This window comes from Oryza brachyantha, chromosome 5, assembly GCF_000231095.2.
Source record: "Oryza brachyantha chromosome 5, ObraRS2, whole genome shotgun sequence".
NCBI lineage: Eukaryota > Viridiplantae > Streptophyta > Magnoliopsida > Poales > Poaceae > Oryza > Oryza brachyantha.
Genome location: NC_023167.2, coordinates 13,417,789 through 13,487,510, shown reverse-complemented (window position 1 = coordinate 13,487,510; position 69,722 = coordinate 13,417,789). Strand labels below are relative to the sequence as shown.

The 69,722-nt window shown below is 42.3% G+C and overlaps 7 protein-coding genes and 1 non-coding gene across 12 annotated transcripts; 5 read left to right on the top strand and 3 right to left on the bottom strand.

Annotated features, from left to right (window-relative positions):
• Window positions 1-10,028: 10,028 nt before the first annotated feature.
• LOC102710697 (probable receptor-like protein kinase At1g11050) lies at window positions 10,029-12,238 on the top strand. The gene has a single exon (XM_006654360.3). The coding sequence runs from the start codon at window positions 10,147-10,149 to the stop codon at window positions 12,100-12,102; it is 1,956 nt and encodes a 651-aa protein (XP_006654423.1). The 5' UTR covers window positions 10,029-10,146; the 3' UTR covers window positions 12,103-12,238.
• On the bottom strand, window positions 12,207-14,444 carry LOC102710981 (MADS-box transcription factor 4). The gene is made up of 8 exons (XM_006654361.3): window positions 14,070-14,444; window positions 13,852-13,918; window positions 13,692-13,753; window positions 13,438-13,537; window positions 13,277-13,306; window positions 13,126-13,170; window positions 12,520-12,656; window positions 12,207-12,348 (listed from the first exon to the last, which is right to left on the bottom strand). Exons 1-8 carry the CDS (start codon window positions 14,255-14,257, stop codon window positions 12,342-12,344), a joined length of 636 nt encoding a protein of 211 aa, XP_006654424.2. The 5' UTR covers window positions 14,258-14,444; the 3' UTR covers window positions 12,207-12,341.
• A 3,098-nt stretch (window positions 14,445-17,542) lies between these two features.
• Window positions 17,543-17,615, top strand: TRNAR-ACG. The gene has a single exon. It is a non-coding gene; the product is annotated as a tRNA-Arg (tRNA).
• Window positions 17,616-19,029: 1,414 nt separating this feature from the next.
• Window positions 19,030-27,133, top strand: LOC102722582 (ubinuclein-1). The gene is made up of 15 exons (XM_006655276.3): window positions 19,030-19,329; window positions 20,128-20,205; window positions 20,308-20,400; window positions 20,963-21,039; window positions 21,286-21,536; window positions 21,663-21,829; window positions 22,064-22,163; window positions 22,265-22,377; window positions 22,902-22,988; window positions 23,654-23,776; window positions 23,897-24,037; window positions 24,353-24,400; window positions 25,057-25,158; window positions 25,330-26,422; window positions 26,814-27,133. Exons 1-14 carry the CDS (start codon window positions 19,030-19,032, stop codon window positions 25,633-25,635), a joined length of 1,986 nt encoding a protein of 661 aa, XP_006655339.3. The 3' UTR covers window positions 25,636-26,422; window positions 26,814-27,133.
• A 2,036-nt stretch (window positions 27,134-29,169) lies between these two features.
• LOC102710405 (glutathione S-transferase T3-like) lies at window positions 29,170-33,184 on the bottom strand. 4 transcript variants are annotated; one of them, XM_040523869.1, is made up of 5 exons: window positions 32,980-33,184; window positions 30,974-31,921; window positions 29,810-30,583; window positions 29,528-29,719; window positions 29,170-29,436 (listed from the first exon to the last, which is right to left on the bottom strand). In XM_040523869.1, exons 2-3 carry the CDS (start codon window positions 31,004-31,006, stop codon window positions 29,822-29,824), a joined length of 795 nt encoding a protein of 264 aa, XP_040379803.1. In that variant the 5' UTR covers window positions 31,007-31,921; window positions 32,980-33,184; the 3' UTR covers window positions 29,170-29,436; window positions 29,528-29,719; window positions 29,810-29,821. The 4 variants fall into 4 exon arrangements, with proteins under 4 accessions (XP_040379803.1, XP_006654422.1, XP_015693206.1 ...); XM_006654359.3 differs by lacking the exon at window positions 32,980-33,184 and having other exon boundaries at window positions 30,974-31,287; window positions 31,370-32,061; XM_015837720.2 differs by lacking the exon at window positions 32,980-33,184 and having other exon boundaries at window positions 30,974-31,287; window positions 31,378-32,061.
• An 844-nt stretch (window positions 33,185-34,028) lies between these two features.
• LOC102722018 lies at window positions 34,029-38,293 on the top strand. Of its 2 annotated transcripts, XM_006655275.3 has the most exons (7): window positions 34,029-35,727; window positions 36,305-36,360; window positions 36,559-36,834; window positions 37,085-37,321; window positions 37,455-37,574; window positions 37,682-37,810; window positions 38,053-38,293. In XM_006655275.3, exons 1-7 carry the CDS (start codon window positions 34,074-34,076, stop codon window positions 38,071-38,073), a joined length of 2,493 nt encoding a protein of 830 aa, XP_006655338.1. In that variant the 5' UTR covers window positions 34,029-34,073; the 3' UTR covers window positions 38,074-38,293. The 2 variants fall into 2 exon arrangements, 1 of the variants encoding a protein (XP_006655338.1); XR_005811890.1 differs by lacking the exons at window positions 37,682-37,810; window positions 38,053-38,293 and having other exon boundaries at window positions 37,113-37,321; window positions 37,455-37,546.
• Window positions 38,294-58,177: 19,884 nt separating this feature from the next.
• Window positions 58,178-63,183, top strand: LOC102721738 (gibberellin 20 oxidase 2-like). The gene is made up of 3 exons (XM_040524371.1): window positions 58,178-58,812; window positions 58,968-59,292; window positions 62,878-63,183. The coding sequence occupies exons 1-3, from the start codon at window positions 58,223-58,225 to the stop codon at window positions 63,181-63,183; spliced, it is 1,221 nt and encodes a 406-aa protein (XP_040380305.1). The 5' UTR covers window positions 58,178-58,222.
• Window positions 63,184-66,621: 3,438 nt separating this feature from the next.
• On the bottom strand, window positions 66,622-68,710 carry LOC102721451 (NAC domain-containing protein 48-like). Its single transcript, XM_015837121.2, has 3 exons — window positions 68,486-68,710; window positions 68,117-68,391; window positions 66,622-67,613 (listed from the first exon to the last, which is right to left on the bottom strand). Exons 1-3 carry the CDS (start codon window positions 68,676-68,678, stop codon window positions 67,131-67,133), a joined length of 951 nt encoding a protein of 316 aa, XP_015692607.2. The 5' UTR covers window positions 68,679-68,710; the 3' UTR covers window positions 66,622-67,130.
• Between the last annotated feature and the right edge of the window lie 1,012 nt (window positions 68,711-69,722).

Sequence of the window (69,722 nt, the reverse complement as noted above, 5' to 3'; positions counted from 1 at the left end):
AACCTTAGAGTTAGCTTGCTTATATTAAGTAGAACTGTTCATATCTGGTTTTTTATAGTCCTGGCTAGGATCCCTTAGAGTTGGCTTGCTTATGTTAAGTAGAAGCATTTTAGGACTATTTCTGAAATCAAACGCTAATTAAGGTTTTCTCAAGAGATCGAGTGGACTGTGGACCACACACGCACACAAAACACAAACTACGTGGCACAAAACAAATTAAACGTGGTCGAATATAATAGTTGGGCCCAAACTAAATCGTCTCCAGGGCCCAGGCACATGCATGCCTGCAACTTTGCTCTTGCTTAATCTTTTTTTATATATCTAACCTTATACTCCCTCCATCCCTAAATCCCTAAATGTTTTGACTTTTTAATATATGTTTGACCATTCGTCTTATTTAAAAAAATTACTTAATTACTAATTATTTTTTTAATATCATTTTGTGTATTGTTAAATATATTTTTATGCATATATATAACTTTACATATTTGACAAATTTTTTTGAATAAGACGAATGGTCAAACGCATAGAAAAAAATTAACGGTGTTAAATATTTAGGGACGAAGGTAGCATTTCTATATCGCGCGCCACTAAGCTACTAGCTACTCTAACTAGCATGCAGTACACACTGGAGTAATATTGGACTCGTGATGGTCAATGACTCAATAATGTTATCAGCGAGCTTACCCACTTATATTTCACCGGCATGCCCCCACACAAGATCATCAAAAGATCACACAGCTGTATAGCACCCACTACATCAATCCAGGTAACTTATAGGAATATATATGCACTTATCATAACAAAAAGAAATTAAGGACAGGATTGCAGCAGTGTAATACACATATGCTGCTATAGCATTTTCATACATCATGCACATTTACCTTTGCAAAAAGTCTCCTCTTCTTGATCCTCCTACCCCTCTCTTTCAACTGAGGAATTAGAGAGAGAAGCTTTGATTAAGGCAGGATAGATAGAGATAGGGTTGAACTTTAGTGTGGTGTGATTAATTGAGCACACAACGGCTGAGCTTTTATAGGGTGAGGGTGGCCTGTACTGCATGCATTAGCTAGCTGTATAATATATTGACGTGTAAATCTTTTTTACGTTCGAGAAAAAGCTAGCTGTACAACACAATAATGATAGTACTTAGTTTATGGATGACACTGAATTAAGAGAGATCATGAGCTAGGCTAGGGAGGTCCTAATTAGGTGGTGTTTGTGCCCCCATGGGTTCTCGACCATCCTTTAGTTTCAGAGGGAATATGTTCGGTGTCCCCCCTCTCTGGCATGAGATTTAATAAGCTCCAGTACGTACGTGCCCACTAGGGATCGTATCAACGATCTTGTTCTCTTGGCTGGATCATTCTCCTTGCATCGATCTCGCAGGAAAAAGGTAAGAATTGAAATGCTTTGTGGTTATGGTTTTGCACATTCTGGTTGTGTCAAAATGGCCCTTAACGGCAAGTAAAGAGGTTGTTTTTGTGAGAGTTTAGATGTTGATGGGCTGAGACCCAATGCAAGCAGAGAGTTCGTGATTGTGCTGCAATTATTATTTTTTTCCTTTTGAGAAAAAAACATGACTTTGTAGAATTTTAATATTAAACAGATAAGTTAAAAATATAATGATATCATAAGATGGACTTATTGTACTGCAATTAATTTATATAGCTTTTTTTCATTAATTTGGAAGTTATGCTGTGCCATGGACTTATTGTACTGCAATTAATTTATATAGCTTTGCTTCATTAATTTGGAAGCTGTATTGTGTCATGGACAAATTGAAATGCTACTCATCCCTCAACAAATATAAAAAATTTCATGATCGCAAAGACAACTCTGATGGTTGAGTTGCAGCATATAATTAAGCCGTAGAAAATGAACAAAACATCCAAAAGAAATATGGGTGAAACATAGTTACATAGAGTGGTTTTTAAAACAAAGAAGAGAAAATAGACTAGCGATGAAGAAAATAAAATGAACTCTAAAACAAGTTTCAAAATTTAAAAATTTTGGTTGTAGCTGATCGATAAGAGAATGAGCAGACCATGATATCTAGTATAGACTGCTATAATGTCTGAATTCATTCAGTTCCGGAATCTCGATATCAAGTAGAGTAATGCATGCATCCTCAATATCCTTGTTTTGTAAGGCACATGCATAGGCATGCTATAAGAATCTGAATTAATAACTATTTCCAGTGAATTATTTATTTCATGAGATGAATTAATTAGCCAATAGAAGCACACAGCAAAATCGTAACTAAAAAAACAATTAATTTGATACTCTCGAAAAAGAGATGGCACAAAAGCTTTCCCGTGTTTCCTCCTTTTTCATAAACTAGAATGCCGACATCACCATAGCTAACACACAGCTCAAATCATATGCTACTGCACTACACTATTATATATATGTCACAAAAATATATCAAATAATCAAGTTCTCCAACATTCCCCTTTTCAAATTCGAATATCAGCCACTTTTGCTTGACTTAGATTCCACTCGATTCATATGATGAAAAAACCCTGTTAATTTGACTAGCCTAAACATGATCGACGAGGAGAGAGAAGGAAAGCAGTGGCAACAAGGCAACATTCCTTCGTGATATGAGAATCTTTTGTAGGGCTTAAGTTGAACACATTTTTTTCTTGTTTGATTAATCACCTAGATATGATTAACAACCGAGCTAGTTGTACATATGTTGCACACACTGATGATGTACTAGCATACCACTTTATCAAATGCACTTAACGGAAAGGAGAATTAAAAAATAAGAGTGGCTGCATGCACACGTGGATCAACGAGTAACGCTCGATGTGGTCGGCTCAACATAATTCGATCCTACTAATTCCTACGAGCTATATGCACCTGCCGTTTAATTAGCATGATCAAAACTAATTAGCTATCTGGTACGTACACTGAAGATTCTGAATTTTTTTTTTGACCATTTGGAATATATAGAATATATATGGAAGTCAGCAGCTGTGGCTACTGGCTAGTGTAGCCGACATGTTATATGCTACGAGCAGTAATAAAATAAACTTGCAATAATCTGACGAGGATTTGTGGAATTTTTTTGGAAAAAGGTCACCGCAGCGGCAGGAGCAGGGGCCCCGATGCACGACAGCAAGAGGCAGCAAAACGTACGGTTATCTGGGAAGGCTTTTCCGGCCAAAGCTGCAGCAGCCAGCCACCAGATGACCAGAGTATCATATCAACAACCACGCTGTTCGTGATCCGCTCCGTTCACCTAAATTCTCCATTACGGTGGACGATGCAGCGCAGGGCCCCGGTTCAGAAATTCAGAATTATTAGATGTTAAGTACCTTTTGAGATATAAAGGCTGCGTTTTTTATTAGACTAGAACGATGGATAAAAATTATTTGATACGTGTGATATCTATGAATCGTAGTATAAATCGTAAAATTGATTAATACGAGATTAACAGTCTAGTTTTAAAATATGAGATGATTAATTCGGTATATAAATTTTTTTATAAAAATATAATATTTAATAATTTGAAAAACATACGCACGAAAGTCATGAAAAAATGTTTAAAAGAACGTAGGTGTTTGTGTGTTTGCGGAGGGAGGGAGGCCGCGGGGATGCACGCGTGAATTCCGTGGATCTGAAAGGATTTTGCTGTTATCAGTGGATGGATGGAACGATGGATATCGAGTGCGTGCGATCGATCTGCCGCTGCAGCGTAGCGTACCTTGACGCCGGCTTTCCAGCCACGTGCATGTGCCCACATAACCCCTGCCGATCGATCTGCTCTGTCTCGGACTGAGATCCTCTCCGGTTGATACTGCAGAGAGCAGGTATATCTCGTGACCGTCTGATCGAAACAGAGGGATGAGATCTAGCGCTATAGTATTTGCTACAGTAATAAATAGTGTTTTAAAATTGTTGCTATAGTATTCCGACATTGTTCGTGTCATTGAATCACTGTGCTCCTTACATGAACAGTGCTCCTCTGCATTACTGTAGAGGAATCGGACCCGTCTGTCTCTCGCATGTAGGTAGGGGTGAAAATGGGCCAAGACCCGTGGGTTTTTTTCACAATTCTATTTAATTCTTAAAAAATTTAGCTCAAAACTATACAATTTTTATTTCAATCTATTTTAAGTCCGACCTTTAAATTTTATAGATAAAATAGTTAGATACATTAACACCCCTATATATAGGGTCAAAAACTATCATAATCATGTTTATCGAAACAATATACTCCTAAGAATTAACGTAACGAATTAGTATCTATATATGACTGATAGAAGTTCTAAACACGGGCGATACTTCTACCGGAACAACGCTCAGCGGGATCGGTCCGTGTATACGTATGAGCAAATCAGGTATGTCTGACAGTGGCGAAGCCACCTTCTAAGCTTTATCACTGTACTTCTATCATGATACATATACAAAAATTATACATCGCTTGAACACGAGCAGTTATTCCGGCCACGGAATGTCACCGGCTCTGTCACTGTCGGTGGCCCTGAAGCACGTACAGGTCCTTTGTACTATACCAACAGAAAAAAGGACTCCATCATCGGGGCCGTAGCTGGGTGGGATGGTGGATGGGTCGATCAATCCTGTCGTTGCGTGGTCCACGACACCACGACGACGGGAGGAAAGTCAAAACGTCGTAGCCAAACGCTCGCTGGAGTGGCCTGAGAAAACTCTCCATGTATCACTTGTTTGTCCGACGGCTGATTTTACGTGTTGTCCCAACGTGGAACCAAGGCAAGCCGCACTGGGAGACCTAGCACCCAACACGGGCCAGAAACCGCGGTCCACGGGCCGCCGATCCGACGGGAGAACCATCAGATCGATACTAGTAGCTTGGTTAGCCGGCCCAGCGAAGCCGCCGCCGCTGAATCGGACTCCAAGACCATTTGCGCGGCTGGCGCTTTTTCTGCTCGGCTCGCGCAACGAGCGAAGAAGGTTCAAAGCGATTTCGTAACCACCGGATTGATAGCTCGGTTAGCCGGCCCTGCAAAGCCGCCGCCCGGCAACATTTCGTCACGAATCCTAAGGCCCGTCCCTGTTTAGAGGAGCTTCCGGCGGCTGCGATTTAGCAGCTGAGAAGCTACTCCGTATGATACCCCTGTTCAGATTCGTGGTACTCAAATATGTTATCGTGTTTCTATGATTTTGATATATACTGCCTTCGTTTCATACGGTAAGAATTTATAGTCTTATCTAAATTTATTCATCGGTGGATATATATAATTTATATATGTGTTTATATTTATTAGCATTCATATGAATAAAGTCTTACCTTGCGAAACAGAGGAAATATGAATTTTGGAAAGAGAAGTCACAAGTTGATTTTTTTTTTAATTTCATCAACTACTTCTCGAAATCTTAAGATAGATATCTGTCGAGGACGATAATCTCGAATGGCTCATCACTGGTAGAGATGTCAATAGGGACCCAATCACTGATTCCCCATAGTGAATTCGCCTATTAGGGGAATGGATGGTTAATATCTACCCTTGTGTGTGAATTAACCCCCACGGGGAATCAAATGGTATACAACTCATTCACATCGGGGATGGCAGGGACGGGGACGATGCACCACTACTCGTCCCCGTTACCGCGGTGACCTGTTTACATTGTAGAAGGACCAAATATAGACTTTTATATATGTTTTGCCCTAAAAAATAAAGTCCAATAACCATAGTATATAAAACAAAACCCTAGCCAACAACCATATCCACTATAGTACTCCACATCTCCACCGGCCTCCACCGGCCGCCCCTCTCCCATGGCCATCGTGTGTCGCCCCCGCCGACGCGCGCCACCTCCCCTCCGACACTGAGACACGTCGTCCCTCTCCCCGGGCCTTCGCGCGTCACCCTCTCCATTGGCCTTTGCACGCCACGCGCGCCGACGTGCGCTAGATGCGCCACCCCTCTCCGCCGCCGCCGACGCACGTCGACCCTCTCTTACGGCCTCCAACCACCAACCCTTTCCGCCGCATGCCCAACAGCCGCCTACGCCTACCGGTCGACCACCCACTGTCTTAGCCAGTGTGGCACGGGGCCAGTGAAACCACAACGAATTTTTTCCCGCGGTGATCGGGTATCGGTTAAATATAGTCACCATCGTGGTTGATGGGGACAGGAGGGGAAAATTTTATCATTACAGGAACTGGGACGCAGTGGTGATCCCCGACGATAAATTCGCATTGCCATCTCCGGTCGCTGGCTTTCGTCCTTCCAATTTGTGTGGGTCGAATTCACCCCGAGATGCGGCGAAACTTTCGTACTATTTATTTGAATGTCATTGTTATCCGGTAGTGACCGATAGATACAGGTAGGAGTAATTAATTACTGGTTCATGCGAAATTGTTTCGTCTTGACAACAAAATGGCAGATGGAAAATCGCAGTATCGTAGGATTGATGCATATGGCGATGCAGGGTTACTTCAGTTGTCCCTTTTCTGAACTGAAGTGGTCGAGTTGATCTTTGTGCTCTACCTTTGTAGTCTAGTGGTTACAGTGACCTAAGTAACATCTAAATTTCTGGGTTCAAATCTTTATAGGAGCATGAATTTTATATTAGTCATTTAAGAGGCTAGATCCTCTACTTGGGATAAGTTCTCAGAATTTCTGAAATAAAAATATAAAAATACCCTTCTCTAAAAAAAAATCTTTTGGACTTTCCTTGGACCGGAGCTTAATATCCAGACCCAAATTATTGCAGTCATCTCCGCATGTGCGCTTTGCAGAGAACTAGACGACTTTGGCAACTTTTTGCGTTGCAGCTGCATGCCGTTGGGTTGGATCTTAGCACACTGCACTGTTCATGATTTGGCCATCTTCTTGGATTAGCGACTCTAGCTGATGTGTTCAAAGAAAGGATGAGGCCAGAAGAGCACAAGCTGGGCGCTTTTATCAGCTTATACTTATATTTATAAATATATTTTAAATTTTAAGTTGAGTTAGATTATTTTTTCACCGAGAATACGTATATAAAGATGTTAACTATAAATTATTTTTATCATTAATATGTCATTTTGTTTATGCTTATGAACAGAAAAAAATGACCACCCTTGTGTGTGGCGATAACAAACCTAGATCTTGTCCTCTTGATGCCAGATTTGTCTAAGGGAATAAAGGCAGAAATTCGTTCCATTATTATTTCTGGTGAATGGACCCAAAGTTGCCACTGACCTCGCTGTTCAGTTCAGAAGCAGATTCGATTGGGACCCCTTTCTTCTTGCAGTCCAGGGACAAATGCGATGCATCAATGCTGGATAATGCATGTGTGCCGACGAGCTCGTGAGCAAAAGTGCAGTTTATGAGTAAACTAATTGCCACTTGAAATGCTTGATGAGTAGTATGAGCTCGCGATATAATAATGCATTGCCTTTGTTTGTCGACACACGCCATGGCAGAGAACGATTGGCTAATATACAAATCACATGTTGTGTTTCCCCTCCGAAGTACTCCGTATGAAGGGAAAACTGCCACACAATCAATCCCTGTTTTCCAGGTTATATAATATTATATTTTATATTATAAGATTTTTTAAGATTTATCTATTAATTAATGTATATTGTTTGTATATGTATAGATCTATTATTATTTATATAAATCTAATAGATTCTAAAAACTCTTGTATTATAAAATAGACGTAGTAACTAATAAAAAATCTTATATTATGACATAGATTAGTTATAGAGAAAATCTAACAAATGCCATTGATAAATATCACCGACAAATACGAGTTCTAAAAAATGTCATCGTACAAATAAATTTGTCTGAGAAATATCATCACCGTTAGAGTTCTGTCCAAATTTTTCGTTAAGTGATATAGTATGAACAGTGTATTTAACGGTAGAAACGGACGGAACCCTAATGGTAATGGTATTTTTTAGACAAATTTGTTTGTAAGATGGTATTTATTAAAACTCGTATTCGTTAATGGCATTTTTTAGATTTAGACGTTTGTCAATGATATTTTTTAGATTTTGTCAAAGTTATATACCATAGCTATCACAAACATCGTGCTGAAGAGTCATTTTGTATGCCGGATTCTAAATACAGATTACAGGATTAAAGTGTCAGGTGTCATCCAATCCCACAGGAATTTAAAACAAAAAATATATAAAATATGCCTTGGATCAAAAGAAAAAAAAAAGGAGGAATAACATACGATTTGGTGGATTCTAGAACAACAGTAGAGAGACAAAGAGGGGAATTGTATTTGACTTGTCAAAGGAGAAAAAAAAATGTTTGACCTTATTGTTTAGTTTCCAATGAAATTGGTGCATAGGAACTTAATCTATAGGAATTTGGTGCTCTCATATCATTTGTTCCAATTGATATGTACAAAAAAAATATTCCTGAGGATTATAACCCTCCATTTTTCATACGAGAATCCTACAATTCACAGGAGCCCTAATCATTTGTCATCTCGCTAATAGTCATTTGTGTGTTTTTGTTTTCGTAATCGATCCTAAGTTCGTACTTCAATAGAACCTAATCCATTGCGACTTTCGCATTCAAGTAGCGACCGGGCGATGGTGCTGTAGAATTTGCACAAGAGCGGTAGGGAGGTAATTAAAAAGAAAATGAATTGTGCGGACATAAATATCCGATATTCAAGACAGTATTTAGTCAAATTTTAAAACTATGACCATTAATAATTTCCCAATCCTACTTCGTTCCTAAAATATAATAATTTCTGCATATTTTTCAAAACACGTATGGATAAGTATGTATCTTTTAAAATACGTAAAAAATACTCATATTTTGGAACAAAAATGATACTTACTATCGCCATTCCAAAATATAGTTACATTTAGAATAATATTGTGTCAAATATTTTGATATTTAACTATTAATAAAAGTCAAAAAAATATCACTCATGTAAGAATAACATTACTAGATTTATCAATAACATATAATTTGTTATTTAAAATAACATTTTTATAAATATTATTGGTTAACGCAGCATCTCAAAAACCATTTCTAAATGTAGTCATATTTTAAAACAAAAGGAGTAGTCTACGCCAAAATAAATTGTATGTGAAGATCTGTCTTGAACACTAATAGTAATCCTAGATTTTGGAAATCCATTCTCTAATATAAGATTGATTGGTGATTGGAATTTTAATGTTAGAATAAATCTAATCCTAAACATCAAGTATCTACGTCAAACATCGGCGAGAGACGAGCAGAACAAGCTGTACCACAAGAAGTGGCAACAGACGATAAATAGCGACTAAGTGTAATGACATGAACCATGGAGGAAAATATGATTCATGTTACGACGGAGAGGGAATATCCTAGACTGGTAATTAAAAAATTCCCGTTTGAAATTTCTTCATATTGAGGAGTGTTACATAGAGAAATCAAATATTTTATCTAAAAATAAAAAAGATAGGATTTCATCTTTTGATTTTTTTCATGAAAAAGGAAATGATATAGTTATAACAAATAATTTATAAATAAAACTGTTATATGCATATCCTTAGCTATCTAAAAGTAAGACTAAAAAATAAATTATATTTTTTTAAAAAAGTCAAATATAAGATTTAAAAAATAAATTTTATCTTATAAACTTAGCATAAGTAAAAAGATGATGTTGAAAAACTGATAGATAGATTACTGTAGCCTATTAGGACAGGAACACTAGATTTTTGGAAATGAAAAATTCAAAGAGCCAATCAAGCACTAAAATCCACTCTTACACGTCATCACGTATCTTCTAATCCACGCCACGTCATTTTAAAAAAAGAAGCCAGCGATGAGCCCCTTTACCATATCAGAAACTTTCTTCCCGGGCACCACACAAAGCGCGGGCCCACCACCCCTCGTCCTCCTCATTTCCAGCGACCTTCCCGTGGACCCCACCGCCTGCCGTCGCCGTCGAGCCGACGCACCTCCGGCGAGACGGGCCCCACCTGTCATTCTCGCACAAGCGCACCAAAATCTTCGCGGCAACGGCGCAACCTATAAATTAATCCGTACACGCGACGATGAGCTTAGCCGCCGGATTTTACTAACCACCACGAACACCACCACCCACCCCGCTGGAATAGAGAGCCTTGTCTTGTCCTCACTCTCGTCCGAGCTACTACTGCGCTGCGTCCACCACTCGTCTTCTCGCGCGCACCAACTGTTCGCGGAAATGCCGAGCACGGGGCGGCGACGCAGTGCTGCTGCTCTGGCTGTGGTGGTGCTGGCGGTGGTGGTGGTGGTGCTCGCCCGGTCGCTGGAAGGGGTGGATGGGGCCGGCGCGGGTGGAGGGAACGCGACGTGCCCGCTCGACCTGAGCTACGTGCCGACGTTCCCGTGGGACGCCGCGCTGTGCGCCGGCGGCGCGCGGAACATGACGGGGTGCTGCATGACGCTGCTGTCCGTGTTCGCCATCGGCCTCGCGGGGCAGGTCCGCGCCACGGGCCGCTTCCGCATCCCGTCGGTGGGGGCGTCCGCGGCCTGCCTCAGGGACTTCGGGGCGAAGCTCTCGGCGCCGCCGCTCTCCCTCCCGGGCGCGTCCCTCGTGCCGGCCTGCTTCCCCTCGCCGGACCAGTTCGTCGCCTCGCCGTCCTTCTGCGCAGGGGTGACCACCGCCGCGGAGTACAGGGCGGTGGTCGGGAACGACTCCGTCGCCGCGCTGGATTTCGCATGCGGCGCCGACCTCTCATCGCTGCCGCTCTGCTTGCGCTGCCTCGACGCGGGCATCGCCGCCACCTCCCGCCTCAAGGCCGCCGCCAACGTGTCCGGCAACTCTTCCGCCTCCGACACCGCGATGAACTGCTTCTACCTCACCGTCACGTACGCGGCCGGCATCTCCAACGCTGCCGGCCCCACCTTTCCGTCTACCGCCGGTTGCACCCTCGGCCTCGCCCTCTCCACCCCTCCCGCCGCACCATCCAAACCCCACGACACGGTGATCTTCGCCGCCGCTATCCCCATCGCACTCCTCCTCGCCTCGCTTCTCGCGTTCTTTATCTGGAGGAGACGTGACAAGAAGAAAAAGATTCACGAGATCTCCAAAGAGGGATCGGCGGAGCGGCGGTCGCATCCGCGGCCGAACACCGGGTCGATCCTGTTCGACATTGCCGAGCTGTCCAGGGCAACGGACAGCTTCGCCGACGGCAACCTCGTCGGGCGCGGTGGGTTCGGGGCCGTCTACCGCGGCGTTCTCGCCGACGGGTCAGTGGTCGCCGTGAAGAAGATGCTCGACCCGGACGTGGAGGGCGGGGACGAGGAGTTCACCAACGAGGTGGAGATCATCAGCCACCTCCGGCACCGCAACCTGGTGCCGCTCCGTGGCTGCTGCATCGTCGACGACGACGCCGAGGAAGGGAAGCAGAAGTTCCTCGTGTACGACTTCATGCCCAATGGCGCGCTCGAGGACTTCATCTTCCGGGACGTGGAAGGAGGCAGCAAGCGTCCGGCGTTGACATGGGCGCAGCGGCGGAGCATAATCATGGACGTGGCGAGGGGGCTGGAGTACCTGCACTACGGCGTCAAGCCGGCGATCTACCACCGGGACATCAAGGCGACCAACATCCTGCTCGACGGCGAGATGCGCGCGCGCGTGGCGGACTTCGGGCTGGCCAGGAGGAGCCGGGAGGGGCAGTCCCACCTCACGACGCGCGTCGCCGGCACGCACGGCTACCTGGCGCCGGAGTACGCGCTGTACGGGCAGCTGACGGAGAAGAGCGACGTCTACAGCTTCGGCGTGCTGGTGCTCGAGATACTGAGCGGCCGGCGCGTCCTCGACATGGCGGCTCCGGCAGGGCCCGTGCTGATCACCGACTGGGCATGGACGCTCGTCAAGGCCGGCCAGGCGAGGGAGGTGCTCGACGGGGCGCTGTCGACGGCGGAGAGCCCGAGGGGAGGCACCATGGAGAGGTTTGTGCTCGTCGGGATCCTGTGCGCGCACGTCATGGTGGCGCTCCGGCCGACCATCACCGAGGCGGTGAAGATGCTGGAGGGGGACATGGACATACCGGAGCTACCGGACCGGCCGCTGCCGTACGGGCACAACTTCATGTTCAGCGAAGCCGGAAGCAACTTCAGCGCCTCGCCGGCATTCAGCGGCCCGTTCATGGACAATGGGGACATGCTCAGGTGATCTTTTCTTGGCGAATTCTTCAAGGATCATACAACCTAGATAAGAACAGTAGAGATGTAGTAGCTCGTGCGGATTCTGATCGACTGAACTCCAGAATCATGTTTCATTATCTCTTGATTTGTATTGATTTTTTTTTGCATACAATTTAATTTATCCAAGTGATGGAACAGATGAAATTATCATCAGAGTTGACTGTTACTTGTGGTCACCAACATAATTGGATAACACAAACTGACTGTTCACCATCTGGAAACAAAGAACAGTGGTCATGCTAATGCTGGGGGGAACAACAAAACAACTGACACTCAAACATATTGAGTTCATTCAGACAGGCACCAAAGAGATTAGATACATCTAGCAATGCATGGGATTGCAAAGCTAGCAGAGCAGAACCAAAGGCAGTGCTCAGCAACCTACTTGTCCTCCTGCAGGTTGGGATGGCTGGGCTGCACCCTGAAGGTGAAGGGCATCTGAGTGGCGAAGTCCCTGTCGTCGTGATGGTACCCGAGCTCCAGCTCCCTTATGCCGCCGCTTAGCTCGACATCCTGCTGGTGCTGGAAACACAAGGAGTGAACTCTCAGCTTTCAGACTTCTTTCAGTAAAGCTCCCCCTCACTGAATTTTGAGCTCTGTGCAGGGAAGTAGTGGCTAGATCTGTTATTTCTACTCGATCTCTATATGGATTCAGAGGTAGTTTTTTCCATGGAAGACAGCATCTTAGTCTGGTGATTTGTTGGGTGGATGGTTCTGATTGAATAGTGACCACTGATGTAATCGACTGCAGTAGCGAAAGAAGTCTAGAACCAAGAATTAACATTGCATTGTCAAATTGCTAGTGTAACGATAGGCGCAACTGCAGCAGGCCACTTATCACTAAACCTAGTTGAAGTGTTGAACAGCTAGTTCAGATTGTGCTGGTCTTTGTCCCCAATTTCACATGTTTTTTGGAAGTAAAAATGAGCACAGGGTTTTTTTCAAGTGAAAGTTCAACCAAAACAAAGTTGCTCTGAGGAAAAAAAATTACCATCCTAAAAGCCAGCATCTTGTGCTCGTCCTCCAGCGTCTTCTCCTGCAGCCAAACACAGAGGCAGGTGAATGACCAGAGCTTGCAAAAGATGTTGACTTCATCATCCATAAAAGAGGCAGAAGAATAATAAGAGATTCAGAGCTCATACATTCCTTTTGTACATCCTCCAGTGGTCCATCTGCAAACAACATGGAAACAAAGGTGACATCAGAAACAAAAGAAAAAAAAAACTTTCAGAAACATGATAGGCACTTGCAAGCCCTGCATGCCCATGCTAACATCAAGCTTCAGTTCAGAGCCACTAATCACCATCTTGTCCCGCAGGTTGGTCTGGCCGTTGTGGAGCGCCTCCTCGATTGCGATCAGCTCCTTGGGCTGCAGGGAGTTCAGATCCTCTCCTTTCATATGCCTGCAACATGGACAACTTAAAAAACAAAGAGCAAAAATCTAAGCTGGAAATGCAACTACGACTGGTGATGTTCATTCCAACCTTCACGTTTTGTTTCTCTGTTTAATGGAAAGAAAGTGAAAAACAAAAAAGATGCAAAAATAAGAACACTAGCCTGAGCTCGATCTGCATGTTGTCGTTCTCCTTCTTGACCCGATCGATCTCTGCGCTGAGGCTCTGAAAAGTTGTCAAAGATTGCATTTTTTTTAAACATTTCCATTCGATTTTGTACCCAGAAAAGTTTGGAAAATAAACCAGAAAGGCACGGCACGCACCTTGTGCTTCTCGTCCCACAGTATCTTCCCGGAGTTGGTCTGGTACTTCTCCAAGATCCTCGACAGCCTAATCGCCAAGCCAGATAAATCAAAAGTTTACGCCTTTTGTGAGAGATCAGCTGTTGGGAAGCACGACACAAAGAGGACATGCATAGCCCAGGAGAAGGAGGAACGCAGGAGTGAAATTAATGAAGGTAGAGGTGGGGGAGAGGGGAGACGTGGTCTTGGGCGTGCAGTATTCGCAGAGCTTGCCGGCGCTGGAGAAGACGACGACGCCGACCTCGGCGTCGCAGAGGACGCCGATCTCGCGCGCCTTCTTGAGGATCCCGGCACGCCGCTTCGAGAACGTCACCTGCCGGTTCGTCGAGTTCTCGATCCTCTTGATCTCGATCTTGCCGCGCCCCATTGCCTAGCTGATCTCCAGCACCGAGCAAGAAGTAACGCGGATCAAGAACAAGCCGGCGGCCGCCCGATCAGCGCCTCCTCCAGCTCCCTGTTGCTCTCGAGGTGTGTGAGATGGGGGAGGGTATGGAGGGGGGTGGGTACGTGCCGTGCCGATCTTTAATGTGGATGTGGACGCCATGGCTGGAGGGAGGAGTGGGGGAGGGGAAGTAAAGGAGGGTTGCGGTGTGTGTGCAGGGTGAGGCCGCCATGGAAGGAATGGAGGTGAGGGGGGCTTTCGTGCTGGGTCAGTGCTGGAGCGCCAGAAATGGAAACTCTGCTCTGCTCTCTCGCGTGGTGCATTTGCATTGCCTGCCCTGGCTACGTCTCGTCTCTCGACGTAGGATGTGTTCACTGTACATAAAAAAAATGACAGTCATTAGCGTACCATCCGATTGTAATAACTATATACGGCTGAGACATTGTAACAACCATTAATTAACCATTAATTAACAAAGAAGTTCAAGCAGCACTGTGTTGAATGGTTAAGTCATACGTAAGTCAGATGATTAAGTCGTCGTACGTATAATAATTAAAAAAAAGTGTTTAGATCTCTCCGCTGACACGTGGGCCTAAAAATAGGTAGGGTAAATATGTCAGCCTATACCAGTGTAGTAAGTAGGATCTTATTTACTCTTTACTTAGAAACGTAGTAGTGTAATAGGTGCGTGTAATAGGTGCATTTGTACCGTTGATTTTAATGGGTATTTTTGTCATTTACATAAATAAAGAGAGGGACAAATTAGTCTTTTTTTTATTTATTGAGTAAGCCGATCGAGATAGCAGGCCATCAAAACTATTGCAAACTGGAATTTGAACGGAAGGGAAAAAAATGGAAAAAAGAAACCAAGAATTATATCCATGATGTTTTTGGAAGAATTATATCCCATGATTTATTTTCAAAACTTATTTTTATTTGGACAATCAAAATTAATTTGACCCAATGCAAAGCACATAGATTTTTTTCTAGTATATATATACACACGCGGAACCGATTGCACCTGGCGCGGCGCGCGTGCCCACGCATTAGACCGGCCCCCTTGATACAACCCTATAAGCAATGGCTAATTAGATGTATAACCTCCATCCCAAAATTAATCAAATTTTTATATTTTAGATAATGTTTGAATATTCATCTTATTTATTATTTTTATGATTAATATTTTTATTGTTAATTGAGGGTTAAAAATAAATAGTATTTTATAGTGACTAATTATTTTTTATATTTTAGATATTTAATAAATAAAATGGGATGGTCAAATGGTCGACACAGAAACAAAGCAATGCTCATTTGGGAACGTATTAGTATATAATTATATAACAAGGAGTACTACGTATGATTTTGTTCTATGGTATCAACGTAAAAATCCTCCGGAAGCATGGCAAAGGCCCACCAGCGAGTCAGCGACGCCCACGATCGGCTACCATGTATCGTACGCACGAGAGTCGTTGCCGCCGCAAATTATTCGGTGGCGCATATCACGCGCCCCCTGCCGCCCGAATACAATGGAAATCACATGATTCTCTTCTAATTATTTGCCGAAGAGGACGCTAACTACGTGAATCAAACATTCAAATTATACTAATGCCATAATAATTTTACCCTTATTACCCTTCTACTACGCTACTAACGTAATCTAATCACTATATTATTAATAATATATCTAAACCGTTAGATTTGTCATAATAGACGGCTCACAGACACACGGTAGTGTACCTTAAAAAAATCCTATTCTAAAGATGGAAGATGCAATGCTTTTAATTTTTTTATAGTTATTTAAGACAAAGTTAGCCGTTATACAGTTAAAAATCTATTTTAAAATAGGAGATAATAAACTTTTATATATAAACTTAAAATAAATTGTACTGTTTAGAAAAGCGCGTGTAAAAGTTGAGAAACCAATTAAGATTCGTCTGACAAACGTAAAATAGACACTCTCCGTTGAATATTGAGGCTCAAACACAGACCCTGTCCCACAATAAACTTATTTTGCAATGAAGTATTTCCTCCTTCAATAAATGTTTGACGCCATTGATTTTTTTATAAACGTTTACCTACTCGTCTTATTCAAAAAAATCATATAATTATTAATTATTTTTATATCATTTCATTTATTGTTAAATATACTTTATGCATATATATGTAGCTTTACATATTTGACAAAAAAAAATTAAATAAGACGAATAGTCAAACCTTTATAAAAACGTCAAATATTTAGGGAGGGAGGTAGTAGTACTTAAGATTCTTTTTTCCTCAAGTACCCATCTAAGCATAACCATTGTGCATGTCCATTGTTTTGCTTGATGTTAACCGTTTTTCATATAGTGTATTCACGGTCCCACGCTAATCCTACGATTACCACGAAGAATAGCGACATGATCGTGAAAATGTAAGAATCATGACATGACATGATCGTGAAAATCGTGCAGCATATGTTTTAACTGTTTTTTACAAGTTCTATAAAATTTATACTCTCTTCATTTTTTTCTTATTCGATGTCGTTGACTTTTGGATTTACGTTTGATAATTCATCTTATTTAAAAGTTTTGTGCAAATATGAAAAAATATAAATCATTCCTAACATTTATTTGCAAATAAATCAAATTATAAAAAAATATATAATATTTTGATAAGACGAATGGTGTAGACTCGAACCATAGTCAATCATGTAAAATAAAATGAATTGGAGGGAGGAGTAATATAGTTATAGTGTAACAATACTAGAGTCAAACTTTGGCACACTTAGAAGTTTTCCACCGAAAATTTTCGACAGTTTTTTAGACAGTGACAACTTGTATGCACAGTTACATGTATATGACACTTACATAAAAAAACTTCGATGGTTTTTCAGATAGTGCCAACTTTTATGCACAATTACATATGACACTTGCAGAGTGGAGATCATTCCATACCGAGAAAGTTTTCCAGTCCAAAGAATTCTGTCAGTCAAGAGGAAATCATGCAGTACGGCAAGACATGATGCCGTGCTCCCTTTTGTCATGAGATGCATGATGCAGTGCAGACATTGTTTCAGGAATTTTTTTTTATTTTTTAAACCATTTTAAGAAATAATTTTATTACTAAACCTATGAAAAAAAATATTTTCACCGCATGAACCTTGGTGTGACCAAAAGGTTTAGTTTTGTAAAAATTTTGCCCGATGGTTTAGTAAGAAAATTACTTGCTTAAAAATGTTTATTTAATAAAAAACGTGACTTTATATCTGAAAATATTTTCAGCAGTATGAACGACTCCGTGGCCCAATGGATAAGGCGCTGGTCTACGGAACCAGAGATTCTGGGTTCGATCCCCAGCGGTGTCGTTTTTTTTTTAATTCTTTTGAGTCATTCCCCTTGGGCTTGCAGCTACTGCCCCTGCCACATGGGCCACCTATCACTTGGGCCTATCTCCTGACGCTGTTGTCCCTCTGGGCCGTTTTCTGCATGAGCCGATCTGCTGTCTCTCAAATGGGCCCAGCTAGGCAAGCACACACATACCCGAAACCATGTATGCATGCATTTTTGTAAGGTGGGTCTCCTTCGTATTTCTCCAATTTCTTCACAATTTTCATCCAAATGTTATCTGTGATCTTTTCACTGCTTGGATACATGATTTGTGAAACCCGCTAGAAATACATAGTCTTTATACCATGTGGCACATTATATTCAGCCTCGTCGTCCATCACCTTTGACAGTTTTGGACCTAGGCTACTCTTTAAATGTAGTCCCGATTCCATCGTATGATATGCTGACTTCAAGTATCCTAACTCCAGTTCATTCTTATCATACATAAGATCCTCAACTGACTACTGAACCCTGCATTTCATGTTATATATAAAATCCTCAATTGACTTCTCTAAAGCAAGGTTTTCACTCTATTAGTTAATTCAATTATTTATACCCTAAAATAGCTATAAAAAATTCAGACAATCCAAAAATCCAACATTTTCATCAGTTTCAAACGGGGCCAAGAGATGTAACATTTTTTCTCCAACCGATGAAACAACACCTAGCTTTTCGAGGGAAAAATCAGGTACAATAGCAGACTATAAGCCATCTATAAACATATTTTAAGTAGATAAGAGACGAGAGAGAAGGACAGCGGGCTACAGATTTATACCTAGCTACATCACAGACTCCAAGACACATATGTGTATGATATGTATGACCGAATATTAATTATATAGTATATAACTGTTATATAAATTGACTATTAAATTAATTATAGATGATTTAGAACCAACGGTTGGCTATAATATTAAACTTGCTGTTAGACACCCTGCACGTAACAATGGCATGGTGAGGGGTAGGCCCGAGAAAGTATCGAAAAGTGGGGGAGCCTTTTGTCATGGGCTTCCTTCGTTCAGCTCGGTTTCGGGCTCCCAGACTTAATGGGCTTCTTTCGTGGGCCAACGGAGTGAGTAGCTATGGAAAGTCCAGCCCAGTTGAGGAAGGCATAACGACCCACGTCGCGACTCCCGAGGCGTATAGCCGAAGCCGAACCGTCCCCCGACCCCGTCTCTTCATCTGCCTCCTGCTTGCTGCTCGCCAGTACTATCCCCGTGTCCCGCGCGCCGCGCGCCGCGCCACGCCACGCCGCGCCGCCCCACCCCTCCTCCGACGACCAGCCAGCCACCGCCAGCGACGTCGCCGATGCGCCTCGATCGGATTCGCTAGCAGTACTGGTTCGCGACGATCCATCCACCGACCCTGCCGAGTCCCCGCTGCCTGCCAGCCATGGGCGAACCCGTGGTCGCTCCGCGCGCCCCCGCGGCGGCGGGAGATGCTAGGACCGCCGTGGAGACCGCGCGCTGTGGCGCGGTGGCGCCGTCGCCTGCCGTGGCCCCGGCGGTGGCGGGCGGGGGAGGGGGAGGGGGAGGGGAAGGGAGGCGGGTGTTCTCCGTGGAGCTCCGGCCTGGGGAGACCACCATTGTGTCGTGGAGGAAGATGCTCAAGGAGGCCGGCGCCTTGCCGACCCATCTGCCGGCCGCGGCGGCACGGCCGCTGGTCGGCGCTCTCCCTGGACCATCTGGTGCGGTAGGGTTTCGTGTTCTCGTTACATGTTTGTTTCGGTTTTTGCCGATTTCTGCCTTCCCTGGCTACTTTGCGTGCAATCTTTCGGCTGATGAAGCCTGCAGATGGAGGAATTTTATTTTTTTTAAAATTGTAGATGGAAAAACCCAGGTGGAAACTAATCGAATTATACGAAAATGTCGAATGAAATTATGTATCCTGGTGAGGCCAAATGCATTGCGAGCGTTGACGGTACAAGGTAAATTTGCAACAGAGAAACTGAGAGGTGACAGCAAAAACTCTGATAGATTTAACATAAAGCAAAGCATCAATTTGCTGTTGCCGCGGGCACCTTTGCAAAGAATATGCCCCTCTGCTAATTTTTTAGAGCATCACAATATATCATATCTCAATGCCACATTGGACCTCACCATGTCAGGGGCCACAGCTTTTACCTTGATGCTGGGATTTCCCCTAGGTATCCGGGCTGCATAGTTTTTTCATCCTCATTTCTTCTAACATCAGGAACTGGTAATCTGGTACATTGCCACTAATCTCACTAACCCTCGTTTGGAATAGTTGACTACAATTGCTGTATTGGTCACTGATCAGTGGGAAGTAATCTACCATCTAGGGGAAGAAGGTCATGTCTATAGATTGTTTTTCAAAATGGAGAAGATCTAAATACTTGCTACTTATTTGGCCATATGTACCCATTTGTTGGATTAAATCAAGCTTAACTTGTGGTTTTCTTGAGGTTGTTGGTTGCAATTGAAATAATGTATCGTTTGACATTGTGGCCATCATCATCTTTTGAATCAGAAACATCCTACTGAAAATGACCCTGCTCAATCAAATCGATTCAATGCAGTTATTGAGAAAATTGAACGCCTTTACATGGTAAGAAATACATGGTGTTATTATCAGAAAGAAAATTCATTTTACTTTCTATATTGTGCGCATAAAAAGTGCTTACCTTCTCCACATTCTTTACTCTGCTAGGGCAAAAACAGTAGTGACGAGGAAGATTTGGTTGTTGTGCCTGATGATGATCAGTATGACACAGAAGATTCGTTTATTGATGATGATGAATTGGTTAGTTTTCCAATTTAATTGATACAATGCCATAATGTACTGTTAATAAAATGTTTTTTATTGTTTCATCTGACCTGACACTAGTTAATACCTGACAATTCTAGTGTTTTGAGTTAACCTTGTTACCATTTGTTTTGCCATGCATTCTGCGTATGTGCTGCTAGCCCATTATACGGAACATAAATAACAGTATTGAGTTCTCGACAACCATTCAATATGCCATTTATGAAGAGCATCTGCGAATGCGTGCTATTTGTACTATTTTTTTTTCTTTTTGAGCTATTTTACTTGTTAGGAAGAGGGTCTATTGTCTTGAGTTTGTTATGACATTTCTCTTAAGTTGGAGCAAGAAAACATCTACTTTGTACAAAAATAGTATGATCATGGTTGGAAGAACTTGACTACTGACACCTTTGTATGCAAACCAAGCGTGAACTTACATGCTTCTTGCTGCATATATCTATCCTTGTTTAGGACATCTAAAGGATTTTTTTTCTGTATCATTAGGCACGTCGAGAATGATAGCCAGTGTTCTGATCACTCTGTTGTTTCTTTATCACAGGATGAATATTTTGAAGTTGACAATTTGGCAGCCAAGCACAATGGTTATTTTGTAAACAAAGGAAAATTGGAACAAATGTAATTATCCTAAAACTCTTCAATTTGCAGCTATGTTATTGGACAGGTTTTGCACCAAACGATCCCACCAAATGCTTCTAGAAGGCATTCTGCAGTGTCGTACTCATGAGTCATGACTAAGCTACTCAGAATGATATTACGTGGGATGGTGTATTAATGACATAACAGTATCCTTTACATCCTGCATTACATACATTCCATTATAGGATGACATAAATCATGACATACTTCCACACTCTTTTGCAGTGAGTTTGACCCAGTACAGACTGCGGAGCCAAAGAAACGAAGACGGAAAGACTCATCGAGTTCATACATTGAAAATAACAAGGAATTTGCTCTGGGTTCTTCATCATACATAGACATGCCTTTAAAAGACTTTAAAAGAAGAACTCTGCAAACGGAGAAGAACAATAGTAACGCCCTTGAAAGAGTCCAGAAAAAGAATTTCAGTGATCCTACAACTGGTGCTGAGTATGCTGCACATCTTAAGATGACAGGTAAGGATATGCAGCAGCTTCCTCCAGAGATAAAATATTTCGATGAGCATAAAACTGCAGTGCTTCAGGCTGCTGATTTTGCTCATAAGTCTGGAGCTAATGAAACATATGAATATCCTTACACAGCATACCGGGACAAGGATGCTCCAGGACATCTTGGCGTCCAACAGGAAAAAGCCTCTAACGAGGCGAATCAAGATTTATCAAAGAACACGCACCACAACGAGAAACATAATGCCAGTGAAATTTCTGGTTTGAATATTGCCAGTAGCATCTATTCAACAGAAACAATGGTAAGAATCAAAGAAACTAGTGTTGTGAGCATGGTACAATCCATAGTTATCTTTTCATTTCCAAAGTACATGAAAAATTAAGACCAAAACATTCCAATATAACACTTGGAAGAAAATATAACTGCCACAGGGAACACGTGGCATGGTTAAGAAGTATCATGAAATGTGGTTTCTGTCAACTGCTATAATGTAATTATTCCTAATTTTTAATCATATACTGTATTATATTTTCAGCATTTGGCCACAAAAGGCCGTATAGAAGGTTCAGGTACCAAGACCAAGGGCACCAGACTTGAACGAGCTATCCGTGACCTCCAAAACATTGTCACTGAATGTGTGTATCTTATTGTTTAACTTTATATATCAAGGTCTATAAAATTTTAAAGCAATTTTGGAATGAACTTTGGCCTTCGTTGCATTCAATCATCCCCACAGACAAACCGCAGATTCTTGATGTACATGAAGCTGAGGCAAATTGCCAGGTAGCAGTTAAAAGAAGATTGCCACAAGAAGTAAAACAAAAACTTGCTAAGGTCGCAAGGTTATCGGTATGTGGTGGCGCACCCTATTTTATCTTATAGTGAAGGGCCTTTGATTACGCACATACCACTTAATATCTGACATTCATATACTATTATTGAGATTTGAGTATTTGACTACTATCCAGTTGCTAATTATCTAGCTATTTCTGCAGAACTATGTGAGCGTTTATTTACATATCTGTTTCAGCAACTTTTTTTTTTGGACTTTGAACTGTAACTTTAGCATTGTTAGAACACAACCTTTTCTGTTCAATATTTGTTAGATTTTAAATTTGATCTATAATGCATTTGTTTGAGTCATGGTAATTGCTAGGTTTATGTAGGTGGTTAAGAGATGTATTCAGTTGTACATTAACTTTCTGTGCTACTGCAGTTGATTATGTGAATAAAGAAGCTTGAAGAAGTACAACCTTTTGTTTTTCTGTATTCCAAATTTCCAATGAAACTGTTATAGTCTTAATTTCTTAGACAAGTACCAGCAACCTGATTTTCTCAGTAAACAGATAACAGCAGAATCTTGACAAATGCAGGCAAATCAAGGAAAAATCTCAGAACGTGAAATGATCAATCGTCTCATGGGCATAGTTGGCCATCTTGTGCACCGTAGGACACTGAAGGTGAGTAGAGGTACTGATTCTCATGTCCATTGCTGTAGGGGCTTATTATAAATATTAACTTGATTGCCTAGCTGTTCATTTTGATTACTTCTATGCAGTTCATTTTTAAAAGGATAGCATCTTTGGTTGCTTTGGTAATTTTGGATTTCTTATTACCTCAGTCTGGAGGTTGTCTATATTTCTTTGAACATTGAATAGAAAAATGATAGGATGTTGTGATGAGTGAATCATCCATTGAAAATGTTAGACCTTAAATTCATCCAGATATTTAAACAAGTGCTAGTATAAGTAAGAGAGATAAACACTGTTTTTGTCCAGTTCTCACCTATTTGTAGGCGTTGGGCACTACTACAGGTATTAATGTGGAGTCATTTTATGTGGTTTGTTGAACTATTCTATGACTATGAGGATTCTATTGACCTGATGAAATCTTGTTTATTTTTTTAAGAGTGCACTTTTTTGCATTATAATGCTTTGTGTTGGCAGGCATAGGCTTTGTTACTTTTTGGGTAAACGTGGCAGATTAACTATATATTGCTTAGTGATCCTGTACAATTTACATTTATTGAAAATAGATACCAAGAGACACTGTCAATTTTTTCCCGTGTGTTGTTATGATGATTGCTGAGTTAAAGGTTTTATTCATCAATTTTTTTTTGGCACAGAGAAACATGAAAGAAATGGTTCAATCAGGTTTGAGTGCTAAACAAGAGAAGGCTGGGAAATTGCAACAAGTGAAAACGGAGATCTATGAAATGATTAAAACACGTCTAGCCACCAAACCTAAGGTACATTGTCAGTAAAGCTGTGTAGTCTGCTTTATTTTCTATGCACATTGCATTTTATTTAAGTCTTCATTCTGATCAAAAGCTTTGCTAGTAGGGGCTCTTATATCCATATTCTTTCAGGGTGCTGAACATAAGGATGAATCTACAAATGGTTTTCAGGATGCTGTTACTAATGATGACAGAAGGGCCTTGAGAGGAAAATCTATTATGGATACTGTATTGGAGGACAGGATCTGTGACCTATATGATCTCTATGTTGAGGTATATTATATAAGCATGTAATCATGTTTACTTCAAAGACAATTACAATGCTAGTGATATTTGCCCAATAAGGAGACAAGCAATGAAGGAACTTTCTCTATTTTATTTTTCCTTTTTTCTAGTTTTTTTATGTATATTTTGGTGGTTTTATTTCCACCTTCAGTAAGGAGGCTGATAGACTCGGTTTAGAACAAGAATGGCTTGGACAAGGTCTTACGTATCGTTTCGCCTTTAATTATTTTGTATGTAGTATCACTTGGAAGTTAAAAACCAAGTTTGTAAACAAAATATGATTATGCAGTTTGCGCTTTTCAGGATATGGATGAAGACAAGGGCCCTCAAAGTCGTAAGTTGTATGTAGAGGTACTGTCCCGTTTTCTTTACCCCACTTCTTTTTTGTTTTGTGATTAATTCAGGTTTCAAAATTTCTAATGCTTCCATTAGAACATTTGTTCAAGAATTACATCTTTATGTACCTTTTGTCTGTTGAGTGTTTTAACTTGAATAAATGGTTTAGGAGATTGCAACCTTCCTTTTCTGATTCACTTCTCAGTTTCATGCAGTCGCGCTCCTTAGACAGACCCTTGATCCTGAACTTTGTTTCCTTGATAGCACTCATTTTGATAATTGTAAATTTGTGATACCAACCTTATTTGTGTTGGGATTAGAGGCTTTTTTTGAACGGAAAACGAATTGCACTGGTCTGTTGTGTGAAGGTTATCACCTTTTACTTTATTTGAGTGTGTTTGGTGATTTCTTACTTTGTTTATTCATGCAAGTTTGCCAAACAATTCCTTAAATTTTATTCAGAACTTCATAATTATCCAAGTATATGCACACCCTGTTAATTTCTATCTAATGGATTTGTTTGTTACAGCAACTTTAAATTTAATTACCCCATAAATTTTGTTATACTGGTGATGTTCTGCTACTAAGTGTGCTTTTTCACACATTCTCCTATGCCATTATACTTGTCCATAATGCCAATACAAATTACAATATCTTTGTTTCTGCACCAGCTTGCCGACATGTGGCCTCAGGGCCACATGGATAAAATTGGAATTCGGGATGCTATTTCTAGATCACAGAAGAGAAGGAATTTATTATACAGGCAGAGGAAGGTGAAAAATCATTTCTTTGGGCGTGAATGCCATTTTAGCTTAACCATGTCTTATCATTTTCATCTGGGAAGAAATAGGAATGAAAGAAAAACTAGTTACAAGTCATCAACGTATATTTGCAAAATTATCCTACATTTGCAGTACCTCATTTAAACAAATTGTGTCATTCAGGTCCGCAATGACCAGAGTCAGGCTGCTGCTGCCAAGTTGCGTGATTGCAACCCTGCCGCCCCACGGCCTTCACAGGCCCAGCAAATTACGCAGCAACCCATGAAAGTCTCTCAGCCATCTACGACAGGCACACAAACCATGCAGCCGAGCAGCAGAAATGTCGAGAAAATTCGTGAAACGAGTGTCGGTGCAGGGCCGGACAGCAACCGGAGTTCTACTGAAATGAAGAAGCGTAAACTACACTCTTCTGAGGATAGGCAAGTTAAGGGCACTCACACTGCAGGCGTGCCCTCGAATGCCACCTAGGCCCAAACCACACATAGGCAACTTGGCCCACAGTGCAGGCCACCCAAGGAGCAGAGTGGGGGCAATGCAATCAAGGCCAGGCAGTCCGCAGTGCATGTCTTCAGCCCAGTAGCCCGAAATGTAAAAAGACAACCTTGTCCCCGTCAGGGGTATTGGCCCAAAACGAGGTGGGCATTGCTCTCCCCCATGGTTCGTATTCTTGGAGAAGTCGTATAGTCGATCTCTCCCCTTTCCCGTTCACTTTGTCATCGATTCGACGGCGACGATAACACGATGAAGCGGCGCAGCGGCAAGCGAACGGCAACCCGGGAGGTCAAGCTAGAGGTCAAGATGGAGGACGGCATTGGGACGTCGGCGGGCAGGAGTAGGCGTCTTCGTGCGACGGCTGTACGCGCGGGCAGGAGGGGCCCGTCGCCGTCGTCGTCCGACCGGCCGTCATCGCCGTATCCACCGGAGCAAACACATCGATGGAGTCAGATGCCGAGGTAACCCCCTTTGATATCTCCCGTCCGGATTCGTCTTCCGCAGGGGGAGGTCTGATTCCTCCAGCATCCTCGTCTGGACCGAACCGAGAAGGCGAACGGTGATTGTGCTGGAGAGCTCGACCAATACCTCCTCCCATCGCACCTACAATGGACCATCGGACGAGCACAATCCCGGAGCACTGTCGGAGCAGTCGCCGCAACGGGCAGCATCAGCGGCTGGTAGTCACGGAGATGCGACCGGGGCCGAAGGGCAAATTCTGGCGGTCGGTGGGATTCGTAACGCCGGCGATATCGAGATGGAGGTATTGAAGCTTGTCGTGTGATTAATTTTTATACTGTATTGGTTGTGAGCTCGTTTGTGACATAGGTCAGTGCTGTTTGGATAAAATTTAGTTTTCCCTATTCATGTTTAAAGTATGAGATGTTAATCAGATGTTATATAATGGTGCTATGTCAATAAATGTTGCTGGATAGACATGGAACTAGAATTGAAGGCTTTGGTCTGAGGTATTGTTGTTTATTGTTCAGTGTGATATTTGTAATTGAGTAGTAAAGTGTGTGATTAGAGTACTGCATTTTGCTGGTTGTTCATTGAATTAGATGGCATAGCACTAACTGAATTTAAGTGTTAAGTAATCCAGACTAATTTATTTTCATGAAGTGTTCATTAAGGCCATCTTTTGCAATCGCCAGGTGACGAAGATGAAGGGAGCACTTGCAGCGTTTGCTTGTGGGTTCATGGCTGTCACATGGGTCGTTGCTGTTTGGTTGTTCTAGGTTTTAGTTGGGACTTGGGGTTAAGCTTTTGGGCAGGATGGGTTGTTAGCAATGATCGAATGGCTGACGTATGTGTATATTTTATAACCTGGATCGGGTTAGCACTGGCACTGTGCCTTTCAGTTATGTAATGTGGCACTTCGGTTGTGGGTGTTTGTCTTTTGGGTAGGGTGGTCACAAAATGAACCTTGTTATGTGCTATTATGACAAGCTAATGACTCGTTGCAGTGCTGTTATGTTCATGGTTCTGAGGAACAATTTATGCTTTGGCAAACTTTATTTATGTACAAATTGTCTTATTTATGTACATAGTGATGGCATAAGTTCATCGATTAAGATAGAAATACTACTAAACTAGCTGTCCACTACATTATTTATGCATACAGCGCAAATTTATTTATGGTTTAGGACTAACCTACTTATCCACTAATTTATTCTACGATTTAGTAAAATGTAACGGTTGATATACTTGACTTGTGACTAGAACTAACAGTATGACTAAACTAATTCATAGGCTAACTACTGATGACAAAGATAAGTTGTGGTAGCACCTAAATATTTTCTGAGCCGTACCTAGCCCATATGTGTTCAATTAAGTACCGCTTGAGTTGGCGATGAACAGATCGATCGCAGACAGATACGTCCCTCTGTAGCACTTGAGCAAATTCCATCGGTGTCTCGTTTACGTATTCGGGTTCTTCAACATGGAAGTCAGCATCACTCTCACCGAGACCGCCCTCGGCTTCGTCTTGCTCATCTTTAATTATCATGTTGTGTAGGATAACACAAGTTGTCATTACGTTACCAATATCGGCTTGTTCCCATAGCTGTGTTGGAATTGCTACTATTTTAAACCTTGCCTTCAATATCCCAAATACGCACTCTACATCCTTCCTCGCCCCCTCCTGCATTTTTGCAAATAATTTGTGCTTCTTGGTCTGCGGCATCGGAATACTTCCCATAAGAGTTGCCCACTCCGAATATATGCTGTCCGCCAGATAATATCCTTTATCGTAGTGATTCCCATTGACCGTGAAGTTAACCCTCGTTGATCGCCCGTGAATAAGGTCAGTGAAAACTGGCGACTGCTTTATGACATTAATATTATTATTAGACTCAGCAACCCCGAAGAAGGCATGCCATATTCACCGGTCACTGAACGCCACAGCTTCTAGAATAATAGTTGTGCTTCCGTAGTCTCCTCTTGTGTACATTCCCTTCCAACCGTTAGAACAGTTCTTCCATTTCCAGTGCATGCAATCAATGCTTCCAAACATGCCTGGAAATCCCCTAGCAGCATTCGTCTGCAACAAGCGGTTGACGTCGTCAACAGTAGGTTTACGGAGATATTGTGGTCCAAATATGTCGATGACTCCATGGCAAAACCGGCTGAGTGCTTCGTATGCAGTTGTCCCACCAATGCGAACATACTCGTCAGTTTGGTCCGGACATGCGCCATATGCTAGCATGCGCATGACGGCTGTGCACTTCTGAATGGGGGATAGTCCAGGGCGACCCAGTGCATCAACCCTTTGTGTGAAATATGAATCCGACGCTCCAAGGGCATTGACAATCCTTAGAAACAATCCTTTGTTCATCCGGAAACGCCGGCGGAATTGTTGCTCATTAAATACTGGATTATCAGAGAAATAGTCACTCATTATTCTTGCATTGGCACCAACTCGGTCTCTATAAATATATTTTCGACTGCCACTGTGTGCACTAGATGAAGGAGGCAAATAGAGATTATCGATGCTTGTAGCAACTTGTGCCAGTGTGTAGTTGAACTGATTTTGCTGGGCCATATAATCATCCATAGTAAATATGTCGGCTGGATCGACATAGCCCTCACCAAAGATGTGATCATCCTCTTCAGAGTCGGAAGACATCTGAAAGATAATATACAGTCATGATTACTACCGGAAATTAGTTGGGTAATCATCACAACTATACAGATCATCGGAAATTAGTGAATACAATCGAATGTTTCTGGAGAAATCAGTGAATACATAAATATATGCAGCCATCAACCAATTGAAAAATAGTTGGGTAATAATCACAACATAGCGCAAACAATAATGACCCAACAACCAAATAGCATGCAGTCATCGAACTATACAGATCATCGAAAATCATCGAAAACATCAAAGTATTCCAAACGTCTTCAGTTCAGCTGTAAATCAAAGAAGTATATACTACTTTACCAGAGCGAATAGCAAGGAAATGCAATCAATCGATAGTTACTGGAGCAATCAGTGAGTACATAAATATATGAGGCAGCCAATCACAACATTAATGCCTTCAAGTTCAGTACATGGACAGTCCAGGATGGTCCAACGATTTAGTAATATGTAGTACAGACTGCTAGGGTATACATTTGTGACAAGTGTACATATCCGGAAGCAACAAGGTATTAACCATAGTCTCACAACAGATCGACATAAATACTAATATCCAAAATGCACAGCCCAATACATCCATCTTCCTTCTCTCGAGGTAGCACACACAGCCGCAGTCCTCCTTGCATCTGCCGGCAGACCTGCAAGCAAGAAATGGAGGCTTATCAATTCATACTCAGCAATTCAGACAGCAATAGACACAAATGTAGGCTAAATGTTCCCGAACCATACCAGCGATCATCGCTCCCGAAACGAGGCTCTACACGACCCTTCCATCATTCACCACCAGTCAAAATGAGAGACATCCAAAATCCCTGATGGTACTCCATCCAAAAGACAAGCTGCAGCCCCTGATCAACTGCCATTGCAGGCATTGAAACAACCAAAATCGAATGGCTGATCACAAAATGACTTGTTGCACTTCTGAAAATTATAAAATGGAGCAATTAGCAAAAATTGATTCCAAAATACTTTCACAACTATAAAAAAATCATTTTCAGCATGGGTAATAACCTGGACATGTAACTACGCAGGTGGTCCACTCTCACCCTTCCCCCATATGGATTCCATGAGATGGGTTACAGTCTTCGCATGAGCCTCCCTAGCCCATTCCATCATGTTTGATGTGTCCACATGCAGTAACTCACTGAGTTTCTCAATCATCTTTGCCTCTTTCTTCTCTTTTGCAGCCTTGAGCTGGAGGTTGGCCGCTTCAACCCTCTGTTCAGATAGCTGCAGTTGCAGCTCCTTGATCCCTTCCGTTTCCTCCCTTTGGGTCGCTTGTGCATCCACCAATGTCTTCAGGTGTTCTTTAACCTCCACAGCTACTTCAGCAGTTGTTCCCTTGCCCTTCTTTGCCCTCTTGATTCCCATAGGTCGCACCATCGGCTCCGCTGCCCGGTTGAGATCCGGAGTATGTTTCCTTGGACCGGGCCCTCCGCTGGCTACGTGCACATTCCACTTGGGAGAATCTGCAAATGCTTTCCACCAGTGCACATACTGGAATTGTGTCCCTTCCCGACTGCGATAGAGCTCTAGGGCCTGCTCCATTAGTTGACCGTCGCTACGCCCACTAGCATATGCATCTCTCAGCTGAACATAACACCCATTGAACGCAGAAACTTTCTTAGTTGTCTTGTGCCAGTGTCCCTTGAGGAGACTCATGTCCCTCTTCCTCCCTTCGGGGGTTGTTTCGTTGTATTCCTCCGCTACCTTTGACCAATACGTCTCGCCCTTCCTAGCATTGCCCTCAATAGGATCCGTCGAGTTGTTTAACCACGCACTAACCTGAAATAATTCGGTACCACGATTAATGACCAATAGACATAACTTGCAAATATATCATAACCTGCCTGCATTATGTCATATAATAATCGCTATGCATGTTGCTGTACAGGCATAATAAAATTTGACGTCCTGCAAATATCCTAAAATGCTATAACGAAATCAGTGGGTCGTGGCTACATTTACACATTTTCAGATAATTCACTATACAAGCATTCCCATAATTAGTACATGGAGGACTCATATTTGATTGCAGCTAAACGTGATTAAATTTCATAGTATCCGAATATTGCACACATAAAAGACAAAACACAGCTTACTTCCACACACATCCACCACATATGCTATCTAAACAGTGCATGAATATATGAGCAGGGTTTTTGCACATCTCACCAGCCGTAGGTCCTCCTCCTGGGTATAGTACATCCTCCCCCTTGATCATCAGTTGTTTCACGAGTTGCGCTCACGCGCTTGCGTGTCTGGGACCTCGAGCTTGTACCGGCCTCTTCAGGAGCCGCCGTCGTGGCCGCTCCGGCTGGTGGTGGCTGGCTGTAAAACGCTGGAAACTGATGATGATTCGGTTGGTGGTAGGCCGGATGAGCTGGGATCGAAGGGTACTGCGTTGAAGCTTGTGAGAACATGGGTGGTGCTTCCGGATCTTGCATAAATCGCACAAAACCTGAAGCCCTTCTAGGTTCCATGAAACCCTACATCTCAATCGGAAGGGCATCATGCCAAGAAATGCTACATCTGCCAAACTGAAGCAAAGAAATGAAATAGCAAACTCACAAATCAACCTTGCTGCTGCCTCAATCCTCCGATTGACAGATCAAAGCATGCACCCACAAAATCCCGTCGTCCGACGGATCTGGCAAACAAATCGCCTACTCGCTGCCGCAACTGGATAGAAGAAAGGAGGGAGCGCTGGTCTACTTTATGGCGCTGGGCGGGAGGGCGTTTTGGGAATGGCTGGTTCCCGCGCTCGCCGAGACCGTGCGCTGGGGCGACGATGGCGTCCAGTGCGTCTCCCTAGCCACGCCTCCGCCGAGCTCAAGGTCGAGCTCCTCGCGCCTTCGTGAGGGTGCGCTTCCTTCAGCCGAGCGAAAAGTTGTGAGCCCTTCACCCCCTCTCTCCTACGTGCACCACCCAGGCAACTCGCCACCTCATCGCACTGTGAGTGCCCTAATCCGCCGAAGGCTGCTGGACTGCATCATCATGGTATGGAAATACAGAAGCGGGCAAAGCGTGCTGATGAGGCAAATGTCAGTACCCTTCCCCAGGCGCTGCTTGCCGTTCCAAGCACCGACAGTCGCCCCAGCTGCAGCTAACTTCCTGACCGTGCTGGCATAGCATTGGAAAACCAAATAAATCATCGGCAAAGGTCGTTGATTTGAACTCACACACAATAGATAGGTGATTGCTACTAGGATGCACTCGCGGCCAATTTGGCTTCTGCGCTCTCCACTCTTTGACGTGGTATCTTTTTTGTTTTCCTGAAAACGGGTGGTTTATTAAAAGCATAGCCGGTTTAACTTTTACTGTTGCTGTTCTCTTTAGTTACGCACTTCATTCTTGGTATACTGCATATGTACTCCCTGTTCCATATCGTAATTTTTTCTAGGTTTACTTAGATTTATCCATTAATGATATAATTTGTGTATTTGTCTGGATTTATTAGCGTTCATATAAATCTAAAAATGCTGAAAAGGTTTATAATGTGTAGAGATGGAGCCACGGAGTGAGTGATAATTCTCTTATTGCCCTTTTCTCTTTGGGGCAATTGTATAACTGGCCTTACTTTAGAGTTCAATGGCAGATTTAGCCTTGTTTTTTCCACTTTGCAGATCTGGCCTCACTTTTCAAAATTGAAGCTCCCGTTTAGCCCCACTCCGTTAAGTTAGTTTAACGGTGTTAAGTGAGGAAAAAGTGGACGTTTTACCCTTGCACATTTAACCCTGTTTTGTTAGTTTTATTTGCATATTTGGTCCTGTTTTTACACATGTGTGTATTGTAAAAAATATTTATAATATTTAACTTGTTTTTAACAGATTTGAGTCGGTTTTGATTGATATTTGACTAAACTTTGATAAATTTGACTAAATTTTAAAAAAATTATGGAAACAAAATTGACATAGTTTTGTCTTTTTTACAAAAGAAGTATTAACTCTCAAAATGGAGAAATTTTAGTACATTGAATGAACTAAACTTTCTCCACTACATCATTGTTTATTGACTATAATAATATATATATACACCAGACCTAGATTTTTCGTCCCCAAGGCCAAGCAGAAAAAGGGCTCGTTGGCAACTATCTCATCCTATCCCTTCAATCAGTAATTGACTCCCTTGTGTGTTTGTGCATAGTGAACACTTCCAACTATCCAAACATATGTAATTACCTCGCTCACTGCACTCCGGCAGCGAGGACGACGATGAAGAAGATGGCCCAGTGAGTTCCATGATGAGCACTGCAGCAAGGAAGCGCCTCAGAGCAGCCGGAGACACGGCCGGTGCGGCCGCCGGGGTGACGTGGAGGTAGACGAGGAAGACGCCGCCGAGGTGTGGCCTGGCCGCCGCCGCGCGCCTAACCTCCGCCTCCACCCCGAGCCTGGGCGACGCCCCGAGCCCGCCCGACGCCGCACGCCTGGCCGACGCCGCGCGCCTGGCCCGCTCGCCGCAGCCAGCCGCTGGAGCGCCACCGCCTGCCGCCGGAGCGCCTAGCCGCCTCGCCTTGCCGACGCCGCGCGCCTGGCCTGCTCGCCGCCGCCTGCCGCAGGAGTGCCGCCGCCCGTCAGCTCGGTTCCAACCAGGGTGGGGTGGGGAGAGGGCAGGTTGAGTTAAAAGAGAGTGGAGAGGGGTATTGTTGTTATTTCACGTGTTTTTTTTTATTTACATACATTAAGTAGCGCTAACCGGGAGCTTTATTTTTGAAAAATGGGCTAAATCTGCAAAGTGAAAAAACATAGCTAAAATCTATAATTAGCTTTAAAGTAGGACCAGTTATATAATTATCTCTTTTTCTTTTGCTGTTAAGACTGAATTGGCAAAAGCCTTTTTTGCAATCGATTAACTCGTGGATATAATGAAGTGTCGTACGAATCATTCTTTGTCAATTCTAGTCTTTTTAAGAAAAGAAGTTGTCTGTAATTCATGCAATATTTTTAGAGGCAAATTCTGGTCTCTTTGAGAAAAAGAGTTATCTGTAATTCATGCAATATTTTTAGAGGCAACTTATGCAATCTGTCTGAGATGTAATGTTTCTGATATGCGATGGAGTAGCAATTTTTGTAGCTGCACGCAGAATTCTCAGAAAGGCATTTTTGTTTAGTTGGGCCTGGGCGGTGTTTGGCCCACATACCAGAAGTCAACCCGTCCATTCCTCGGCCCACTTGGCGAGTTGCAACGCTCTTCCCGTGCTACGGCCGTTAGTCAAAACGAGCGAGTCCGCGACACCGTGGCCGAAACTCCTCGCCGCGGCGCGGCCGAGCGAGCCATGGCGAGCGCCTCGCCACCATCGCCGTCGCCGGACGCGGAGGAGGAGCCGCCCGAGTGCCCGGTGTGCCTCTCCCCCTTCGACTCCGCCTCCGCCGCGCCGCGCGTCCTCCCGTGTGGCCACTCCCTCTGCGGGCCCTGCATCGCCTCCCTCCCGCCGGCCTCGGCCTCGGCCTCCGCCGACTCGCTCCGCTGCCCTCTCTGCTCCCAGTGCGTCCCTTTCTCCCGCGCTCTCGGGCCCTCCTCCCTCCCGAAGAACCTCGCCCTCATCTCCCTCCTCCCCTCGCTCCCGAAGGACCCAAACCCCTCCCCTTCTTTCATCGATGCCGCCGCCGCTGCGCTGGCTCCCCGTCATCTCCCGCTCCACGCCGACCACTCGCGTCTCCTCTCCCGATTCCGCCACGCTATCCTCCCAGAGTCTGCTTTGCCGCTCCAGTCACCGCCGCCGGGACCCACTCCCGCCGGCCTCGCCGTCGGGTCCTTCGCTTCCGACCTCGGCGCCCCGTGGTTCTGCCCCCGGGGCCACCCCGTAAGTCTCCTCCCGGTGGAAATCCCGACCACCGGGGCGCCGAAGCAGGTGCCCCAGTTCTACCGGCCCAGCCACGCGACGCGGGTGGCCGCCGCGATCGATGCGCTGAGCGGCGCAGCGAGGGATGAGGTGATCGATTTGGTGGCTGTCTCGGCGCGATTGGCACGGCGGGTTTGCAGGGTTTATGGTGTCTGGATAGGCCCCGAGGCGGCGCCGTTGTGGCTTGTCGCCGAGCGGCACTCCCATGGCGTCTCCCGCTTGTTGGAGGAGAGGATCCACGGAGAGGAGACGGTGTCTCGGATCAGAGCTGTTGGAATGGAGGTCTGTGAAGCGTTCATGGGATTGCACGGCGAAGGGCTAGTGCTTGGGTGCCTAGGGCTGGGCTGCTTCTACCTCGATCGCTTTGGGCATTGTCTGCTCGACTTGAACCAGGCTCTGGGCCTGTGCCGGGGAATCCAGGCAGGGTTTTTTCGCTCTTCCAAGGCCTTCGTGGCTCCTGAGGTTGCAGTGGTGATGCATGATAAGTTGCAGACAAAGGATCATGATTTCAGTGGCTTGGTAGGTCCTAGTTCGGATGCTTGGTTGCTGGGCTGTCTATTGGTGGCGCTTGTAACTGGGGATGAGCAGCTCGCAACAGGATGGAATACCGATGGATCATATGATGACTGGAAGAATGAAGTGCTTACGAGGCTTGATGCTTCATTGGTTGGTACCCATATGGAATCATTGTCCGTGACCATAGTGTCATGTTTGAATAATGATCCAGAAGCCCGTCCAGAAATTGCTGACGTCTGGAGATGTATTAGCGGTTCATCGATGAATTCCAACATTGAAGCTTTGACTCCTAATGTTGATCTTGCAGCTCGGAAGAGTTTTATGTGTTTGCTCCTTGGGGAGTTGTCCTCAATGAGCACTGACGTTGGTGCTAGTGAGTCAGAAGATAAATTGCAGCCCTCTAAAGATTCTGATGACAAGCAGTCAGCTCTGGATGATGAAGGTAGTGGTGCTTTTGTAAACAATGAAGCAGTTGGTGCACCAAGAATGGATGAGTCAAAATGTGGTGAATTGTACACTTCTTCAACTCTGCTGGCTCACCGTGACTGTGTAACAGGACTAGCCATTGGAGGTATAAGCAATTGGCTTCGTTGTTTACCATTTCATTATTGAAAAGGCATAACTAGTAGAAACCAACCATAAGGTACAATACTGAAACTATTGTTCTGGACACCAGAGCAACCTGGACAGATTTAAAATGAAACATTAATGTGGTCTACCTGGTGTTTTAGCCCCTTTAACTTTTTCAGCTTCAACCTAATGTGTGTTATAAGATACGTATACACATACAAAAAGGAAAACAAATTTGAATAACTTTTGTTTTTGTTTTATTCCATCCCATTTCATTCTAATTGATCATTTGTCATAAGTTTCTCGTTTCAACCTTAGCAATGAAGATTGGTATTATTTATGTTTTTCTGATGCTAAGTTTATGGTTTACAAGCTTGCAGGTAACTATATTAGATTGCACTAGATCTCTCACTTCATTGTTTGACCTCTTTACTTCCTAGAGTATCCGATGTTTTCATCTATCATCTATGGTGTTATGCTATGGTCATGACATGTCTTGCCATGCTAGCAGACCACCTTTATGCCCTTAACAAGATAACTCAAAGACTTCCTGTTGATAAATCTTGACTTTACTGCAGGGGGCTTCTTGTTCAGCTCTTCTTATGATAAGACAATCAATGTATGGTCACTGCAGGTATGTTCTTTTCTCTTTTCGTTACAATCATTTAAAGCTGTTAGCATCATTCTTAGGTAAACAACACCTTTTCTCTTTAACAAGAAATGACTAAAATGTATGACAAGCACATCAGCTATTATGCATTAGCCTTTCTATTTCTTTAGCTTTCTATGGCTCAATTTTCTGACTTGTATTAGTTCTTGAGTTCTTCTACAGGATTTTTCTCATATACAGAGTTTGAAGGGCCATGAACACAAAATCACAGCAATTGTTGTTGTTGACAATGATAGTCAGTCACTTTGTATTAGTGGAGATGGTGGTAGCGGAATTTTTGTCTGGTGTGTTGATCCCTCTCTTGCTAATGAGCCATTGAATAAATGGTATGAAAGTGATGATTGGCTTTATCGGGGTGTTCACTGTTTGGCTGTTTCTGGAACTGGTTATCTTTATACTGGCAGTAGAGACAAATCTATTAAGGCTTGGTCTCTGGAGGTAAATGTGCTAACCCGACTTATTTTATTAACTATAAATAAAATTGGTGTTCGGACTAAAATTTAAACATTAGAACAAGGCCTGACCCGGAAGTTGATTCCAGAATGTTTTCCTCTTCTTTTGTTGGAGGATCAACTCTTTATCTTGATAACAAGTCTGTCACTTTGGGCATAGTTCAATGGATTCAGCGATACATTTGTCTTAAATCAAGCATGTTATGCAAAGTTAATTCACTATCCCACTTTGGCAGGATTATTCACTCCGATGCACAATGACAGGTCACAAATCAACTGTTTCTTGCCTTGCGATTGCATGTGGTATTCTTTACAGTGGAAGTTGGGATGGTTCTATCAGATCATGGTGGCTCACTGATCACAGCCCGCTGTCTGTACTGGAAGATGGTACACCAGGAAGCATAGCTCCTGTGTTGTCGATTTCAACAGAAGTCAATTTTGTTGTTGCATCACACGAGAATGGCTTTTTGAAGGTTGCTCTATACGTTTCTTCAACAATGACTATGCTATAGAATTGCGTATATTCTGGCGACATGCTGTGTTATAATTTTAGTTGCAGTCAATATGGTTTGTTAAATCATGGCATTTTTGTTCTTTCTCAATCAGATCTGGAAGGATGATGTCCTTGTAAAGTCACAGAAACTTCAGAATGGTGCTATTTATGCTGCTAAATTGAATGGCAAGCGGATCTATTCTGGTGGATGGGATAAAGTCATAAATATTCAGGTCAGTTTAGTTAAACCTTAAAAGATAAAGATACTTAAGTGCTTAAGGCTGCTCTATACCTAACATATATCCATGACCTTGCACCTTTTTCATGGTTTTTTTTGAAGGAGTTATTGGAAGATGAGTCAGAGGTGGAAATGAGAGATGTTTCTACTTTTACCTGTGATTCGATTATAACTTCAATACTATACTGGGATGGAAAGCTGATAGTTGGACTTTCGAACAGGGAGATTAAGGTAACTTTTCCTCTGGAGAAACAAACCCTTTTTATGCTCTCATCCAACTCGTCGAAATAACTCAAGAGGTTGGTTCCTAAAAACAAATTCTCAATGATATTATTGGCGCATCTCCTCTCAAAATTTGTACTTCTATGTGGTATACTTCATCCTTTATCTGACTTTATTATACAAGAATGAAAAAAAAAACCTAGTACTGCACTCCAACCAATAAAAGCTAATGCTGGCTCATATTTCACCAGGTTTTCTACAAGGGATGTTAACCCTCGATTAAATTAGGATTAAATAATCATTCGTGACTCCATCTCCTATTGTGAATACTTCACTGTACAGTCGAACTGTTAAAGAAAGATAGGACCATGTATTGGTGAATGATGATAGACCTGTATGGTAAAGTTGAGTGAAACCGCAAAATAGGGTAAGATTTTTGTAACAAGAGGTTGATATAAGAACAGGATAAATAGTATAATACCTTCGAAGTCATAGCTCAGCTCCATTTTCCTCCTGCTAGAATAGGCCTTGAATTTATTATTCAATCTCATTTTACTTCAAGAAAACTGATCACTTCGTAGTGATTGTTGATCATTTACTAGTCCTAAATTGGCAGTTATTTTTGCCACTAAAGTACTATCTTTATTTTGAATCTATCTAGATTCACTCGTGGATCAATGAACATGTTTAATATATGTGTCCAAATTCAAAAACATTAGCATATATATGAATGCAGGGAGTAAAGAACGTCCTATAATATGAAATGGAGGTAATACATAAATTGAACATTTGACATTTTTACTTTTTTTTTTTGCTGGGCACAGCACCATTTAATTCCTGTGTTGCGTCCACAGTTCTTTTCCCTTGTATCTCCCTTCCACCACCGTTGTGCCGCCGCCGCCGCCGACGACGACGATTTCGCCGGTTCGCCGCTGCAGCAGCCACTGCCCTATGTGCCTATCCCATTCAACCTCCACCCGCGGTGAACACCCCCCGGCGGCATCCATCCCCCCGTGCTAAAGCTCCAACACCTCCAGTCTCCACCCACCCATCGCTCCCTCACCCCGGTGCACCCCACCATTAGCGTGCGTGGATGGGCAGATGGCGACGCCACTCTTGTCTCGGTCCTCCACCGCCTCGTCTGAGGCAACCGTCGACACTGCCCACTTGGAATTTGGAAAGCCTCATCGCTAGCTAGCGTCCAAGCCTTTCGGCACCACGAGTCACGACGCGGCCTCCTGCTGCCGCTCACGAGGACTCACTCCCGCTTTTTATTTGATATAGTTAAATTTTACATGTTTATTTTATTTATATATTTTATACAAATACGTACAATTATAACTCAGGGTTAAATTCTCTTTAGTAATAAAACTAAATCACAGCAAACTAATTAATAATTTTATAATTTTTTAAATAAGACGAGCGGTTAAACATGTACTCCCTCCTTTTTATAATGTAAGATGTTTGATTGATTGTTTTGCTTGCAATGTTTGACCATTTGTCTTATTTAAAAAATTATAAAAATATCATTTATTTTGCTCATGATTTACTTTATTATCAAAAAGAACTTTAAACATGACTTGTCATTTTTTATATTTGTAATAAATTTTTAAACAAGAGTGATCAAATGTTAAAAAAAAATCAAACATCTTACATTATGAAACAGAGGTAGTACTTAAAAGTCAATTACTTCAAATAGAAAAAAAAAACTAAAAACGGAAGGAGTAGCATTACATTGTTGCCACGGCGGCGTGACCCTCGCACGCCGAAGGCGGATTGGCTCATCGCCGTCGGCGGTGGCGCCTACGGCCGACGCTGACGCTCGAGAGGGATGCGTGGGTGACGCAGACGCGCGGTTTGGTCATGCCAACGCATCTATCCTCTTCGTCTCAGTCGCCACTGCCGTTACAGCCTACAGGGAGCAGCAGAATGGTTAATTCAGAAGGAGGGATTAGCTTGTTGAGGCTGGAGTGATGGGAGATCAACTGCTACTTGGGAAGTGGCAACCGAACGAGAATGATGAATTTCTCACTGTAGTTTCTCCCGTTAAGCAGTGCTGTTTGTTTTGGGGACGGCTTGAAGTCGTTTCCAACACTAGAAACAGAAAGATGGTTACAGTCCTCAACCTAAAAATGACTGATTGAACCGAGAACCAGGTCCTGACATCCTCAGACCTCAATAGTGCTCAGAAGCACGCACTGGACAATTGTTAAGGGTACGTTTGGATTCCTAGCCTTTGTTGCTTGCTATGATAGAATAAGCTACTATATCTGGTCAAATCTATTTGTCGTTTCGGGCTGATATTTTTGGCATGTCTTCTTTGTAATTTGTGTGTCCTAAATGACAAATAATAATGTCCGGAGGGACTAGTTCATTTGGGCATAGCTAAGAGCAGCAACACTCGGTTGCTTCCGGAGCTTGTGGAACGATGTGCCTGTTTCAAGTGGTTTGTTTGCTTGCCTGTGCGTGAGAGCCGATTCGGTTCTCCAATGCCAAAGGTTTCCACGGCACAATTTTGGACGAGGTTCATTTAAAGTAAAGTTAGAGGAACATGGTCGCTATCATGTGAGCCTCACCGTCTATGGGCTCGTATGTTAGCTACTGAGTTTATCTAATTTCTATGTTAGAGGAACTAGTTCCCATAATTTTATTGAGCAAAGCTAGAGTTTTTTTTTTTCTAATGATGGTTCTGTTCGTAGAGATGGACAACGCCGTGGCGTATGTTGAATCCATCCATTAGATTGGATAATACAAGGCCAAAGTTAGCGCGTAGATTATAACCGAATAACTATGGTGACTTCGCGCAAGTATCTAATCCACCCTAACCGATATTTTGGCTGATCGAAAGAGTGATCGCCGTTGCGCCATCACAATTCGCAACGCAATGATAGAGCATACGAATCTTGTTCAACATCATTACCCAAAAGAAAGTAATCGGGTTCGTAGCTCTCTGCGAAGATCTGAAATAGCTTTACAGGATATCTGTGCTTAGGCAAATAAGGGAATCCGCGGGCCACGAGCTAGCCAGCACTGAGAGCGTACGGCGTGCCTCCAGGGTGGTTTCAGCTGGACCATTTAAGTATACAGGAGCATTTTTTGCAAAGGAGAAAAGCCTGCTTGGCATATGTAACCCGGGCCATCCGTAGCCGGAATTGTTCTACCCGTCTCTTCTGCGCTGTCAAATTGGAGATTGAAGTATTGATGAGAAAACAAAATGGAAGCTTTCAGAAGTGAAAGATAAATATGGAAACCTGAAAAACAAGAGAAAAAACCACCAAAAGCTGAGGTTGGCTCCCCGAGAAAATGGATTTAGTTGAATGCAACTGTCCATTCCATGATAGAATGTCACCCAGTGCACTTTGAAATGGAATAATTAACTATTTGTCACTCTTATATGTGACGTTTAATCAACATGTCTGTGATACATGGGTATAGGACCTACATGGCATAGATATAGATACATAAAATGACAAATATGTAAACTCGCTGTTGTAGCAATGATAAAAAGTTAAATGCTTCGAAATGCTACTCTCAACATTGACTCGTCCATTATTTAGGGTTTTAAGGCCCCAGTCTAAAATGGGTATACATAAGTCAATTAGCCACGCGTAAAACAATAAATATGAATAATTAAGTATTGATTATTAGAAATTTGAAAAATAAATTTATTTGAATTTTAACACAACTTCTATTTAGAAAGTTTCGAAAAGTATGCTTATAAAAATTGAGGATTAGTTAAGTCTAAAAGGCTAAAAAGAACGGACCCTAAGTCCATTTTAATGTCAATAATTTTCACTTTCTTCAACAACCAGAGCACACGAAATGATCGACCAACACCATTCCCATTTCCCACAGGATAGATTAGCACCTCATGTTTTTTTCTTATGCTTATAACCAAAATTTAAATTTTTAGCCTTAAATATGGGTTGATTTTAGGATTTCTCATCGTAGTTTATTTTTAGTCTATGTTTGTAGATCACTAAAAATATATTATATATATAATTTTTATTTATAAATTATCTTTTATTGTAAATATATTGTTTCGTTTTTTCCTTGAAAAATCCAAACGAAGACCTCGTAGGTTCAACCAGCTCGAGAGACTGATGAAATATGGTTCAATGAGAGACACCGTGGTAGCCTGTCAGGTGATATGAGGGAAATCGTTGAGGGGTTGGAGCCGTCGCACCGGTTACACTGGGTTGGAGGATGTCACTCTTCAGATGTTATTTTTGTATTTGGTTGTTGCCCCTAACCATTGTGGGAGAGAGCTGTCATGCACAAGGGGAAAGATGAGTTATGGGCTGGTCTGGTTGAACCCAACCAGCCTAATTTTTACACAAGTCATAATTGGAGAGGGGTAGGTCGTAAAAAAAAGTGAAAAGTAAACTAACACGGACTTCATAGTAGATAAATTAATATGTTAAGAGTGACACCCTAAAGTTCAACATAATAGGAGTGTCATTTTGTTGGAACCTATCAAATGGAGCTGCATTAATTATTCTATCAAATTTCTCTTGGCTCCCCTCCTATTTTGAGCCTAGTGATCTGCACAACGGTTTTTAGTGCTGCCCCCATTAAATTCCTTGGCACTCACCAATGTGCTCCTCCTCCTTTGTTTGATATAGCCTGCCCATTCGATGATCTTACCTCCTCCCAGTGTACACCGTGTAAAGGCCTAGGATCATGAATGAACCACTTGATGTAGGACACCAACAGAAGTGCTAGGCTTGGATCAATAGCACTCTACAAAATTTAGATTGACCCAAATATAGATAGGATCGCGTTAGAGTCAAGGAGAAAAGACAAATGATGACAAGAGAAATTATGACTTCTAGTACTTCATACCTTTGTGTAAGCATCTTTCTATGGTTATCATTAGATTGAGAGCGCGCAGGACACAACATCGTCCCCGAGCTCTTCAAAATCATATAGAGAATCATAGAGATTAGACACTAAAAGTAGATCTGCCCCAAAGATGAATGGGCACATAATCCTTTTAAAGTTCATCATCTTTTTAACCCCTGACCCCTCCTTGTTTTGTATTCATGCTCTGCCACTTATTGAGCGGGCGGTAAGACACATATAGATGACCACAAGCTTCTACATTAGAACATACTCCATCCATTCTGTATTACAAGACTTTCTGAGTTTATCTAGATTCATCCATGTATCACTGCATATATTTTGTATATGTGTCTAGATTTATTAACACACAAATGAATCTAGATAAGTTTAGAAAATCTTATAATATGGAACGAGAGTATATTTCTTAACCACAAACTGCGGATATTTCAAGTACATCGGTTCTAGACCCAGCTTAATTAATAACTAGCCGCTAAACATCATCCTCAATCAATCTTTCGAGTACCTAGAGCGATCTTCTTCGAAACACAAAAAATAATCCGCGCCAACTCGGTTTCTAATCCGACGTAGGGATGGCAATGGATAAATACTCATCGGGTATTGGTACCCTATATCCATACCCACCATTGAAATTTAGACCCACCAAAATCCCCATACCCGTCACGGGTATAAAAAATTCCCCATACCCATACCCGCCTGGGTAAGTCTCACCCGCGGGTCACCCATTTACCCGCTAAATTTGACATGACAATAAAAATAACACAAAATATTTTGATCCAATTGTAGCAACCAGCCAACGACAAGACATCTGCATCAGTCACACAATACTATAAATCTCATCAAGTAGTACTTAAATAGTAGTAGACAATATATAAATCCACGTAATTTCATATATGGGTTGAGGCTTAAATACCTAGGGTTTCATATTGGGCTAGTCTAATTTTATATATGGGTCAGAATGTTCATTTGGGCTTCCGGGTATTTATTACCCACAGGTAAACGGGTATGGGTATTATAGGAACGTTCTCATACCACGTACCCGTTGGGTAAAGATATTTACCCGTTTAGTTACCCACAATTAATATATTTAACCCATACCTGTATCCTAATGAAATAAATACGCGTCGGATCTCGGATTACAGGTCTCTATTGCCATCTCTAATCCGACGACAAACTTACCAGCCGCAACAGGGAGGCCAAGGATTCGAATCCCCGAAAATCATAGCCCCCGTTTTGTCCCGTGGCCTCCCGTACGTACACAAAAAAGAATTCCTAAACGCTGTTCACGCAGGCAGCTGCGCGCCGGCCCCGGCGTACGTTGGTCATGGTCATCATCGGGACGACATCGTAGGATGCCGATGGCACGCACCGGCTGCCCGGCCGGGGCCCTTCCAAAAGGCACAGGCAGGTGCAGAGGCCGGGCCGGGGGCGTGGCCGAGCAAGCGACACACATGTGTGCGTCGTACGCGCGGCTACTGCTCGGGAGAACTGTGGCAGCATCACGCTGCCCCCCCGGGCCGGCCGGCCGGTTCGTGCACCCACCACCACCACTCCCACCGGACAGAGATTTTGCGTGCACGTGACGCTGCTGTGGTGAACCGAGCATCCCAATCCCATCCCATCCAGGGTGGGCTGCTGCTCGTTCCCGGTTTCGCCGATGAAAACAACCTTTGAGCTGCTAAGCCGCCGCGTAAACTCCATGCTGCCTGGTTTTCGAAACAACCTTTGAGCTTTAACGGGGGTAGCGATTAGTAAAGGCTCAAGCCCCGCCGCCCCAAGCTAAATTCGTCCCTGTTTATAGGTACTAAATATGTTTTTAGTATATATTGTTAATATTTATATATTATTTGTTTTATTAAAAAATTATGTAGACACCACTTATTAATGAAGAGTACTTGACACCATTGAAATTTATTGTTTCGATTGAGACTGTAAATGATTTATAATTGACAAGATTATAATGAATAAAAATTTTATGGTTAGGTTGAGGACGCGACACTCTTCTGTAATACCACATCTTATAGACATTTATAATTTTGTTAAAAAAAAAGAGAAGACATGGCCAAAGCTTATGAACAAATAGTTTTCGGTGCCAAGTATTTTTAAAAAGAGGTAGTACTACGTTACGTTTTTGACTATATTTGTTAGAAGAGCTGATGTGTTAATTAAAGTCGTTCGTGACATAGGTTTGATACTGTATCCATACATCTACCGTGTAATCAAAAAATAAAAAGGTTGGCAAAGAACACTTATGGTTACAAGCAGGGCTGTCCCTAACAATTTAGAGGGACCGTACAAACTATACAATGAAATTTTATCTTTAAAAATATTGAAATTATGATAAACCAATATTATATATGCTTTTGGGATATGCCTCTAGCTACTAACATTGGTTTTTGCTTCATTTAATTGGAGCCAGTGATCCTCCAACCACATCAAAAAAGCTAGTATCAATAAAATTCTTCTTTATTTTTATGTCTTGCTACGAAACGAACAGAAATTGTTCGCAACTAATAACAACTTAGAGGTATATAAAAAAAAGCTCAATGATTTGTGTAAGTAGAAGAAGAACCACATTGCCGCAATCCAACTAAATAAAAAAAAGAATCCTTATCGATTGGAACACATCGTCGTCACGAAATACCGTTATTTAAGATAGTCATCATTACCATCGAACACTTATTGCAGCCGAGAGAAAAAACACGTTCCAACTAATTCAATGAAACAGAAAGAGAGAAATTTACAACAATAAAATAAAGATATTCTAAATTATCGAAGCACATTTACTTAAATTAAAACACATAGTTTATAGGGACCCCTATCTCTTGGGGGTGGGTGTCTTGTGCGATCGCTCACCTCGCACTTGCCACGGCCTTGGTTGCAAGCCCCGAATCTCATACGAGTCCAGAAATTAAGAGAGAACAAGCCGGTATACCAGCCAAATTAACCAAGTAGGCAGCAGTCCTTAGCATCATGTAGCACTGCCCATCGCATCTAAGCAGAATATAGTGCTGCAAACAGTACGAGTTGCTTTCGTGCATTCACACACATATATATGTAGCAGAAGGCGATGGACGACACGCTCTTGTAACGTAGCGAAGACATACGCGTATGGTACGCACCCGTCGATCGATAGCTATAACTATAGCTAGCTCTTCGTCTCCAAGGCATGCAGACGAAGACAAGCACATCGATCATCTCGATCGGTTAGTGCGAAAAATACCCTCTCCTTCCCTAAACGTTTGACCATTCGTTTTATTCAAAAATTTTATATTTTTATTAATTATTTTTATATCATTTCATTTATTGTTAAATATATTTTTATGCATATATATAGCTTCATATATTTTAAAAAAAATTAAATAAGACGAATAGTCAAATATTTATAAAAAATCAATGATGTCAAACATATATGGATAGAGGTATATAATGCTAGATACAACAGTCAAGAATGTGATCGAGATCAATGTATATATGCAGGCTTATTTTGGCCCCATCAGAGTCGTCGTCGTCGTTGTTTTTCCAATTTAACAGAAATGCAGAACGGTTCCCGTTCCCATCCCCGCATGGTGTCCCCTGGTCAGTTCTACATATTGAGTAGGACGTTTACGTATGGTTGCTTCAACTAATTAATGTAAATATGTATATCCGGAGTCATTGAAAATCATCTATATCTACATAATATAGATCAATTACTTTCGGCGCATCGCCACCCTCCTCATCGAGGTTTCATCCCTAGCAGAACTTGGCACCCGACGTGAGGCTGCATCGTCTCGATCTCCGGTGAAGGAGTAAGTCATACGTTCCACCGGCCACGGCGTATCGGCTAGATTAGAGCTGTCTTGGTTCAGTCTGATCTTCTAATCTGATTATGATATTGCTAGTTATCGTATCAGTTTTAACTTAGATTACTTTCGTATCTTGAGTTGATATGGTCGACCACTTTAAGTAATCTACGTTGGTTTGCTATTTGTTATTTGACATATTCAATCTAATATTGTCACGGTTTGGTCCGATCTATTAGATCATGTTTATCAAATTATATCAGATTAATGTATCTTACTCATTTTTTATTGGAGTTCTACCCGATAAGTTATCATTCATCGGCTCATCGGTTAAGTATATCCGTATCGGATCTCCAGCCGATCCAAGCTTTCGATAGCCGATCGATTAACCAATCGGCTAAATGCTGCTACATCAACATCCGATTGGTTGGATTCTCAGTTACCTATCAGCCCGATAGCCGATCAACTTGTTTTACTGTTTATCTTGTTTGTTGCGGGATCAAACTGATAGAGCGATCTGAGAAATACTCATAGACCTTCGTGTGTGATACGTTATCGGGTCAACTTTTGATGTGGCTGGTGGTGACAACCTAATACGATCCATGCTCAAATATGATAATGACTAAGACAATGGCTTCTTGAGCATGGAGTAGGGATCTTGGTTTCATCTTGGTATCAGTTATTATCAATAGAGTATCAGTTGATACCACCTTAGTATCAATTGGTACCAAATGAGTAGTAGCTGGTACCACCCTAATAAACCGGTGCGGTAACACATCTGACACCAGTGAGGTATCATGCTTGGTACATCCCATGAACCATCCCACTCCAAAACAAGATAGCATAGTACAACAACCCATTTTTTAATGTTGTTTTAGAATTGCATAATTGGTCCTGTTATAATGGGTGACAAACCTAAACCGAACCTCCACGACCTGACAAATTGACATCGTGCATTATGGCACATAGTTTCATTGACCTAGATTGGTTTCTGTTGGGTTAAGTAAATCTCCTCACTTTATATGAACTGTATAAATTTATTGCCTCCTCAGCTAATAGCTACAATGTTCGACCTTAATATAATGAATTGAATGTCTTCTCACATAAGCATTTATCTATCAAACCAAATACTTATTTAATATTTTTACATCTTCTCAAATTTTGCATCATAACTTCAATTACCATGGTCCTAGAGATGTTCCTTAGAAAAGATAATTATTTGAGATGTTTCTATTTTATGTTTGGAAATCAGAAGAAAAATATTGTAGCGCATCAAATGATGGATCACCAAATTGCCATATAAATCTGTGACTAACTGAAAAGATTTTTTAACGTCACGTAAATATGATTTTTACCACGTAAATGTAACCAAAGTTTGGTAAGACAACTGAACAACTGAAAATGGAAACCAAATACAAGAGAACATAATATTTGTCCCCACCACATAAATGATAATATCTTCCAATCCACTCATGTATTACCTTACGGTAGTTGGACATAATTTGCCCCTATGATTAATTGCTTTTTAACTCAACGGACTTTTGTACCTCTAATACTTTTTATGAGGTAACTTTCACCATGAGCCATCAGATTGTGCTATTTTAGAAATGTAAACTTGCTAAAAAAACATCGTATAAATATTGCGCACATGTGGACATTTTAAACAGGAGTTTAGTTAGGATTTTCTTTAGACCGTATCTGTTTCAGTGTGTATTAGAGAAACACTTGACGCATGTACATGCACAGTGATATGTACACGTCACACATGTCTTATGTACAACAAATAAGTGGCCCCGCGAAAATTCGTATCTAGGGAATTTCCAACGGATTCTCATAATAATATGATAAATAGTCTCATTTCATCTAAAAGTATGGCTATTTTATATCTAAAAGTAGCTATATTTTTAGATAAAGTGAATATGTCACAAAAACCAACGACATGCCTGCATCATTTGAGCTATTGTATTTTAATTTAGACCATGCCAAGTAGTTTGTCTATCTCATGCTCCATCTATATGATAAATGATGAAGGGTGAAAAATAGCAAAATGCGGGATCCCACTATGGCCGCAGCGACGACTACAATGGCTGTGATGGCGGTGACGACGGCGGCAGGGACGACGACCGAGACAATCGATGAATTTCCGAGAGCCACATACCTCCATCAGATATCGTAAACAATTCGTACGCCAGCAGTATGAACCATGCAACTGAGCCTGAATCTGAATACAGTGCTCTGAATGCAGTAGACACGACATCAATCACACATCTTGATCTCTCCATTGTTGCCTATGCCAGTGAGACCGAGCATGCTGAACCAGCTCGCCGACTCGTCGTACGTTCCACGGTTCGCCCAGCAGCGCGCGCCCATCCATGCAGTGCAGCATAGCACATAACGCCCTACAGCGAAGATGGCGATGATGACGAGGATTCAGTAGCTTTGGCGGTACTAATCGAGTATCAGATATTACCGCACTGGTATCACCTGGTACTGATGCGGTATCAAATCTAATACCGATAAGTTATGATGTTTTACACCTCGTCAAAATCACCCCGTTTCATATGAGATCTGATACCAATGAGGTATCGTGTTTGATATCTCACTTGAATCATCCTGTTTTAAAATGAGATCCCGTATTGTAGCAGTCCCCTGAAAAATGTGGTCAACAATTTGTCCAACAGATCATTTTTAGCCATCATCCTATGAGGGAAGAGAAACTTCAAATAGGGATGCAAGACTATTTCTTGATTAGTATATGTTTAAAAAGGAAATAGATAATTAATATATATTAATATAATATAGTTGAGTTTTATATGGAAGATGCAATATTAATGATCTACTGGAGTACAAACAAATATAGAGAAGAATTTTTTGATGGTCATTCCAATGGAGATAAAGAACAAATTTGGATAAGCTATTAGGCATTGTCAGTGCATTAATTCAAAATAATTTCTATTCCATCCGTTCTTAAAATATATACATATTTTTAGATTGTTTAGTGAATATTAATGTTGTGTTAAAATATTTTTAGTCACTTTAATAGATAATTTAGGAATTTAGAATGGTTTAGGTTCACTTCCCAAGCTTCTAATTGGTTGCAGAATCATTGATATGATAAGAATCAGGAAAATTAAGATACAAATACTTATATTGTGGTATAAATATATTTTGTAGCAGATGGAGTATGCTTTTTCTATGCCTTATCCAAATAAAATTTGTTTATTTTGAAATTATGTGTCTACATATACAGTCGTATGTACCGTCAACCCCGTATCTTCTTTTCTGCTGATGCTTATTAGAAAATTTTAATTTTTAAATCTATAGATTTTATGTTTATTCATCATAGTTTATTTTTTATTATTGGCTTTTAGATGCTAAGAGCATACATATAAAATTTTTATTCACTAAATATTTTTTATTTATAAATATGCAGTTTAGTTTGAAAAAGACAAACAAATCACCTCCTATATTTATATGTTTTATCTATTTGGTTGTTTTTACAATTCCATGTTCCAAATGAGCCTTTAAAGTGGAACAGTGGACCTGTGCACATCTAACCCTTATCTTTTGGCTTTTGCTTCTACTTACAAGCTAATAATTTTTCTATATTAAATTTGAGTTGACTTTGAAGTTTTTTGTGTTTATTTTTCAGTCATGGCTTTTAGATCGCTGTGAATACATATATAAAAGTTTTATTAGCAAATTATTATCCATTTACAAGTACGCCGTTGGGATATTTCTATCAAAAGAAAAAACAAAAAGATGAACCCAGAATCCCAGATCCGGCACGCAGCCAATAGTTACGGTGTTTTCACGAAAGTGCATTGGGCATAATTTCGTGACAGGGGATAACAATATATTAAGACCGGAAGTTCGAAAAAGAAATTAAACAAATAAACCGACAAGCCTTATCGTCTAGGTATATATTAACAGACTGTTCTAGTTTCCAGTCACATGAATATACATTTCGTTTGAGTCAATTTTTAGACGGGTCAGATTATATCCAGATTCGTGCACAAGAATACCATTGTTTTGTTCTTACGTGGCAGCAGGTGACATAGCGGGCTCACCGCCGCCAGCACTCCCATCTTGCCCTGGGCCGTCGGCGCTTTGCCCCCAGCTCTCAAGTTCACATGTGCAGGGCTGCAGAATATCTCATTTGTCAGCTCGCTGATACCGAAAGTCACCAACGCTAGGGCGACAATTGAATTTATAGGTAAACTCGTTCTTAACCGCTTTTATAGTGTAATTTTTAACATAAATTGCTACCTAATGATTTTATTATGCTTATAAATCAAGGAGAGGACCAAAGAGCATTTCAAGATTGGCTAGGAGATGGATAAGTCCGATGTCAAGGTGGGGGAAGTTGGGGGCCAATTCAATTCACACTCAAATCCACCTCGAAGTCTAGGAGCAACCCACACTAAAACGGTCGCTCCTGTCTTATCTGGACCCTATTTTCAATGTTCTATCTATGAATGGAAATCTAACAACAAGACATTTCCGATGGATCTGTTCCCACATTAAATTTTTTTTCTATATTAACAGGAATCGTTAAAACATATGGTGTTCAAATTTTGTTAGTGTGTTGCATTATCATCTTTTGAGCCTTTGGGCTATGTATCGAGTTGGGGTCCAATAGAGACACGTCCAACATTATGATATTTATATTAATAACCATTATTGAGTTAGGGTTGAGATTTATTTAGATTTAATTATCTTTGAATAGTCTCACCATTAATTGGTTTTTGTCTCTAACTTCGTGAGATTAATTATTCATCTACAATTGAGTTGTATTCTTCCACGTTCTTGTTTCTGTTCTTCGATTAACAAGTAAGGATTACCCTTGTCGACTAAGTCAACCAGCAACGCACGGTTGATAGCCAGAGGAGAAGTGGTGTTGTAAGTGCGAGGCTCGGGTTATGTAGATCGGAAGCTGGATCGACATGTGCCTCATCTCCGCCCAAATTGAGAATTATCAAATCTTGACAAAATACTATGCAATACCATTGTCATCAACTTGTGTCCTTCGTAATTCTCTCTTCCTCCTAAAGCTAACCGTCTCCCAAAAGCTAGTGGTTGCACCATCTTGGCCCCTTGCGCCACTGTCTTCTCTGTCTCCGACGGCTCATGTTGTCGGATTCACCATCATCGAGCACCGTCTCCTAACCTCACGACATTTTTTCCACCACCGGTTAAGTCCACCATTGATCTCCATTGTTACTGCCCACCGCCCAAGGCTATCCCTTTGAGCCCAGTAAAAACCCCCTTCTGCCTTCCCTAGCCCTTCCTCCTAACCCCATTTCCAAAACCTAAACCTAGGTTTGTTTAGTGGAGTTTTAAAGCATCATAGTCGCTTGTACGTACCACTACCGATTAGGAATCACTGTCATCTACCGACTATTGCCCATTTCCCACCCCATTCTTCCCTCTAATCCAGCGATAAGTTGAAGGCGACCAAAATTTCTAGCAATTCAGTCACCTCAAACGTAACAACTCCCATATATTAATGTGTACCATATGTTAGATGTACGTATGGATATGACAAGCCTTCGACATCTGTGCAACTGTGCATACAGGAAGGAACAACGTTTTTTTTTCTTTTTCGTTTTACAGTGGGCACCGCTGTTCGATCTGAGAAATGTGATCCACCTTTCAGTGCTTGTCGATCTCATGAGGTTCGCACGCGACATGTGTGGCACTATGATTTTATCTTGGCTGCTATTGGAAACCACAACGTTGGACCATGAAAGAGCCAGGCCCTGTTGAGAGCTCCACGTACAATATTGTTCCCGGATTGTCATCTTGCTCAGTGTGTATCGCCAAATGAGTCATCGTTGAAAAAGCTAGATTCTTGCAGCTTGGCTAGTTGCCATTGGCCGGCCAGTTCAATGTTCGCCTAGGAGTATTTTGTCAGTAGTACAATAGCTTTTTAAAGTATTTATTTAAGGATTATAACTAGTTCCAAAAAGATCATTATATTCCTCTCTTTCTCTTCATATGGCACCGACAAGATTTAATGGTCACGTTCATTGCCGTCTTGGTTTTTTTCCGAGCCTCTTATCCCTTACTTCCTTTGGCTTATGTTATTCTGTCCATTGTCATCGTCTCCCAACCACTCCGATGAGCTATATTCTCGCTGCGCCGACGTGGTTAAGCAAGCACTGTCTATCGTTTAAACATACTAATTAACATACATTCCGTCCACTTTTAGAGCTTTTACCGGTGTGACCTCTCTCTAAAGTTGCCGTTCCACCCAACACCCGCACCTCCAAAACGTACGCACACATCTATACTACTTAAAAAAAAAAAGTAACAGTGGTGACAGTGAACCTGCCATCCCACCACCTGTCATGTTTTTTTACCGACTAATATATATTCTTTAGTGTTAAAAAATAGTTTTTCTCCATGTTATTAATATCTCATTTTATCTCTAAAATACAAGTTTACCACTCTCAAAGAATTTATGAAGCATTTGATGTACCATTGCAAAGCATGGGTACTTTGCTAGTACACAAAAAGCCAACAACGGTGAACCAATATCCTTCATGCTTAAGTACCTGTTTGGAACTTGGTAGTGCTTTATGAACTTGGATATATATAAATACCGGTTTGGAACATAAGAAAATGGAAGCAAATTAATTAAGGACTAATTTCTGCAGTAATGCTGCAGATATGCAACCCCATAAGCTTATTCCTTTCCCTGTAGATATAATTCGATTTCTCCAAGAAGACCAATGGAACGGACATGTTTGCATGCATGCATGCATGGTTCATGCATGTGTCCTTGTCTTGCCTCGTCCCATATATCTATGCTAGAGATGGCGATTATTTGGCTTATTTGATGAAAAAGTCAAGCAATATATTTATAAATATAAGTATAAATTATATATATATATATATATTCTTAGTGATTTAAAAGGTAAGCCTAAAAATAAACTACGATGAAAAAATTTAAAATATATTGTAAATTTAAGTTTTAAAATTTAAATTTTGGCTTACAACCATAAGCGGAAAATGGGGATGTAGACATTTCAATTTATTCCCAACATGAATAGGTACTTTTTTGACCCATTCAAACATTAGCATACATAGTACGTATTTTGCTTTCTGTAAATAAATGTATTGAGTTTTTTTTTTCAGTTTGTTGTACCTAGTCAAATGTGCCTAATGGGCATATTGGAAGTACCTGTTTCATGAATGTATGAGGGGGCCTCTCGTACGGAGATTAGTTACAGTGCTCTCTACTGATAATTAATATTATACTAATAGCACAGGTTCCTCCATATATAGAAGAATATGACTATTTATTAATTTAGAGTTGTATAACTGGTAGAATAAATATTATACTACTAACTAATGTTGTTGTAGCAATTGCATAAGTAGATCTAATTTAATAGATTAGAAAAATAAATATTATAGAATAGTTTTACTACCGACAGGAAAAGAAAAACTCGAGCCACGAGTTTTTCTCACTAATGCGCGTTCGGTGAAGGATGGTGACTTATACAAAACTGTCCGCCATAAAAGAACGTATCAAAGAACCTCATATGCCTGAAATTACTTAAGCTTGTTCCTAATTAACCACACAATCGTCAATCCGTGTGTTGAGTAGCCCTTGTTATTTATATTTAAAAAATATCAAAAGATAAATTTTATGATTTAATAATTATAAAAGATCTTAATTAATAAATATATTGAATTGTACATGCATGTTAAATTCTTTTTAAATATTTTTCATGCTTTAGTAAATCTGAAATTAAGAATCAATTAAACTGAATCATATTAATTAGTGTGGAGTCGATTTGGCAAGATTTAGTAAATTTCATATCGAGTTTTACTCGGGTTAAAAGTCACAATTACTACATTTTCATGTTTTAGCAATTTTATAAAAAAAATTAATTAGTAATTACCTAGTTGAATTCATTATGGATCAATTACACATGTTCGTGATTTCATCATTCATAAAATCATAATAGATTAGCTTTAAATGTGATAGTTTCTGGGAAACACCCAATTAGTTTAGGTACATATAGATATGTTACTCTTGTTGCTTCTAAAGAAATTAGCTGAATGCCCATGATTTAATGTGCATAAACCATAATATTTTATCATATTGTAAAAAAACATACAAATATATTTTCTGTAAAAATGTCTTGTCCATCGGTTTTTCTATTGGGAATATTCACCTTTATTTTCATTGTTTCTTTAATTAGTAATGTACAAAATTTATAATGGGAGTAGTTGCGATAGTACATTTTTGCCCCCCCCCCCCCCCCCAATTAGATTAGTTAGTACTATCTCATATACATTTAATGCCACCTCAAAACAAAAAAAAAGTGAGAAATAAAACTTTTCTTAACGAACGTAGCACAAGCTCATTTTGTCACAAAATCTTTTGATCCAACTTCAGGAAAGAAAGCCCAAGGTTCAATTCATACATGAGCAAAAAGGTATAAGGCCAAATAGTGAATAGTTAGCTAGAAGCCTAGAACGGAGAATGACAATGCATGATTGCCGTAGCATTCACCCTCAGAATTACCTTTCAACAAATTGAGGTTTAGGATTTTAAATTTATTTTCTAAAATATGATTGAATGCTCCGACCAAGGACATATCTGGAGGACTAGAGACCTAGCCCCACTGACGTATACACCACTGGCTCCGATCTCTCTAGCCAGCCCCAATGACGTATACGTCACTGGCCCTGACCTGTCTTCGCCAATGATGATCGCGAATTGAATTAGTTGGCCAGTGTCCCTAGGCCGCGTTCGGATGTTCGAATGGTAAGGATAAGTTAACTTATATATGAAAAATATAATAATAGATTAGTATATAATTTATTAATTATTAATTATTAAAAAAATATAAAATAGATTAATATGAGTTTTTAAAAAAGATTATTTTAAAATACATCGTTTAGCGGTTCGAAAAACATATACGAGGAAAACGAGAAAGGATAAGTTAACTAAGGCAAGAGACGAACGTGGCCTAGTTGTGTAGCAAGGGTGGAGGCACCTTATGTCGACAATGACAATGGTGATTGTGATGTGGTATGGAAGATGACGAGAATCAAATTGTGAGCTATCAAGAAGTTGCAGGCAAGGGAAAAACTGTCAACAACATCCCATATCCATAGGACGTCGTCGGTGTTTCTCTCTGATAGCAAATGTTCCTAATTAATTGAGGGGTACACCACCATTGATATGTTCATGCAAGATGGCACTTGTTCTAGGATAAGTTTATGTGAAGACCCATAAATCTGAATTGGTGAGGAATGATTCTTCCTCTCTCTTTTTTTTTTTGCTTATGTGAAAAATTTCTCAATGTTAAAAAAACATATACGTCAGAGAAATTTTATAATCTTTAGGTAACACTAATACATATATAGGCTTAAGTGCTAGATAGGAACTAGCATCTTTGTTGGTTCCCCCAACCAGCCAAAACTTTAGGCACCGGTGAACATTTCTCATCAACAAAATCAGAACCGTCGTGAATAAGAGAGGGTCACGAATCCACCCCCCCCCACCCAAAAAAAAAAAACGTAGAGTTGGCTCGAATTGATCCAACTCTTTGAACTAGAGGGTCATCACCAAAACTAAATCCAGAATCACAAAATCATTTACATCCCATATAAGAATCAAGAATAGATGATCATCCATGTCCTAAAAATGAAAGTAACCTCATAAATTTTTACAAACTAACTGCTTCATCGTTTTGCTTTTGATAAGTACGAGCGAAACCACATATTATGATTTTAAAATAATTTATAGAAACATATATATATATATAGAGAGTTTTTTTATGGATTATATATATAGAGAGTGAGTGATCTAAAAGTAGAAAATAAGCTATAATAAAACCTCAAAAATAACTCTAGGCTTAAAATTTTTAAAATTTAATTTTTTCACATAAAAACATAAGTGAAAAGATAGAACGGTAAGAACACACAATCACATCAAATACGTAACCACCGCAGTGTACCAGAGGCCAAGGTCGTCGCCGTCACTACATACTTGTCGGGCTGAAGCTGAGGCCAATTAACGTGGTTGTCGCTGCTTGCTGGCCAACGACAAGATCACAAGAGTCCGCCGCTGCACGCCAAGGCCACTGTTGATCGCCGAACGCCGAGGATCAGGCCGACACCGCTCCCATTGCTCGATCGCCAAGGCCACACTGCAGAGGGGGAGTGGATTTTAAACCCCCGAGAGGACATCCCTCGTTTATTGCATGTAATCTCAATAGTTATTAAAAAAATTTGAAATAAATTATAAAGATAGATTAATATATGATATATCACTACGTAAACATGTAAGTTCAAATATGACTTCTACTATCCATAACAAAAATAATAAATATGACTGTGAGTATGCATATAGTATTCATAGTTCCATTTGTTATTTTTATTGTGGATTATAAAAGTCATATTTGAACTTGCATGTTTGTCTAGTGATATATCTTATATTAATCTATCTTTATATTTTTTTAAATTTTTTTATTACTATTTAGATATAACGAGACAATATCCCCTCGAGAGTTTAGAATACTTTCCCCGGGGGACTTTATATAATGCCTTGAATCCGTGGTTTTATGAAAGATTAATTAGTGCTGAATCTATACACAGTTTTGTGATATATACACACTCTTATATATAGAAATTCATGATAATTTGATCCAACGTTTTGTAAAGTTCACTTTATGTTTAAATGTGGTTTAGAGTATAACTTGGGTATAGCCAGTAGTGTATTTTACTCAAAAATAAATATGCCTAAATATCACTCTCTCTGTTTTTTATTTGATGTCGTTGATTTTTGTTTCAACGTTTGACCATTTATTTTATTTAAAAATATATATAGTTATTAATTATTTTGTTATGATTTGATTTATTAAAAAATATACTTTAAGAAAATGATTTGTTATATTGTATATTTGCATAAAACATTGAATAAAATGAATGATAATCAAAAAATCATTGGCGTCAAATAAAAACCAAAAGGAGTAGTACGTGGATAAATTTCCTACGACGTATTGTCCTCTAACATAGTTAGCTAACATGTGAGCTTCCAGATATATGGACCCATACATCTATCACTTAAAATCAGATGACAGTAAGTTGGAGGAGTTGTTTCCTTAGTGCATACCGATATGTCGGCATTGTTTAAGTCTAGCCCGACCGATCTCCGGTTCGAAAAATCTTGAGCTCCACTGCTCGACCTAACTATGCATCAGGCTGAGCTTAGGCTTAGATATTCAATTCCAAAAGTCAAAAGTGCCCAAAATATATGAAAAAAGTGCGAGAAAGCCTAAAACAGACACAAGAAAGCCCTGTGGATCACGCTGGGTAAAGGCTTCAATTTTTCTAAAATTATCGAACTTGAGCCAAGCTCATGTCTAGATTTTTTTTGGACGGGTTTTTTCTAAGCCTGATCCAAAACCCGACCTAACCTGGGTTTTGAACAAGCCTACCTACATACGTGCATCTCTCTCTTTATTCTTTTTTAAAAAAATGACGACGGCAGAAGGCCTGTCAAAATATATTAGAACGGATAAAAGAAGTTAAAAAAGATAAAAGAGGGTTACGGGGGATGATTATAGCTGGGAGTACGTGCATCTCCCCCTTCATTCTCCAAGCTCGCCCGATCGACACTTGCATCTCCTCCCCCGTACACAACTCCCACTACAAATAGCACACACTCTGCTCCTCTCTCGCACACTCTGCAGTGCAGAACGGCTCGACCATACGCGCAGCCAGCTAGCTACCTAGCAGCACTGCCATGGTTTACATGTCGAACGCGCCGGAAGCGAGCAAGCTCGTGGCCATGGTGGAATCAGCTCGCGGCGGAAGCCTTCCGGTCAAGAGAGGAGACGACGCCACCGACAACGACGGGGCGAACGGCGACGTCGCCGTCCTTGACCTCTGGCGCCAGCCAAAGATCCCGGCGCCGTTCATCTGGCAGCGGACCGACGCGCTGCCGTCGTCGCCGAGGGAGCTGGACGTGCCCGTGGTCGACCTCGGCGCGGCGCTGCGCGACGCCTCCGGGATGCGCCGCGCCGTCGCGCAGGTGGCCGCGGCGTGCGAGAGCCACGGGTTCTTCCAGGTGAGCGGGCACGGCGTGCCCCCGGCGCTGGCGCGCGCGGCGCTCGACGGCGCCGCCGGCTTCTTCCGCCTGCCGCTCGCCACGAAGCAGCGCGCCCGCCGCGCCCCCGGGATGGTCACCGGCTACACCACCGCCCATTCCGACCGCTTCGTCGCCAACCTACCCTGGAAGGAGACGCTCTCCTTCGGCCACCGCCACGGCGGCAACGACGATTTCGTCGCGGACTACTTCGCCTCCACCCTAGGCGACGCCTTCAAACCCCTAGGGTAAATTCACGGCCATGCACGCAACACTTGGATCGTCGTCTCCATGCTCACGTAGCCACGTACAAGGCCTTTGCATGCGATCGATCGATCATACATCGAGAGCACGAGATCGAACTAATGGATGCCCGCCATGGATCGATGTGTTTGTGATGCAGCGAGGTGTACCAGGCGTACTGCGAGGCGATGGAGGAGGTGTCGATGGCGATAATGGCGGTCCTCGGCGAGAGCCTGGGGCTGGGGAGCGGCTACTACAGGGACTTCTTCGCGGACAGCTGCTCCATCATGCGGTGCAACTACTACCCGCCCTGCCCGGAGCCGGAGAGGACGCTGGGGACGGGGCCGCACTGCGACCCGTCGGCGCTCACCGTCCTCCTGCAGGACGGCGACGTCCACGGCCTCCAGGTGCTCGTCGGCGGTGCGTGGCGGCCCGTGCGCCCGGAGCCCGGCGCCTTCGTCGTCAACATCGGCGACACCTTCATGGTACGTGCGTGCGTGCGTTTAGTCGGAGATCTCGGTCACTGTGTCGTCGTCCGGCCATGATGGTGTCGTCGTCGTCTAGCTCCAGCTAGCTTGCTCGTCGATCGTGTCCTTTGCTCCACCCGTGTCGTCGTTGCACACGTACGGCACGGACGATTAGCAGCCTTAGCATCGATCGTCCTGGCCACAAGTACGAAAATAGTGCTCTCATCGATGTCGCTCACCATTTTGTTTTTCTCGATTCACTACATTCTGTTCCTATACAAATATACATACATACAGAAAATTAGATTATATTACCGTGTGTAACTACTCACTTCACGTCTATGATTCAGAAACACCTCCATATATATTTTTGTTCTCATTCAACATAAAGTATAAATATCATTGGATCTCATATAAATGATACACGAGTTTATACTTTTTATTAGGTGAGAGCAGAAATATGTATGAAGGTGTTTTTATATCTTAAACGTGAATAAACGTGAAAGAAGTTGTTACACCTATTAATAGGACGATGGCTTCCTAGAGAGCATCCAGCATCATCAGACACGTGTCGCCAATTGCTGGCATCTCCTTTTAATTTCAAAGTAAATTTACATGGCTAGATAGGGAAAAGAAGGCATCACACTAGCTCATTGTTGTTCTTCTTTTTTTTCTTTCTTATTTACTCGTAGGGTGCCACGTGTGCACCACGCATGAACACCAGATGCACCACTGATAAGAGAATCTAGCACAAGACGGGTGTTGACATTGCCATCTGTCTTTTGCAAGTTCACGTTGGAAAAAATATTTGGTTTAGAACTTTAGATGGAAGAAAGAGCATCATGCACAAACTCTTCCAGCTGTTGGCTAGGAAATGTCACCTCGAATTTTTTTATAAAATCAAAATCATGCTTGGATTTCTGTATAAACGTACTTTTCAGTACATGTGCCAGAGTTGTATAATATTCTATGCAACTCTACTGTAAGGGATAGAGAATTACTCATCCATCCAGTTTAATAATTCTTAACATTTTGAATAATGGCATGAATTTTAAATTTATGTTTTACTATAATTATCTATTATAATATATATATACACTTTTATTAAAGTGTTATTTTTCACTAACATGTACTTATATGTTTTATCGTGTTTTCAAACTAAATGTTTTAAAAATTATTAATAGTAAAAGAAATAGAAATTTAACCACATACTTATTCGAAACGATAAGAATTATTAAGCCGAAGTAAACAGTGGGTTTTCGAAATATTTTAGGATATAGCTACCTGATAGAATGCATATATAATTCAGTTATTTACGTGTGCAGACATTCGACAAGGCGATCACACTTAATGGGAAAGATAATAACGAGAGCATATAACTATTGTCGGCCATGTAGTAATTAATACCATCATAACCATCCAAAAGGTCAAAAAAATGTAGTAATATAATCATAATTAACCATCCGAAAACTGGTGCTCGCATGCAGTATGTGAAATTTCTTTATTTTTATAGGCCTTTAGTCACAGTTGGGACTATCAGCCGACTGGGAAAAAAACATTTTTAGCCGTACGTGATTAGCAACTTTTTAGTAGTGAGTGACTTTGCATATCATCTTTATCCATAGTTATTAGCAACAACATATGCTGTTAGGCTATTTTGGACGTGTCGTTAGCATCTTCTCTCCATATATACTATAATACCATAACAAAACGAGGCGTCACCCCTGGCTAGTATCAGCTAACAGTTCTGCTTGCATTATTAGTTCGTAGACAGTTTCCAAAATATAATTTTTGTTTTAAGTCACATTAGCTTATTTATGTAAGTTGTTTTTTGATATTGATCTAGAGTGACAAAAATTTACAAATAGAGAGAATTTAAAAATTGACATATAAAAGATAGTACACAAGTTGCAAAATACCATCATATGTGAAAATGACATGTCCACATGCCAATGACACATACGATGGTGTTTTCCAACTACGTGACTTTTGATTTACATTGCTATTTACCACATGTAAAACGATCCCTGCCAAAACCACTTTTCAAGGGTGCATTACCAGAGGAGGTTTTCTGAAACCAGTAGTACAAACGAGACAGAACAAGATGCTTATATGTAGTGGTATATCTAGAATTTTTATTATACGCAATATAACTTATATAACTTTTTAAGTTGTTATGAGTATAACATATACCATATATAATATAAATATAAAATTGATCATATATATTGATAAATAAAAAATTACCTTAGACGTGAAGGGAGCAGCTACATCTGATAGTAGAATAGAGGCTTTATACACACGTTGCAGGTGAGACACTGTAGTTTTACCTACCTTCTCCGGTAAGAACATATCTGAGATTGTTTTCTGAAGCATCCTACTTAAAATGGATATCATACGACTTTAAAAATCCTCTAACAATATTTCATCGTTCTCACCCTGAACCTTTCGCTCGCCTCATAAAAATTATGAGCCAAACTCTTGCTCTCGTATTACAGTGATGAGTTATTTTCAACCCCATGCACCTAGCAGTGTCAAGGTTCCACGAGATAAACATATGTAGTATGGCTACACAGTGCATCGATTGTGAACAAATGATATTTTTTAAGCCAATCATGCTTATTAGAGGTTTAACAAATCCTATATATGTAGCATGGCACCACTATGTTCTGTCTTATATAGACCCTATTTAGTGAGCTCAAGATTCTTAGTAGTAAACATGGGTGGGTGGATAGCCATTTGATACGAATCCAATTTTAAAAAGATGGATGCCCATAATTTACATAATTTTCTTGATTAGATTCCACGTAAGAACCTAGATAGTTGTTAAGTTAGAAATTAAGAAAAAACTGCCGCTGATACAGGTATCCTGGTAAGTTAGAAGTTCGTAAGGTATCCCGATGTGTTAGAAGTTATGAATTTATGAAAAAAAAAAACTACAGCCATAAGAAGCCTCCAATGTCCAATCGAGTTAAGCCTTGTGCAAAGATTTTCACCTACCACGAGCTAAGATATCATCTGTCCTGTCCTCTGACGCACTCTGATGGCACGGTACTACGGGTGGGTAGTGCTGAGGTCGCTCGTCTCTTCCGCACTGAGAAAAGCTACAGGGCTGTTTCTCTTTTCCGCCGGTTTGGACGCTTGCCTATTTTGGCCGGAGCCGGAGACGGAGAGCGACGGATGCAGAGGCCGCAGGCCGCAGGCAGGCGGTGGTGGTGGCCGGCGGGCCCCGCCCCCGCCGCGCCGCGCGGCGCCGTCGTTTTCCCCCCACCCGGCCCGCTCTCGTTTCGGCGCCAGGCTTTAATTTTTGCGCCGGCCCGGCCGGCACAGCGACGAGGGCGGGCGGGGAGGAGTGACTCGACCACGTCTCACTCCGACTCGACTTCGCACGTCTGCATGCCCTGCCCGTACCACACATTGCACTGTACTGTCCCAACCGCCCATATCTTAGCATGCAATCCATCGTATCAATCCCATCCAACCAAAATCACACTCGAAACGTAACTATAATTTTCAGGATGTTTAACTTTCTGTCACTCTTTAAATTTGGCATTTAATCATAAATGTGATACTGATGGTGATCGATCTTGGACACGCATGCAGGCGCTGACGAACGGGCGGTACAAGAGCTGCCTGCACAGGGCGGTGGTGCGGCGGGAGCAGGAGCGGCGGTCGCTGGCGTTCTTCCTCTGCCCGCGCGACGACCGCGTGGTGCGGCCGCCGGCCTGCGGCGAGCGGCGGCTCTACCCGGACTTCACCTGGGCCGACTTCATGCGCTTCACGCAGCGCCACTACCGCGCCGACACCCGCACGCTCGACGCGTTCGCGCACTGGCTCAGCCCGCCCGCCTGCTCCGGCGCCGCGCCGGCGGCCAGCCCGCCGGCGGCGACCCAGGCGGCCACCGTCTAGGCGCCTCGCTAGCCTTACTCCATATATATATATAGTTACTGCATTATATTGGCCTAATCGAACTAGTATTTTTACTACTAGCATATGATTATTGCACCTGTAATTTTTATTATGGGCAGCTCATTGGTCAGCCGAGTGCTTCATCGATATATATATATATAAGGATTTGAGATTGAAATGTCGTTCCCAAATTATCCAGATTTTGGTAGCTACTTTTACGAGATATATCGGTTCTTCCGGTTCGCCGGAGCTCGATCGATCGGCCGGGCCCCGGCACAGCCGGCTTCTGGCGCGAGTGTTGCGAATTGGGCCACGTGTGAGACCAAGACTTGACCCTGTATGGCCCGTGTATCGCCGAATATTGCAGCTCGGATGCTGGCTTAGCCCAGTACATGCATGTTTCGTGGGCTGGAGTTGCTTGGTCCACGACGTGAACTCTTTGAGTTTTTCGTTTGTCACCGGTGGGCCGGTCCCCAACCCCATATTATATAACCGGAGTCACCGCCCGTGCAAAATTACTCTTGACTGTTTCGACGGCGGTTTTTCACTGCTTGACCTCCAAGAGATAACCCAGTCCTGCTATACAAATTATTAACAGATAATCTACCAACAAACTTCCGTATTCGACGGGATTTCCTGATGAACCGACCTACTGCCCCTCCGCTTTGCTCCCATCCGTGCAAGCCTCTCCACGCGTTGCTCCACTTTGGTTGCCTGCACTCTGCCTCCGTCCACTCCGGCGACTCTGCTTGATTCGTTGCCGGTGTTGCCCTTCCCAATGCTGGCCCCTCCGCGATGGGCTCCTCACACGTTGCTCCCATCCGCCTGCTTCGCCGCATGCTGTTCCACTCGCCTCGCTACTGCACCGGCGACGCCGACCTCTGGTATAAATGATACCTGGGTATCCTATGGTACGAAGTACGCCCCTCGTATATGACACCGTTGACTTTAGAATTACGTTTGACTATTCGTCTTATTTAAAATTTATATCCAAATATACAAAATTATAATTTCCTACAATAATAAATTATATTATAACAAAATAATTAATAATTATATAATTTTTTTTGAATAAGACGAATGGTCAAACATGACATAAAAGTCAATAGCATCATATAAAAAAAATATAGAGAGAGTAATATTGATAATACTACGTAACAACGATACTATTTGATAACATATGTAATATATGTTACCAACGGGTATCATTCACATGCCGACGACAGCTGTGTCTGCAAGCTCACGGGAGAGGGGCATGAAACTGAGTTTTATCCAACAGACACATCGTGTTTATCACAATTGTGCCTGCAAGGTACCGAGTGACGCCAGAGAGAGCTCGCCGGCGAGGTTGAGCATGTTGGGGTGCGCAAAACCGAGGCAACTTGTCTGGCGTGAAAATTAGATATTCGGCACGCAAAGGCATGAAAGTAACGGCACCAACATAACTTCTCCCATCCCTGTAGAATCCGTGGTATAGTTGGGCTGAATTAAAATATGTGACATATGAGTTTGACTCTTTGTTTTATCTGATGATTAGCCATGTGGACACCGTGGAAAAACCGTTAATACTGTTGAGGGAGTTTTTGCACGGTTTTACCACTTAGAGAGTTATTTCACATGATTTTGTGACGCATTAGATCCGATATATGATAGAGGGAGTCAAAGAAAATTTAGGCCACGTTCGACAACCCCTACAATTATCAGGTTCTCTCGTTCGTTTTACATGTGCACGTTTTTCAAATTGCTAAACATTGTGTTGTTTAATTTTTTTATAGAAAAATTGATTTAAAAAATATATTAATCTATTTTATAGTTTTTATAACTAATAATAAATTAATCATGTATTGTAACGTTTTTCGCGCCAGTTATATATCCGCCGTCGAACGCAGCCTGGCTTATTGCTTTTTCTTATCATCTCTCGTGCAGATACGCATGCTCGACGTGTGTGGCCGAGCTAGGCTCGCCGGCCGGCCGGCCGGCCATCCTTCCGCCGCCCCGGGCTAATCGTCTGTCGGCACGGCGCGTCTACCGGGCGCGCGCGCGCACGTGCCCATTGACCCCAGCGACCGGTGATTTTTTTTATTTTTTAAACCTTTTAATAAATAATTTTATTGCTAAACCTCCGAGTAAAATATTTCCAGCCATGTCACCAATATTGGCATGGCGAAACAGCTTGTCACGCTATTGTCGGTGGCATGACAGCATTGTCTTGCTGACATGATTGCTACGCCACGCCATGCCACACCGACCAGGCTACGTGACAGCGTTATCTCACCAACTGTGGTGGCCGGTTCAGTTTTTTTAAAAAAATTTGCCTTTAGTAATAAAATTACATACTAAAAAGATTTATTCAATAAAAAAATTTTAAAACGAGTTCCCGGACTTCTCCGAGCGCCATCGTGGTCGTCCTCGTCGGTGCGCCTGCGCGCGCGGCTCGATCGATCTCGTGGATGGAATTCTGGCGTCTGCAAACGCGTGCTGCGCCTGCGTTGTGTCGTCTGTCTCCCTCTCTCCGTGAATATAATGTGTCAGTGACGGTCTGACCAGGTACGTCGCGCATCAACTTTTTTCGCAGAAACAATTTTCACGTGAAAAATAACTTGAAATCTGTATTGAGTTGAGTGGATATTGTGTACGTTCCATATTTCCACAGACAAATAAACAACCATCTAGCTGTTATTGTCTGGGCAATAATCGACAAACGTGGGAGCTGGTCTAAGAGAAATCACTACGCGGATGTAGTTGACACGCACGCCGAATGGGAAGCACAAAACCTCTCGTACATTTGGCCAGCGATGCTTTCTTTTTACCTTTTCATGTATGGAAGAAATCAAGCACGACAAGGCAGTAGTTATGAATGCAGCACACGTTTTTGTTGCATGCGACATTATGTCCGGGCATTTAGGGCTCTTTTGCAACGGAATTTTAAGGAATTAAAATCCTATGGAAAAAATTCCATTTATGGCCTTTTGGAACAAAGAAGAAGTGCATCTTCCTAATTACTTTAAAATGCTTCGAAACAGAATTTATGAGGATTTTCAACGAGCTCCAACCTCTTAAAAAATTACTTTCTATCTACTCTCTTCTAATTCTTTTTTTTCTATGATTGATCTAAACGGTTACTCGTGTTGTTTTTTTTTCCTCTTTTTCTCCCATCTATAAGATTTAGGTTGACATGACACTTTAATCTTACGTTCTTTCTATCGATAATGCTACATTGCAAAGAAACTCTCTTAGAAGGGTTTTTTTTACCATCTTTAAAAAGTACATTAAGATACCAAGAATTTTAGTATAAATTTTTGGTACCTCAAGATATCTCCAGGTACAATGTATCTTAATGTACCGAACTTTTTATACTAAAAAGTGTGGTAACCTAAGGTATTTTTAAAGATGTAAAAAACATCCTCTTAAAAAAGAGATTTGCTCCGATACAACAAAAAATACCTCGAGATACCGGTACCTCAAGATACTAAATCATTTTTCACCATTGGATCTAGCTGAGTAGGATGTGCAATGTTACATCCAATGATCAGAAAGATTTCATACCACGAGATACCGGTATCTCGAGATACTTTTTGTTGGACCGAAACAAATCTTCTTAAAAAAATAGAAAACTAGTACCGCTACCAAAAACACACAGTCAAGAGAGAAAATATGCTAAGGTGTGACCAGATCGATCGAGCCATTAGCCAAACAAATTAATCGCATATACATACAGTTTAACTCTCAAGTAATACTAGTACAGTACCATGCATCACATCTCCTTCCTACCTGCATGTCGGGGCTCCCGCGTCTCATCGCCACCGTCCATATTACTGCTAATTAAAACGCGATTCCATCTCCCATCCGGCGGCTACCAATAACTCGGCTCGCCATCCAACGGCCACCGATCGATTTCTAGCGGCTCGCTCGAGTCACCCCTCCCAGCTCAAGCCGAGCCGAGCCGATCAGAACGGCTTGCCCCAGTACATGAGGATGTCCTGGAGGAGCGGGTCGCCGGCGGCGGGGTCGAGCTGGCCCAGCGTCGAGCCGCCCTGGTCGGCGGCGCCAGCGAACGTGCGCTCCCACTCGGCGATCTTGGGTTGGCTCTGCACCTCCGGCCGCTCGACGCCGCATGACGACGCCGACGTCGTGAGCACGTGCTCCGAGCAGCTCGAGTCGGCGTGCGCCCGCGGCATCGAGTCCGACGGCCGCAGCACGTCGTAGAACGCCGCCAGCTCAGAGAACGGCTGCGGCGGCGGAGGCGGTGGCGGCTGCGCGTGCGGCGGAGGCAGAAGCACGGACGGCTTCTGCTCCGGCGGCGAGCCGGCCGACGCCGCAGCCTCCCCGTGGCTCATATTGGCACGCTCACCGCCGCCGGCGCCGCCGCCGATCGGCTTCTCCAAGCCGCCCTTCTTGTTGTAGATTCGGCACAGGACCCAGTCATCCAGCTGCAATAACATAGCCATACCGGAAAAAAAAACCCAAAAAAAATCAAATTTAATCAAGACCATATCGTTTTGTAATCACAAACAAATAAATATGAATCCACCCATCAGAAAATTATCAGCAATAATTACGATTAATAATCCGAAATTCCAAAGCGCATTATTGGTGGGCATATCTCATCTCATCTCATCTCTCTCTCTCTCTTCCGTCGCTATCGTAGCCCGCAATTTAAAGCTAGAGTTTATAAATTATTGGCGCGTGTGGAGGCGAGATGACGATCGCCGCGGCATCCATGGCGTTCACACTTGCACGAAAGCGGCGGCCTACGGATGCTAACCTAACCTAGAGAGGAATCATTTATCATTCGAAAAAGGCCGTACTTATCTTATCCCTCAGTCAGTGTAATTAGCAACTCGATTTTTTTTAATTCACATCAAAATCTGTACTGGTGTAAGCACGATTAGCGATGAGTAATTAACGATGAGATTAAGCCCTAAGCACGAACCCTGAGGCTGTTCTTCTTGCGGGCAGAGCGGTCGACGTCGGCGAGGCGGTACTCGTGCATGATCCAGTTGGTCTTGTCGCCCTTGGGCGCCTTGCCGGCATAGAAGACGAGGGCCTTCTTGATGGCCACCGGTCTCGGCGTGCCCACCGGCTTGTCGGCGCCGGTGGCCTTCCAGTAGCCGGAGCCGGCGGCGCGGTTCGGCCGCGACCCGTTTGGGTACTTGCGGTCCCGCGGGGAGAAGAAGTACCACTCCTTCTCGCCGTACAGCGCCATTCCTGCACGCACGCATGGATTAGACGTGGTGGTTTGGCCCGCGAATCAGAGGGAGAGAGCTTGCATGGGGGTGAGTCGCGCGACGGGAGGACGTACTCGGCAGCTGCCATGGATCGTACTTGTAGAGGTCGACCTCGGCGATGATGGGCACGGCGACGGGCAGCCCGGCGCAGCGCCGGCAGAGGTAGTGCACCACCAGCTCCTCGTCCGTCGGGTGGAACCGGAAGCCCGGCGGCAGCTGCAGCTCCTGCCTCTCCGCCGCCGCCCCTCCTGCTCCGCCGCCGCTCATCTCCTTCTCCTCCTTCTTCTTGACTCCGGGGAGAGAGGGGAGGAGGAGGAGGAGGAGCTTGCTTGAAACCACGCCCGCGCCGGCGCGCGCGGCATATATCTAGCGGGGGCGGGGGCGACGGCGACCGCCGGAGCGCGACGCGTGGGGAGGGAGGGAGTGACGGCTTCTGTCACTGCTTACGACAGGGCGCTTGGACCGGCGCACGACGCGCGCGGGCGGGGCGGTGAGGCGGCCGGGTGGGGCCCCGTGGGATGGCGGCTCACGTGGACAGGTGTTCCATTTCGGGATGTGGCGGGTGGGCCCGGCCCCGGAACGTGCGGGCCATCGAGATGGGGACGCGTGGCGGGGTTCGGGAGCGAAAGAGGAAAGGCGTGGGGCCCCTCGCTGCGCCGAGAATGTACGGAACGAAGGGTGAGGTGCATCACTGACAGTGATAACGTACCATAAAATATTCCATAGGATTTTCGAAAGATGACCGTGGTTAACTTTGGATACACGGCTTACTATTTGTCTTTGTTACAAGACTAATGTAATTAATGTTTATTTCATTATGATTAGATTTACCATGAGATACTTGATTTGTCACATAGAAACTAAACCTAAAAAAGAATGCGACTTCTCCTAATACAATTGACATGACTTCTAACATAATGGATCTGGACAAATTGAGGGTCACATCTATAAGGGGTCACATTTAATTTTAGTTTTAATTTTTATGGAACAAAGTGAGTATATTTTAATCATAACTTATATTTTCATAGATTTATATTATCTTTTTAAACAAAATAAATGGTCAAATATGAATTAAAAGACAATAATGTTGTGTATTTAAAAATAGGTTGAGTATATGTCACACTTTGCCCTGTGCCACTATATGAATGACACCGAGAAGGGCGCAATGTAGGAGAACAATGAACCTTCTTCTACGGAACCACGAAACATGTACTATCTTTATTTTATTTTGTAAGACTTTCTAGTCTTGCCTAAATTCATCTATTGATGAATATATATAATTTATATATATGTCTAGATTCATTAGAATCT

What these genes read in the sequence shown, in the direction of transcription:
- LOC102721738 (XM_040524371.1), top strand. Translation starts at nt 58,223, where the DNA reads ATGGTTTACATGTCGAACGCGCCGGAAGCGAGCAAGCTCGTGGCCATG. An exon ending in GACGCCTTCAAACCCCTAGG is followed by an intron (nt 58,813 to 58,967) that starts GTAAATTCACGG and finishes TTTGTGATGCAG; the next exon opens with CGAGGTGTACCAGGCGTACT. An exon ending in ACATCGGCGACACCTTCATG is followed by an intron (nt 59,293 to 62,877) that starts GTACGTGCGTGC and finishes ACACGCATGCAG; the next exon opens with GCGCTGACGAACGGGCGGTA.
- LOC102710405 (XM_040523869.1), bottom strand. Translation starts at nt 31,006, where the DNA reads ATGTACTATACCCAGGAGGAGGACCTACGGCTG. An exon ending in AGGAGGAGGACCTACGGCTG is followed by an intron (nt 30,584 to 30,973) that starts GTGAGATGTGCA and finishes GAATTATTTCAG; the next exon opens with GTTAGTGCGTGGTTAAACAA.
- LOC102710697 (XM_006654360.3), top strand. Translation starts at nt 10,147, where the DNA reads ATGCCGAGCACGGGGCGGCGACGCAGTGCTGCTGCTCTGGCTGTGGTG.
- LOC102721451 (XM_015837121.2), bottom strand. Translation starts at nt 68,678, where the DNA reads ATGAGCGGCGGCGGAGCAGGAGGGGCGGCGGCGGAGAGGCAGGAGCTG. An exon ending in CGATCCATGGCAGCTGCCGA is followed by an intron (nt 68,392 to 68,485) that starts GTACGTCCTCCC and finishes GCGTGCGTGCAG; the next exon opens with GAATGGCGCTGTACGGCGAG. An exon ending in GCAAGAAGAACAGCCTCAGG is followed by an intron (nt 67,614 to 68,116) that starts GTTCGTGCTTAG and finishes ATGTTATTGCAG; the next exon opens with CTGGATGACTGGGTCCTGTG.
- LOC102722018 (XM_006655275.3), top strand. Translation starts at nt 34,074, where the DNA reads ATGGCGAGCGCCTCGCCACCATCGCCGTCGCCGGACGCGGAGGAGGAG. An exon ending in AACAGGACTAGCCATTGGAG is followed by an intron (nt 35,728 to 36,304) that starts GTATAAGCAATT and finishes ACTTTACTGCAG; the next exon opens with GGGGCTTCTTGTTCAGCTCT. An exon ending in TTTCGAACAGGGAGATTAAG is followed by an intron (nt 37,811 to 38,052) that starts GTAACTTTTCCT and finishes ATATTTCACCAG; the next exon opens with GTTTTCTACAAGGGATGTTA.
- LOC102722582 (XM_006655276.3), top strand. Translation starts at nt 19,030, where the DNA reads ATGGGCGAACCCGTGGTCGCTCCGCGCGCCCCCGCGGCGGCGGGAGAT. An exon ending in CCAAAACATTGTCACTGAAT is followed by an intron (nt 22,164 to 22,264) that starts GTGTGTATCTTA and finishes TCATCCCCACAG; the next exon opens with ACAAACCGCAGATTCTTGAT. An exon ending in TATTATACAGGCAGAGGAAG is followed by an intron (nt 25,159 to 25,329) that starts GTGAAAAATCAT and finishes TGTGTCATTCAG; the next exon opens with GTCCGCAATGACCAGAGTCA.
- LOC102710981 (XM_006654361.3), bottom strand. Translation starts at nt 14,257, where the DNA reads ATGGGGCGCGGCAAGATCGAGATCAAGAGGATCGAGAACTCGACGAAC. An exon ending in CCAACCTGCGGGACAAGATG is followed by an intron (nt 13,307 to 13,437) that starts GTGATTAGTGGC and finishes TGTTGTTTGCAG; the next exon opens with ATGGACCACTGGAGGATGTA. An exon ending in AGATGCTGGCTTTTAGGATG is followed by an intron (nt 12,657 to 13,125) that starts GTAATTTTTTTT and finishes TTGTGTTTCCAG; the next exon opens with CACCAGCAGGATGTCGAGCT.